Source organism: Rhineura floridana, chromosome 5, assembly GCF_030035675.1.
Source record: "Rhineura floridana isolate rRhiFlo1 chromosome 5, rRhiFlo1.hap2, whole genome shotgun sequence".
NCBI classification, from domain to species: Eukaryota; Metazoa; Chordata; class Lepidosauria; order Squamata; family Rhineuridae; genus Rhineura; species Rhineura floridana.
In genome coordinates, this window is record NC_084484.1 from 150,695,274 (window position 1) to 150,767,362 (window position 72,089).

General features: G+C 41.4%; 1 protein-coding gene across 1 annotated transcript; it reads right to left on the reverse strand.

Annotated features, from left to right (window-relative positions):
* Window positions 1–1,535: 1,535 nt before the first annotated feature.
* KL (klotho) lies at window positions 1,536–39,953 on the reverse strand. The gene is made up of 5 exons (XM_061628425.1): window positions 39,137–39,953; window positions 10,715–11,225; window positions 7,866–8,134; window positions 3,301–4,408; window positions 1,536–1,933 (listed from the first exon to the last, which is right to left on the reverse strand). Exons 1-5 carry the CDS (start codon window positions 39,893–39,895, stop codon window positions 1,536–1,538), a joined length of 3,045 nt encoding a protein of 1,014 aa, XP_061484409.1. The 5' UTR covers window positions 39,896–39,953.
* Between the last annotated feature and the right edge of the window lie 32,136 nt (window positions 39,954–72,089).

The window sequence follows — 72,089 nt, forward strand, 5'->3', positions numbered from 1 at the left end:
TGTCAGTGCAGACAATACTGAGCTAGATGGACCAATGCTCTGACTCAGTACATGGTAACTTCCTGCATTCCTGAGAGAGGCTACTAGGAGAAAGAAGCAATGGAAGATTTCCTTTGGAAAACCGGTATGCTAGCAGTTACTTGGATCTGCCTCTAGAAAAATAAGTTTCTGCATGCGGTGAGGCTTATGGTTGCTAGTTCATTTTTAATGTAGCTGCCCAATTCAAGGGCAAAAATGGCCAGTGTATGAGTCCCATTTGTTACCTGACAATACCCAAACAATTCTGAATTATTGTCCTTTTCTTATTGCCTAACGCTGATGACCTTTTAAATCCTTCCAACTGTCACTTACCTTTATTCAGGGAACCCAGCCCCAATTGCCAGAAACCACTTTTATTTCTTTCCTACAAGAACATAATCCCTTCAGGCCAAATAAAGTAAAACACATCCTGTTGGGTGACAGTAATATTAGCAAACAAGAGAAGGACAGGCAGTATTATGGTGTCAGCTGCTGCCTTTTATGCAAATAAATCAACATCAAATCACTAGAATACCACCATCACATTACACTTTAGCAAATCTGCTGTGGCAACAAAACCCCTCTCTTTCCATAGAAAAATGTGTTTACTTATTTTCACTCCAGCTTGTTTCATCTAAAATTAATTCAGGAATGGTATGACCATAACACAATGTGGAGCTATGAACAGATTCCAGACAGGAGTGCCATTTTCCTGCCTTCCGTATCTATCTTTGTAAACAGATCTTTAAAAACTAGATCCATGTCTAGAAGTGGGGCATCAATCTGTTTTCAGATGAGGAGTGAAAATGTCTAAAGCCAACAAATCTATTGTTGGTTTGAATGTAATGCTAAATCATAATTGTAACTCACCAGGACAAGATAAACAGGTGTTTGGTGACATGCTAAACTATGGTCAGGGCCGGTTCTAAAGGGCGGCCAGGTGGGGCACTGGCTCAAGGGCCCCTGGAGCTACAGGAGGCCCTCTGGTCTCCTTCTGCAATTCGCGGAAGCATCCACGGACCGCCATCCCCCCCGCTATCCCCCTGCTTTACCTACCTTTCCATTGTTTCTTGTGGCGCACAGATTTGCCATCAATTAAGATGGCAGCCAAGGTTTCCTTAAGGGGCTGAAGCCTCTGCCACCATCTTTGCTGATGGCACACATGCACGAAAAGGCAATTTTTCAAAATAACAGGTGTGACTGAACTCAAGTGAAACATCCCCATCATCATCAAAAGTTACATCCAGTGTCTTTCAGGAGACCTGCATTAACCTTGTGGAGCATGCAGAACTATTATTCTGTCTATGAATCTCCTCTTAGTGGATCAGGGCAATTTGTGTGTGTGTGTGGGGGGGTTACACTGCCAGCAAATCAAAGACACCTGCTGCCCTAAAGTGCTGTTACAGAGAGGAATCATAAGCTCCATGGACACAATCCATTTTCACTTTTAGTGCTCCATAGCATTGGCTAGTATAAATTATTTCACAGTGCAACAATAATCACAGTCTGATTTATAATTACTTCTGAGCTCCCCCAGGTAATGTGTGTAAAGGACAATGAGCAACAGGAAATCGGTATTCATGCCTTCTATCAATCTTCTTGGAGTAGTAAGTTATCAGAAATACAGTGACAATGAAAGAAAACAATATAAAAGAAATAAAAGCAAGCAAAGATCTTCTGGGTTGGAAGGAATCACATTCTGAGCAGTGAATAAGCTCTTTGGGGCAAAGCAGGTCAGTGTTTTCCAAGCCAGAAAAGGTGTAATTGTCAATTATCTGTCTATAATGCATCATGGAAGGCTTTGGCTCATATTGGTTTATTAAATATCGATAGAGTCCATACGATCTAGAATCACCCCTGTCACTGAAAGAATAGACAAAATAGCCACGGAGGTTAACCTTATCCAAGGTGTAGGCTGCAAAACAAAACATCCACATACACACACAAAAAAAGGAGAGGAAGAAAAACAAATTAGTGGTGTGTTTCATTTACAACCAAACTTCCAGAGCACTGTACCTGACACTTAGGTTTGTATTCCTTCCTTCCAGTTTATTTATTTATTTATTACATTGATATACTGCCCCATAGCTAAAGCTCTCTGGGTGGTTTACAGCAATTAAATAAATATTTACTTTCATTTATCAACATTTACTTTCAAAATACTGATATTTCTTTTCAAAATATCAATACTGATATTTTTACGGAGAAAAAAATTGAACTGGTAAAAGCAATGGATAGCAGACAAAATTAACTTGAACCAATATCACCTATTAGGTCGGTGGAAAGCTTTCGAAGCAGCACCAGCCAATGGATCCCATCCTTACAACCATAAAATGAATGCTTTCTTCATATATTTACATGTTGCAGGGTAGAAGATTTTGGGAGGGTGGGAAAAAGAAAAAGTATCTTTTTTCTTTTTCATCCTCCCAAAACCTTCCCACATAATGCAGGAACAAATATGTTAATAAGATCCATTCACAGTTCTCCAATATCTTATCTGGGCTGGGATATATCTATCTCCCTGCTGGGAGGAAGGGTGGGATATAAATCAAACAATAAATAAATAAATAAAATCTGGCTTGGCCCTAAGTCTCTATCTCAACACAAGAAAACAAGCCCTGCAAAGTGGCCAACACTTCTTATCCTTTTTTTTTTTTTTACTGAACCTTACTTTAATTGTGCTTGGGGAGGGGGGAAGCCATCAGTGGCTGCCTAAGGCATCCAATTGCAACAATCTGTTTCTCAGCAAGAGAAGATCAAAAGATACTGAGTTCCAAACACTGCCCTGGTGCAGGTAAATTTGCCACTGTGGAACAAGGAGGGGTGATAGCTGGGTGCTTGCACTGCACCAACCTCATCACTACTTCACCCTGCCCCTTCTACTTCATGGTAAGCAGCAGCGATGTAACCAACCACAGGCCAGGTGAGCATCCCCATCCCCACCACAGTGTCCGCTTTTGATAATAGAAGAACAGATGAGAAGATGCTGGTGGAAGGGATCTCAGTGGCAAGATGACACAAAAGCCATATAGGACGTGGGTAAACACACACACACACACACACACACACAGAGAGAGAGAGAGAGAGAGAGAGAGAATGCTTCAGGCATCAAAATGTATCTCTTACAAGAGACAACTGTCCCCTCCCCACCCAGTTTCTGAAACTTGGATTTTCAGTTCTCTGAAAACCATACTTGCTGTTATGTATCATGTATGCCACTCCAGAAAACACATCAAGAAATACTGGCCTTGAGGCACATAAGCTTTTCCACTGAACCCTTACCTTTTAAGGCTTCATTGATATAATTCTCCAAATAGTATATTCTCAGTTTGTCTTTATCCACATTCTGCCCATCATCGATTCCACTGGCTAGGATGTAAACTGGAATATCACCATATTTATTTTTCACCCATGTGAGAAGCTTGCGTAACCCCCAGGGCACCACTGGAGTCCTGTTAGGCGATTTCACCCAGGTGATGTCATTTTGCTTTTGGACCTCAAGGAAGTGATCGTAATTGGCAGAATCTTCATTTACAGAACTCACAAGCAATGTAGTGTAATGACTCAAGGCAAAAAAGTCAAACGATCCATGTATTAGATTTCTCTCTTCCTCTGAGAAATAAGGTAAATGTGAAGAATGAGAACTTAGGCTGTTCTTCTGGTGAAGCCACAGTCTCATCACATCTGGATAGTCACCAGTTCCAAAGATGGGCTCAGCAAGCCAGCCAATCTTAAACTCCAAAACACGCTGGGCTGCACTGTAATCATTTTTTGAAAAGGGCTCAACCCAGATGGTGTGGAAGGCAATAGAGATTTTACCTTTCTGAGTCTTCCGGAATGTTTTATCGTATAAGTGCCATGCTTTCGCATGGGCCTTCAGTAAATTATGTGCTCCTTCATATGTCAGAGTATTCTCACTGGGATCACTCATCGTGATCCAAAATTTGACATACTGGCCAAGTTTTTCAAAGCAGAACTTGGCATACTCAATAAAGGCCTCCACAGTCTGTCGGTTCTCCCATCCTCCATGCTCAGCGAGAGGAAGAGGAAGGCCTTGATTCTCAGCCGTGGGTTGCCATAAAGCAACAACAGGTGTTATATTAACTCTAAGTAGTTCACTGACAAAACATTGATAGTAAAATAGGAGTGAGTGGTTAACTAATGTTTCATTACCTAAAGGGAGAATTAAAGGCCATGTCAGTGAAAAATGGAAGTGTGTGACATGCATTTCCTGAAGTAAAGAAATCTGGAGCCTGAGAGCTGCAAGATCAACACAGTGAGGCTTGCGATTTAGGGCACTAGTTCCATCAACTTTAATGAGCTCCTTTGTTTGATAGATGTCCCAAACATAAACATTAGGGTCAAGATACTGGGACTGTGTTGTATCTGCCTGGAAAGGAAAGGAGAAGGGAGTAGATTATATTTGTCTCAAATGGGGAAACTCATAAAGCAGACAAGCTAAGTAACTGGATGTCATATGAAGCTTATATCATTTCAGGGCAATCACAAATGTTATGTTTTCTACTTTCATTTATGTATCTTAGAGGCCAGCTCTAACTCATATATAAAAGCGATAACTTCTGCCAACACAGAAGTTTTTATTGCACATTTATTCCACATTTGTGGTGGTGCTGCCACTGGGAGCTGCTTGGTTGGTGTTGATCCATAACAGAGCCTTCTCAGTGGTGGCTCCCCATCTGTGGAATGCTCTCCCAGGTGAAATGTGTCTGTCTCCATTATTATTGACTTTAAAGAGGAATTTGAAAACCTCTTTAAAGTCAATAATAATAATCTTGTTTACACAGGCATTTGATGGCTGAAGGAGGCTGGTCCTGGCAATTTAGAAGGCCTTTTCTGTTGTTGTTAAAATTGTTTTATTGATGTTTTTGCTGCCCTGGGCTCCTTCAGGAGGAAGGGCAGGATATAAATCCAATAAACAAACAAACAAACAAACAAACTAATTAATTAATTTGCACATGCATAGGAAGCAGAACTCTCCTCCCACTCCTTCGTAACATGGGAGTGGGGAACTTCTGGCTTGCGGGCCTAATTAGACCTGACATAGACCCTAATCTGCCCCAGGGCATTTTCGCCAAACCATGCCCACATGCCCCACCTGATGTCATATGCAACATCAAGTGTGGGACAGATAAGGATGCAGCTACAAAGGACCAATCAGAAGCTTAAAGTGAACTCCTGATTGCTTCTTCCCAAGCAGTGCCCACTGACTGGCACTGACAGTGAGCCCCACTGGGATCAGGTGCACTAGGGAATTCCCCATTGGGAATTCTCTAGTGCATCCAAGGGGGCTCGCTGTCAGAGTTGATGTCCATAAGCCCCTTTGAAAGTACACTTTCACTGAGAGCGCACTTTCAAAATTGCTTGCTGTGAGCCACTAATTGGTCCATTTACAGTTTATACTCAAACTGCTCCTGTAAACAGACATTTTTCCTCAGCTGATCAGTGGTTACAGCAAGCTTTACAGCATCTAAAGCTTACATCAACAAATGCTTTAGACATACAATAAATCTTTCAGGAATCAATCAGCATTTAACAACAGAGGGAGCTCAGAATACTTTTTAAGATGATATCCAAACGATTTCTAGGAAACGTGTCTGCCATGTACTGAAGTACCCTGAACAAATCACAGATCAGAGCAATGATGAGCCTAGAAATAAATAACATGCTAATTTTAGCCAACTTAATATTTAATGACAGTGTTCTAATTCACTGTGATGTCACAGAAGATCACTCAACAACACAAAACACAAATCTTTAGCTGTTAAAATTGACTGATATGTAATATGACAATCATGAATTATTTCACTTATATTTCTATTGTAATTAAAGTCACTGTACTGGAGGTAGGATGAGCACAAAGAAGTCCTGTGTGTATGGGCTACCTCTAATTCCAATGGAGGGAGCAGCCTCACATATGTGGAGCTTCTTCTTCCATTTGTGAATGAGGCAGCTCTTGCGGATGGGGAGATACTGTATGTGATCACACTACAGGCCTGACATCCAGTCCAAATCCAATTTTCACTCTGTAACCTGGTAAAGACTGTATGTAAGAAATGTTCTGTGGTGAATCTGAATTTACCCATGGGGTCCTTTTTGGAAGAAGGGCAGGATATAAATTTAATAAATAATAAATAGTAACTCATCCTGTCAGAAATCTGAAGCTAGGCCAAAACAGAGGGTAAATCTTGCAAAATGACAGAGAGATGAGCAAAAAGGGCTTCCTTCTGCCCTCCCTCCCTTACATGTCTTCTTCTCTCTCCCCCCCCCCCCCCGCCCCGCATAAATGTACCAAAGCAAGGCATAGTGGTCATTACAAGAAGAGAGACAGGCATGCCCAGTTAAGGCCTTGCCTTTGGTTTTTTTAGGACAGACATTTGTATTCATTCTATATCTGCACAATGAAAACTAATGATAAAAAAGAAAACAGGTGTCAAGATACTGACATAGGATGCAATTGCATGATCACAAAAACTAGGGTGACCCTTCTGATCTTTCTCCCATTGCTGTCCTTTGCATCAGTCTACAAAAGAACTTTCAGGCCCGCAAACACTGGGAGATGGCATGGAATATAATGCTGACAGTGCTGTGTGGCCCAAGATTGACAGGGAACATTTCCTTGCAACCCTGAATTACAGGATGCTGAAGACATGTTGACCCCCTTCCTTTGGCATTGTGAATGAGCCCAAAGGAGCCCTCAAAGTCACAGGCTGCTCCCTCCCACCACTGCACTCTCCTTGTCTCATAGGTTCTTCTTGTTTGCAGAAAACTAGTTTGCTGGTTCATCCAACTGGACAATCTATAGTTTGAGTTTACCTATAAACAATGATCACAAATACACCATGATGCATCTACCTATCATGCTACCTCAGCCATGCTGCATAAAATATTTGAGTGTCATTTTGCGTTGAATATTTGCAAGGCATGAAAGGGGTTGGAAAAGTGTTGTGTTGCTATCTGGAACAGAAACTTTGCAGCCGATATAGGTCCAAACTAAGCAGCAACTCTGTTTAATCTCAGTAATATACTGAGGGATTGCAGAATTTTCGTGCATATGCGAGCCAGTGTGGTGTAGTGGTTAAGGTGCTGGACTACGACCTGGGAGACCAGGGTTCGAATCCCCACACAGCCATGGAGCTCACTGGGTGACCTTGGGCCAGTCACTGCCTCTCAGTCTCAGAGGAAGGCAATGGTAAAACCACCTCTGAATACCGTTTACCATGAAACCCCTATTCATAGGGTCGCTGTAAGTCGGGATCGACTTGAAGGCAGTCCATTTCCATTTTTCATCAGATCATTAAGTTAGATTTTAAAATGCCTGATCATGACACAACTCTCAACCCAGTATGAATCTTGGCTTGAACTGGTACAAATCCCACACCCACCCTGTTACCATGCAGAAATACGTTTGCAGTTCACAGAGTAAGCAAAAAAAAAAGACAATGGATTAAATCTAAATTTCAACAGTATGGGAGAAAACAAAGGTAGGAGGGGTAGGAAGAGGTAGAGGTTAAGAAGGCTGTATCATGTTTTTATTTGATTGCCTTATCTTCCTATCTGCCCTTGAAAAGAACAGATTAGTGTGGTATGTGTTTTTTAATCGGGGCCGCAGCAATTAAGGGAGATGTGTACACACAGACACCCAAACACTAAGAATTCTCCCCAGAATGCAATACCCAAACATGCCCAAGTGACGTTTTGTCAGACAGAGTGCGCTATGGCCACAATTACAAAACATGCCGTGGGTGGGGGGGAACAGAGACAAAATTATTATTTGCTCACACAAAAGGAAAATTGAAGGATCTGATTTGCTCTGTCATTTGGCTTACCTGAAGAAAGCTTTGAGTAATCCCCCAAGCAAAACCACAGGGAAAAGTTCCTTCTATTGGCTGGTTTTCTGGTACTAGAGGAAAACCATTGTCCTCTATCAGCTTTTGGTAGAATATTCCTGAAGACTTCAGCATCAGGTTTTTATCCTGGCTTTGAAAGTCAACATAAAACAGACCCCGTCGAATGTTGTAGCCTCTGAGCCATTCATAGCCATCCATGAGAGACCAAACTGTGTACCCAATGACAGTAACTCCATCATATCTGATGGCTGAGGAGAAAAACAACAAAAATAAAATGAGCTCACTTCCCCATATATTATACACTGCACCCATTTGAACAATTACATTTGAATATATTTTTATGTTGCAGAAAAATACCATCACTTATATATCTTACTCAGTGGTTTTCAAGCTGCAATGCCAACATCCCTAGGCAGATATGCCTGTCACTAAATGGCCTAAGCACCTGTCCACTATGATGTGCTTTTTCCTGATGGAAAATGCACTATTTGAAAACTTTTAATATTTTTATAGGATAGCTGGTCCAATAAAAGTATATGATTTCACTTAATCATTATGACTTCTTCTACAGGGCCTGTGCAACTTCTACTATGTTATTGTCATATACAGTATTGTCGCCCATTTCTCAGAGGCCCAACTCAGAAGGCCTCAACCAGAAGTCAGGCATTTAGTGTTGCCAGTCCGGAGCTGCAGAATACTCTTCCAACAGAGATTCAGCAGGCATCATCGCTTTTGACTTTCAGGCGTTTCTTCTTCTAGGGCTGCCATTGGCCCTAGTTTGGAAGCTTTAGCTGGTGCAAAATGCAGTGGCTAGACTACTGATGGAGGCACATGGCCGACAACACACAACACCCCTCTTAAAACATCTGCACTGGCTGCCCATCCACTACTGAGCCCAGTTCAAGGCTCCATCAATTGTATTGATTTACAAAGCCCTGAACAACTGAGGTCCAGGGTATCTGCAGGAGCGGCTTTGATCATCCCCGAGGTGGTGAGGCTCATTTAACGTCGACACAAAATTGAGTGTTCAGTGTCATCAGCCCAGTTCTCTGGAACGTTCTGCCAACAGAGATTCAGCAGGTGCCTTCTGTTTTAACTTTTAAACGCCTGCTGAAAAACTTTCTGTTCCGCCAGGCTTATGTTGGCAATTAAGATGATGTCTTTTTGCAACAGCTAATGTTTGTTTTTACTGTATTTTTTACAACTACTTGCTGTAAACTGCTTTGATGTTTTTAAATGAAATAGCAGTATCCAAATATTTTTATAAATAAATAAAAACAAAACAATCCCAAAAAAGGCATAAAAAAAAGAGAAGCAGACTCAGCAGATAAAAATATTTTAAAAGGAAAGTCTACCCACTCTACCACATAAAAGTAAACTATCTAGCAATATATACACTTCCAGAACAGGAAAGTTTTAATCAGTCAGGAAACAGTTAAGAGAGAAGGGCAAATGGATCTCAGGAGGCAAGATACTCTACAATCTTGGTGCAGCCACCAAGAAGGCTCCTCTCTCATCCTGACCAATCATGCCTCAATCATAAACAGGACATGGGGAAAGTCCTCTCCAATATAGTAGGGCCCCGCTTTGCGGCGCTCTGCTTTACAGCATTCCACCGATACAGCAGTTGTCAATTGCAGAAAGGCCCTGCTCCTACTGCGCTTGTTCCAGTTTTACAGTGTTTTTCGGGCGTCGGGCGCCATTTTTGTCAATGTTAGTCAATATGTTCCGCTTTACAGCGGATTTTGCTTTACAGCGGCGGTCCAGAACAGAACCCGCCATATGAGCGGGGCCCTACTGTAGATCTTATGCAACAGGTAGCCTGGCAATGGAGGAGACAGTACCCCAGGTATTCTGGATCTTAGCCATTTAGGGCTTTAAAGGTAATTGTTTATAGAAAGGCGAGACAGAAATGGAAATTAATTCATTCATTAAAATGCTACTTTGATTCAGAATAATAAAGGTCCAAAGTAACTAGCAAGTGTTACAAGCAGTAGAGATAACAGCCTGTAGTCAATGTCAATTTACGCTAACAGAAGTTATGCGACATAATTTGCATCTTTCATAAAAATGGTTTTAGAATAAAAACTGACACTGGCATAAAGCAAACTGTTTTCCACTGGGGGGGGGGAATGTGTAGCTTGGCTGCTATTTTAAAAAGAGAAGTTGTATCTACAATCTGATGCAGTTACCAACACTCAAGTCCCTTTCATATTTGTGTAAATAGCGGCATATGGGACTGAGACACAGTTTTGTAAATCTGCTGTGAAAACAGAATAAGTACTCCAGCAGTTATTTCCATCTCCTCATTACTGGAAAAATGAGTTCTTGCAGCCTGTCAAAAGAATCCAAGGAAGGCATTGCCAGAAAGTAACAGTAACTATATATATGTACATACATACATACACACACACACACAACAGAGACAGACAGACAGACAGACTTGGTATATATTCTTATCTAGCAAATATTTACTCAGCTATCTGAGGTATTAAAACTAATCACTGGATATCGACTCCCTAAAGTGATTCACTGCACACCACATTGCCAAGTGCACAAACAGCATGAAGTTATATTAAGCAAGTGTCTTAACTTTTTGCTGTAACCAATGAAACATTATCCGAACCTGTTGAAAAGCACTTGGCAACCACAGAGGCAAGTAAATCCCATTCTTTTGGAACCTCATTCTGTAATGAACACCTGGTTAAATGTTTAAACTCTCTCTGGGTTTAGCCTCAGTAGAACTTATTTAATGAACGTAGGGATAATGTTTCCCTTAACTTGCATCAGGATAATAATAATGACAAGAATACCATCTACGAACCTACCTTTCAAAGTGTCCATAATGAAATCTTTAAGATAATTCTTGTACTTGGAGTCCTCAGTCTTGGTGTTACCAGAAACAAACCAGCTGTTCTCCACAATGAAGATCTCTGGTTTATTATATTCACAGCTTATCCAGTAAAGCAGTGGCCTTAGGCTTAGTGATTCCAGCTGCTGGAATAACAGGCCAGAATCCACAAGATGGAAACTCAACGTGGCCCCAAAAGAAAGAGCAAAGAAATCAGCTGTCCCTCTGACAAATCTCTTCTCTGCTTCAGTGAATTCTGGCAGCACAGAGGAAAGATTACTCTTCATGCTCTGGGGATAGTCTCCATCAATAAATATCGGTTTAGCAAACCAGCCCAGCACAAAGTCAAGAGATTTCTGACATTCCTGTATACTGTTTCCAATCATGGGTCGAGGTTTTATCCAGTGAGAACTTAAGGCAATTGACACTTTACCCCCTTGAGCAGCACGGAAATGATCGTTGTAAAGATGCCACGCTTTGGCATGGGCCTATGGGAAAGAAAGACCACAGTGAACCATTTTTATTTTAAGCGTAATTCAAACGCAAACTCTGCCAGGATAAGAGTTTGAATTTGGAGATCATGGGCTTCCCAGTATAGCCAGGCCTCAGCCAGTGTAAGTCCCCCCCAAGGGATGTTCCAGGAGTGTGGTGAGGCAAGAAAGCAAGAGAGAGACTTACACCTGTTTCAAACCCCATTCAACTCAGTCACATGACCTAGCTACTCGGTGGAACTTAGCCATCAAAAAGAGCAATCAAAGTCAAATTCCTCCTGAATGGACTTTAGAATTTGAGTAATTTAAGCTAGCTTTCTAGACTTGGGATTGCCCTGTTACTCTAAAATATAATTGTAGGTCTCATTGTGGCCATATGGCTTCCACTTAATCAACATTCAATGTTACTTTTGTTATGACAGTACTGGTAAAGTAAACTGGCTTCTTTCACTTGAAAATCAGAGGAAATTAGCTTCACAGCTCTGACTCTTATCCCATTCTGACCATTGACCCCAGCGGTTTAATCTCTTTTGTTGTCCTGTTACAACATCACTGATATTTCAATAGGCCTTCCCCTAGAAGTACTAATTTCAAGCCAGCATGGATGGTGTGATGTTTCTTAGAGCCTTTAAACACAAAGAGTCAAAGGAACACAGGAAGCTTCCTTTATATTGAGTCAGATTATTGGTCCATCTTGCTCAGTACTGTCTACACTGTCTGACGGCAGCTCTCCAGGGTTTCAGGCAGGGAACATTCCCAGCCCTATCTGGGATTGAACCTGGGACCTTCTGCATGCAAAGCAGATTATCTACCCCTAAGCTACGATGCTTCCCCAAAGACCACTGGATAGGCTGCCTACCCAAGAGGACTCAATGGCTCAGCAAGGAAGGAGCAGGGAGTGGAGGCTGCTCTTGTAAGAGTCATTCTTGCTTGCTCCCTCCTACTGCTTTTCCCGACGTTACTACCAAGTCACAAGACCACCCGGCAATTCTCTTGCTATGCAGCTACTTGTACCTGGACCAGTGTATCAGCTATTATTTTATGCAATAATAATTCACGCTATTGCTATTAACATGTGATAGCTAAATTGTTTGGAATATACTCCCACTATCTGACAATTAACATAGACTGATAATTTTTATCTATATAATTTGTATCTAAATCTTTGTTCACAAGCTGCAGGCAACAGATACATGCAGAGAAACAGTCATAAGACCATAGGAAGCTGCCTTGTACCGGGTCAGATAATTTATCCATCTCTAGCCCATCTGACAGGCAGCCACTCTACAGGATAGGAGACAGAAATCTTTCACATCGCCTGATTGAACTTAGGACTTTCTCCATACAATGTATGTGCCTACCACTGAACTATGTCCACCCCTGTGAGCTTCATGGCTGGAAGAGGGGTTGAACCACCTAATCCAAGTTCAACATGTCATTCACTACATCACACTGAATCTCTCTATCGTGTGTAATTAAAAAAAAAGTCAATCCATTATTAGAGAGAAGGTTCTTGCTAAACAGTCCTCATTTTTTAAAAGACAACTGAATAGCTGCCCATTGTTAACCTGAATGGAATTTGTTGTCTTTTACAACATTTGGGCATAAAGCTAATTTTGCAAACTAGCCATCCCGAAATGATCAGCCTGCCATCAGCAGTTTTTCCTCAGCCTTGACATTATGTAATTTATGTTGAGACAAAAGGAAATATTTGTTGGAAGTTGCTCTATCTTTGCCTCATGGGTTCTTTTCCAAAGAAATCATAGTTCAATGTTGTCTAAAAGACGAAGAAATTAATACTTTTAATGTAGCTTATACTGGGTACATTTGGATGAGCATATCTCAACCTAATAAACCTCAGCTTAATGCAATATATGCATGAGTGCTTTTGGCAATGCACACAGCCTCCCTTTGCTGTGACATCTACCATTCCTCCTCCCCACTATGACCATTTTCTGGACCAGAGGAAGAAGTGGGTGAACGAGCAGGTTGCAATGGTAAGGAGAAGCAGGTCCAAGGGACACTTCTCAGTGGACCTTCAACTGGGTCTCTAAGTAAATGCCCAATTATGCTGACCCTTGACACCAGCCCTAGAACATTCCAACAGCACCACCCATGTTGTCAAGAAATATATTCTATCTTTCCCTTCAGGTTTTAGAGAATTGATATGTGAACGTATGTTCCCACACACTGGAATGTGTGGCACACTTGCATTCATTTCACCAACTGCAGAGGAAAAAATAAGTCTACACAAAGTTCAGTTCATGTGAACTGAATAGGTAGATGACACAGGTATCACTTAATGAAAGACATTAAGAATGAAATAATTATGCCAAATTTTACATCATTATCCCACTGACAGTGACAACTAAATTTATGAGGGATCATTAAGAGCATACACAATTTCTGGCAAATAGAAATACTTCTATGCTACATTATGCCTACATCTGGAATGGAAAGGAAGGGAATCTCAAGTAAACCCTGGTGCTGCTCTATGGCAAGCATAGCACATAACACAGAAAGCATTTGTGAAGATTTGTCTATACCAGGCAAGGCCAATCAGGACTGGCTGTAAGTCTGAGGAAGCTGGCTGTAGGCATACGTGGTGGCAATGATGGACTGCCACAAGCCACCACCTGACATTTCCCACAGTGCCCTAGAGTGCCTAGAGTATGGGAAATTTAAAATGGCAGCTGTCGTGCTCAAGGTAGCTAACATGTTTGGTTTTTTAAAAAATTAATAATTTTAAAACACACACACAAGACACCATAATTTTAAAGCACAACAAATAGAATCAAATTACTAAACACAAAATAAGTTCTGGAGGGAGCGAAAAAAGAAATCACGTAAAGGCACTTTAAAGATCTGTCAAAATGAAACCAAAAAGTCTTCAGAATGTGATGGAAAGCAAGCAAAGAGAGGGCTGAGTTGGATTTCCTGGGCAGGAAATTCCACATCCTGGGTGCCATGACAGAAAAGGCACTTTCCCTTGATCCCACCAACCATACTACTCATGGAGGTGAGACAAAAGAACAGCCTCTCTCACTGAACATAGATTAATATAGGAGAAGGCAGTGTTTTAAGTATCCTGGTCTCAAGTGAGTAGTTGTGTGTGTGTGTGGTGCAGAGCATCAGAGGTGTGCTCCTGCCAACACTGGCACTGCAGCCATTTACCTGGACAGGGTGGGGCAGGTGCACCAGTGGGAGCAGAGGCAGTCTCACTGGTACACCTGCGCAGCCCTAACCTCACTGGTACCCTGCCTCCCCAGCCCTATCCAGGTAAGCAGCAGAGATGCCAGTGCTGGGAAGGTGGGGGCTTCACAGTTCTGCCCACACACAGGCTGCTACTTGCTTGCAAACCTTACCCTGGTGGGCCCAGAATCCTCTCCTGCCCTTGCCACTCTGACATGGGTATTCCAACAGCAGTACTGGGAAAAGGGGAAGTTCTAGGAGCCAATTGGAAGGAGAATCCAAGGGGGAGAAAACTACTCAGTTAACAGAAGTAGAAACACATCTCTACCCGACAGGTGTGAGCCCAGCAGAACTCTGGATCCTCTCCATTTGATTTTCTCTCCATCATCCCCCTTTGGATTGCTCTGCCCATCTCTTTTCCCCCCTTAAATAAAATAACTCTGTCTGCTGACAAACACTGCCATAATTTGTTGATATGTAAACCTTTGTCAGGACCAAAGGCAAAACATTGCATTGTTTAATTGTATTTAATTTACTGGTTTCATTAAGCATATTCATCAGTCCTGATGCTTGAACAGCCACAAGAATCAGAAGATGGGTAATTAACCTAATCGCTAATGAAACAAACAATCTGCAAGCCTATGTGTTAAAATACAAGAGCTGACAAGACTCCCATAACCTGAATTATTCAGACTGTTAAGGTCTTGCAATGAAATTGGTAACAGAAAAAAGGGGGGTTGGGGAGTCAAAACCCCATGCAACATGTTTATGTATGTTCTTCACCTTAAAAAAAGGTTCTGCAATAAATATGGCAAGCTTTAGGCCAGTCATTATCTCTCAGCCTAACTTACCTCACAGAATTGTTGTAAAGATAAAATGGGAGTGGTACATTAATGCTGCATTGTCTGGAGAGGGGGAATGGCAAGGTAGTTTGCTGGCTCCTTTCTTGTTTGATTTATACTTAGCATTACTACCACTTTACCAAGTGCTGCTTATGGTTCAGTATATTTGAGGGATAGGTCAGTTTCTCTCATATGCTGATAATACAGACCTTGTATTGTCCTGGCAAGAGGGTTTGAGGGTTTGAAATGAAATGAACCACCTTCAAGTCAATTCTGACTTATGGCGACCCTATGAATAGGGTTTTCATGGTAAGCGGTATTCAGAGGTGGTTTCCCATTACCTTCCTCTGAAGCTAAGAGTCAGTGTCTGGCCCAAGGTCACCCAGTGAACTTCATGGCTACATGGGGATTCAAACCCTTGTCTCCCAGGTCATAGTCCAACACTCTAACCCCCTACACCACACTAAGGGATTTTTCTAGAGACTGTAAATCTGAGTTGCCAATTACCAATTATAGCAAACAGATTATGGTTGCTGGGAAAGATCAGAGACAACACGAGTGGATTATGAATGGAAATCCCAGTTGCCCAAGTTAGGCAATTAAAATACCCAGGGATCACTTTCACTAGTTCAGGAGCCTTTAAAATGCTTGAGTGGTCAGCTAGAGAAAATGTTAGGCAAACAATTAAAGTAGTGGTCAAATTTTATTTTGGCAAAAGAGGTCAATTCATGCAGCCTGCACTAAGGTTTTCAGGCAAAAGTAGTGGGGCAGTGGCTCTGTTGAAAATCTATTCAAAATCAATACCCAAGGACAGTATTTCAGATACCATATGCTATGCTGTCTTCTCTGTTATGAGCTGAAACTGCCTGCTGAAGTTGGCGTCCTTAGTAAATAGCAGGATGATAATTTATTGAGTCAAATTGTCCTATGGAAATAGTCAGAAACTTTCAAAGTTAGCAGTGATTAGTATTTCAGATAGTGGCCAGGTTAAATCAGTCCATAAAAATTGGTAGCTACGATATTTTGGTGAATGGAGGAATAAAATTAAGATTTGGATTTGGTCAGGCAGCTGTTTTAGATTTGAATTTTCATGAGTTGTTGGCAGAGATTAATACCTAAATAATGTCACCCTTCTACCCAAGACTGGATTTGAGGGGTTCCCCTCTACCATATATAACAAAGCTTACACATCCAACGTATTGGAGAATAATCAGCTCTAGCAAGAATGAAACGCTTCCCCTCCAAAGTCAGATTAGGGCAGTTCAGAGGGATTTCCATCGAAGAGTGCTGGTGTCAGTTTGGACAACCAGTTGGGGAAACCCTGGAACATATAGTGTTGCAGTGCACTCTATATACAGTAGTTGCCCTAGATAGAAACTCATAAATGTTTGCAGGAGAAAAGGGATTGGGTAAGAGACAGCATATTGGTCTTTTTGTTGACAATCCAGACCCATAGGATTATATTTGATCTAGCTAGTTTCCTAGTTGCAGTTCTGTCTATTAAAAAGGATCCAGATGTATGATCCAGATGGAAGATATGTTATTTTTGCTGTTGCTAACCAATAATTCACTTTAGCAATTATCTATGCTCCAAATTTAGATCAAAGTTTTTCATCATTCTCTGATGGAAACTTTGGAGACAAAGGCTGTAGATCATACAATAACTAGAGGTGATTTTAGTGGTGTCCAAACAATTTAAATGAGTAATTCAGTGAGAAATAAACCTTGAAGATTCTAACACCCAAACAAAGAATTACACATTTTACTCTCATCCTCATTATTCAATATGCAATTTTTATATCTCCTTATTTGATTAAAAACATCAATAGCACAACTGAATCTATTATTTACACACGCCATGCTCCTGTTTCTTTTAAGAAACGTAAGGATAATATTAAGGATGAACAATGGAGGCTAAATCCAAATGTTTTGTTATTCATCATTTTCTGATACTATCAGACAAGCACTACAAGAATACTTTCAATTTAATATTATTCCAGATGTTGATTAAATACATATTTGGGATGCTTGTAAACCAACCTTGAAAGATAGTATTTTTTTAAAATTGAATTAAATCAATAAAATAAGCAACCAGACCAAATTAATGAATCAAAGAAAGCAGGCAGAACTAGAACACAAAATGACACTGGATCAAAATTTATTTTATACAGTAATTGGCTTAAAACAACAACTAGGAATAAATAAAACACATGAATTAATTAAAAATAATTTTGTAAGACAAAAACATTTCAAATTTGGAAATAAACCTGGGAAATTATTAACTAGGGCGATAGCCCAAGAACACAAGACAAAGCAGATTCTATCTATTAAATATGAGAATTGTATTTAAAACAATTTATAGGTATTTTCAGGATGTGTATTCTTCTGACAATCCAGATCAAAAACAAACTGGGAAATTTCATCCTAATTTAACATCCCCAAATTTACCAATGAATATATAGAGTTTACAGTCTCCAGTTACAACTCAGGAATTACAATGGATTATACAAAAGGCAACAACAACAAACAGGGCCACATGGATTCTTATATAAATATTATAAAGCATTTCAAAACCAACTATTCAAACAACTGTTAAGAACTATGAATGAGTATATTAATTTGGAGATAATACCTAGGTCTTGGGAAGAAGCATGTACTTTATTAAAAGCCAAACCAGGTGAAGATCCCATCCTATCTACATCATATAGAGTAGATCAATAGCCTTGTTAAATCAATACTTTAAATGTTGATCCAATATATCGGTGAATAGACTAGGTAAAATTATATAAAAATAGATTAATGTAGATCAGACAGGATTTATTCCAGAGTATAAAATGCATTCTATCACATCTGAAAAATAGTACAAAATATCTGAGAACAGGAGCAACTTGCTAGGTGAGGCAGAGCCATAGCAATAGCCTCCCAGCAGCAGTATCAGAGCTGTTTACCAGGAAGGAGAGGGATGAGGTGGCAGAAAGGTCAAGGCTGTGCAGGCACACTAGTAGGAGCATAAGAACATAAGAAGAGCCTGCTGGATCAGACCAGTGGCCCATCCAGTCCAGCATCCTGTTCTCACAGTGGCCAACCAGTGTTGGATGTTGTATCTGGCGCAAGCAGATGCCCAGGATGCAGAACAGTATAGTGACAGGCTAGATGCCAGTTGAAGCAATGAGCCGGACAAGCAATAAGTTTTAAGAGTCACTTTACTGACAATATATCACAAGCTCTCTCTGTACAAACTCCTCGACCCCCACACTCAAAAGTGTCTGCTGGCCCTCTATAGAGATAAGGCCAGCTGCCCGAGCCTAGGTTTCTTAGCAACGTGTCCTTGAAGATGGCTCGAGCTCTGCCAACTTTCGCTGCTAAGTCACGTAGCTCACTTGTGGAAATTTAACCTCTGCTTTCTCGGTTTAATAGCCAACAATCCCCCACCTTAAATTTCCACATTCAGCCAGTTACATTTCTCTTCCATTTATATGTGTTACATTTTACATGTCAGTACATTTACATCATTTGGTTTTATTCTTCTGATACATTTCCTTTTATTCCAGTTTACATCACTTTTATTTGTAATACAGTTACTCCATTGCAATCTCAGCATCATTTTCATTACATTTCATTGCTCTTCATGATTTCCATCATCCCACTTTTTCCAGTCACTGAAGTCGATATGTTTAATGGAATTTATTTTAAATCTAACAGGTGGAATCCCTTTTGTTGTTCTCTCTGATCTGCGTGGTTGTATTTCTGCCTTAGTGTCTGTGTCTGTGTCAGGCGATTCCTCTGTTTCTCTCTCAGAGCTAGAACTTGATTCACTACTGCTGCCTGTTTCTTCTTGTTTTATTGGTACTGTGTCTGACTGTTCTTGTTCATTACTACCTTCAGTGTTTCCCAACTCCACATATGTTTTCTCTTCCCAATCCTGCTCTATTGCTTGCACGCTTCTGCTTAACGCTACAGACCTTTGTTTTGGCAGCCATATTCTGTAATATGTGTTTTCAAATCCCAGCATATACCCTTCGTCTGCTCTCCTTTGCAGCTTCCCTGTCCTTTTATTTTTGGGAACATGTACCCAGCATTCTGCTCCAAACCTAATCAAATGGTTTAATCTGGGTTTTCTGTCATACAATTTCTGATAAGGAGACATTCCAGTGGCCTTATGGAATATTCTGTTTTGAATGTAAGCTGAATACAGAACACACTCTCCCCAGAAACCTTGCGTTAAAGAGGAGTCACATAGCATTGATCTTAATGAGTCCTGAAGCAACCTGTTCCAGCGTTCAGCTAACCCGTTCTGATGAGGACTATAAGGGGCTGTTAACTCCTGTTTTATTCCTCTTTTATCCAAGTATTCAGTAAAAGAGTGTCCTAAGAACTCTCCTCCTTGATCTGATCTTATTCTCTGTATTTTGACACCAAACTGCACTTCAATTTTTGTAATAAATCTTTTCAGTTTCTCTGCAGCTTCACTTTTAACTTTTAGTAAATAAACAGTGCAGAATTTTGAAAAATCATCTATTGTCAGGAAATATCTTGCACCCCCCTGCGTAGGTTGAAATGGCCCCACTAAGTCCACGTGTATTAATTGATAAGGTGCATTTGTACTGGGCATGGCTTCTTTGTTCTTTGCAGCCACAACTGCCCTAGTTTGTTTACACACGTGGCAGTCTACATATTTTTCACAGTTTCTCAATGTCACATCATTACCGTTCTCTGTTGTTTTCACCACATTTTCATATCCTATATGGCCTAGTTTTCTGTGCCATAAATGAACACAATTATTATGGGGTTTCTTATTAGCACACATGAGTACATGATTTGTTTGTTTCACGTGTAAGAAGAACAATGAGTCCCTCACTATTCCTTTCATGAATATTTTTTCTCCTCTCATTACATGCACTGAACCCCTTTTGAACATTACTGTGAACCCCATTTCATTGAGTTTTGACACAGCCATAATGTTACATTTGATATCAGGAACAAACAGCACATCTGTCATAATGGTATTGAAACCTGCTAATTTCACTGTACCCCTACTTTTGATCTGTTTCTTAGATCCATCAGCCATTATTACATGATCCTCTACGTCACAAAATGTATGAAACATAGATTTATCTTTGATTATACTATTTGTTGCCCCACTGTCAATTGCCCATAAATCTTTACAGTTATTTCCCTGCTCATTGTTCATACATTGCTTATTCTTACTAGCATAGATCACCTGTACACATGGTTTTCTTCCTCTTTCTCTTCTTCTTGCTTCACAATTCCTTTGAAGATGTTGTTTGGAACCACAAAAGTAACATGCCTTTTGTCCATACAGTCTCTCTTGTGCTGCTTTGTTGTTCAGCTTTCCTAAGTTGTGTTTAGACTCAGTCCTTTCTTGCTTTGCCATTTCTTGCCTTCTTTGAAATTCTTGTAAAAGTTTTCCTTCTATATAATCCATATTGAGATTTGCATCGTCCATTGCTTCCAAAGAGCTCACCAGACTATCATAACTTGAATCTAGTGAAGATAATGTGATATACACTTTTTGCGTTTGAGAATGTTCAATTTCACGTTCTGACAACTCAGTAAACAGTCTGTTTATTTCCAACAAATGCTCTGACATGGTTGTATCTCCAGATAAGCGCATCTGATACAATCTTCTGGCAAGATATATTTTAGAACTGGCAGTCTTTCTCACATGAATATTTCTTAAAGTTTCCCAGGTTTCTTTTGCCGTTGTTGCATCACGCACGTGCAGTAATTGAGAATCATCAATAGCAAGAACAATTAACGCCTTTGCCCTCTCATCCAGCCTTCTCCAATCTGCTGGAATTGGCACTACGGCGGGTGGGTCTTCTGCGATAGCTTTCCACAGGTCTTCTTTCACTAGAAAAGCCTGCATTCTCTGTTTCCAAGTGCCATAATTTTTCCCTGTCAGCCTTTCCAAGGGAATCCCGGCCGATAACGTAACAGACATATTTTCGCTTTTCACAGTTCACCGCCTTTGTAATTGGAGCTTCTCACCTCTGTCCTTCAGTCAGTTATTCCCACGGCTCTCTCACAGCTTTCAGCTCAGCTTTCGGTTTCTCCGTCTTTCTGCTGTTTTACTCGCTGGTCTGCAGTTCTGGCTTTTCTCTGCCGCTTTTCTGCAATCCTCAGCACCAGGTAACCATCAGCACCAGGTAACCATCCTCTGCTACCACTTGTTGGATGTTGTATCTGGCGCAAGCAGATGCCCAGGATGCAGAACAGTATAGTGACAGGCTAGATGCCAGTTGAAGCAATGAGCCGGACAAGCAATAAGTTTTAAAAGTCATTTTACTGACAATATATCACAAGCTCTCTCTGTACAAACTCCTCGACCCCCACACTCAAAAGTGTCTGCTGGCCCTCTATAGAGATAAGGCCAGCTGCCCGAGCCTAGGTTTCTTAGCAACGTGTCCTTGAAGATGGCTCGAGCTCTGCCAACTTTCACTGCTAAGTCACGTAGCTCACTTGTGGAAATTTAACCTCTGCTTTCTCGGTTTAATAGCCAACAACCAGGTGCCTGGGGGAAGCCCGCAAGCAGGACCCGAGTGCAAGAACACTCTCCCCTCCTGAGGCTTCCGGCAACTGGTTTTCAGAAGCATACTGCGTCTGACTAAGGTGGCAGAGCACAGCCATCATGGCTAGTAGCCACTGATAGCCCTGTCCTCCATGAATTTGTCTAATCTTCTTTTAAAGCCATCCAAGCTGGTGGCCATTACTGCGTCTTGTGGGAGTAAATTCCATAGTTTAACTATGCACTGAGTAAAGAAGTACTTCCTTTTGTCTGTCCTGAATCTTCCAACATTCAGCTTCTTTGTTTACTTCCTTTTGTCTGTCCTGAATCTTCCAGCATTCAGCTTCTTTGAATGTCCACGAGTTCCAGTATTATGAGGGAGAAAAACTTTTCTCTATCCACTTTCTCAATGCCATGCATAATGTTATACACTTCTATCATGTCTCCTCTGACCCACCTTTAGAGAAACTAAAAAGCCCCAAATGCTGCAACCTTTCCCCATAAGGGAGTCGCTCCATCCCCCTGATCACTCAAATGGCTCTGCCAGTTTGCCCACCTCAGCCTTCTCCCTCTCATTGTCTATTGTTCTTAGATGGTGAGAAAGAATTTGACCAAGTTGAGTGATCCCATTTATGGAAAACTTTGGAGATGGTTCAGAACAGGGGATCAGTGTTTGAGATGGATTCAAACTATTTACAGGGCCCTTTCAACAAGAGTTATAGTTAATGGGAAAGCAGGGTTGTTCCCTTCCTCCACTCCTATTCCCAGTTGCAACAGAACATTCAGCAACTGCAGTTAGGACATGTAATGAAATTAAAGCGGCTAGCTAAGACACACAGGAGTTGAAGATTTATCTATATGCAGAGGATGTTCTGCTTTCACTAATACTTCCTAAAGAATCAATGTCTATGCTATTTCAAATCTAACTAACTTCAGTTCAATTTCTGATTACATAATAAATTTTAAAACATCAGATTAGATGAGTTTCAAATTACAGTCATCTCTTGTGGAAGATATTGGTAACCAATGTGGAATTAAACATATAAACATTTCAGATATTTGGGAATATATCTTCAAACTACTCATCAACAGTTCAAGATAATCATGAAAGACTGCAAGTGGTAAAATATCTGGAATATATGTCTTTGCATTCATTGTTATGGTTGGGAAAAATGAATATTCAAAATGAATATTGTTAACATGAATATTCTTCCCAGAATCTTATGTATATATTTGAATTTACCTTTAAAGCATGATATTTCAGTATTTTTTGAATAGGCAACAGATTATTATGAAGTCTGTCTGGGATGCTAAATGCCCCAAGGTAGAGAAAAAGCATTAACATGGCCTAAATCTCAGGAAAGATTGGACTTGACAGATGTAACTTAATCTTACTGTGCTTCCCGACTAACTTCTGCACATGACTCGCTAATACCAGACAAAGTAACATAATAGGAATAGGAAATTGTTAAAATGAAATGCATTTATGGTAACAATATAAATGAAAAGCAAAAAAAGAACATTTAACATCAACACTAAAAAACTTTTTGGAAATCAGGTTTGTTGTTATGTGCCTTCAAGTCGATTATAGCTTGGAAAAGTTACTTTTTTGGACTACAACTCCTATCAGCCCAATCCAGTGGCCATGCTGGCTGGGGCTGATGGGAACTGTAGTTTAAAAAAGTAACTTTTCCAAGCTCTGCAGTTATGGCGACCCTATGAATCAGTGACCTCCAGGAGCATCTGTCATGAACTACCCTGTTCAGATCTTGTAAGTTCAGGTCTGTGGCTTCCTTTATGGAATCAATCCATCTCTTGTTTGGCCTTCCTCTTTTTCTACTCCCTTCTGTTTTTCCCAGCATTATGGTCTTTTCTAGTGAACCATGTCTTCTCATTATGTGTCCAAAGTATGATAACCTCAGTTTCATCATTTTAGCTTCTAGTAATAGTTCTGGTTTAATTTGTTCTAACACCCAATTATTTGTCTTTTTCATGGTCCATGGTATGCACAAAGCTCTCCTCAAACACCACATTTCAAATGAGTGGATTTTCCTCTTATCCGCTTTTTTCATTGTCCAACTTTCACATCCATACATGGAGATTGGGAATACCATGGTCTGAATGATCCTGACTTTAGTGTTCAGTGATACATCTTTGCATTTGAGGACCTTTTCTAGTTCTCTCATAGCTGTCCTACCTAGTCCTAGCCACCATCTGATTTCTTCACTATTGTCTCTATTTTGGTTAATGACTGTGACGAGGTATTGATAATCCTTGACAAGTTCAATGTCCTCATTGTCAGCTGTAAAGTTACATAAATCTTCTGTTGTCATTACTTTAGTCTTCTTGACGTTCAGCTGTAGTCCTGCTTTTGTGCTTTCCTCTTTAACTTTCATCAGCATTCGCTTCAGATCATTACTGGTTTCAGTAGTATGGTATCGTCCGCATATCTTAAATTATTGATATTTCTCCCTCCAATTTTCACACCTCCTTCATCTTGATCCAATCCCGCTTTCCGTATTATATGTTCTGCGTATAGATTAAACAAATAGGGTGATAAAATACACCCCTGTCTCACACCCTTTCCGATGGGGAACCAATCGGTTTCTCCTTATTCTGTCCTTACAGTAGCCTCTTGTCCAGAGTATAGGTTGCGCATCAGGACAATCAGATGCTGTGGCACCCCCATTTCTTTTAAAGCATTCCATAGTTTTCCATGATCTACACAGTCAAAGGCTTTGCTGCAATCTATAAAGCACAGGGTGAAATTCCTTGCTCCGTTCCATTATCCAACATATGTTTGTGATATGATCTCTGGTGCCTCTTCCCTTTCTAAATCCAGCTTGGACATCTGGCATTTCTCGCTCCATATATGAAATCAGGGAAAAGTGGGGAAATAGTTTTAGTGCAGGACTCTCACCTTGTAGTTCAAATCTTTATAATGCACTGTTTGGTTTTTTTAACAAACCTGGAGATTTTTCTGTATATCATAAATCTGATTGAGCTTAATTTAGACCTTTTAGACAGCAAAAAATATCAATGATCAAGCTATTAGCCTGGTTCACATGACACACTAATCCAAATGTTGGTTTAGTAAACACTGTGCAAAGAAAAGCTTGTGACCACTTTGCTTCTCCCTGGTCTTTTTTGCTGATGCTCCACACCAAGGTAACCCAAGGTTTGGCTTAGTATGTTGTCCGGAGTCTCATAATTCATTAATAGGCATAAAAAACCCTTGAGGTTTAAGAACGTACCTATAGTCAACAGATATTTCTATCAAACTTTAAAAAGCAGTGAAATTGGGCAGCTATAGTGAATGTACCAGGGGAGCAAGAGACCTGACCTCCTCTCTGAGTTATTGTACTGCCCTACACATTTGTAAAAATGCAAACACAATTTGGGTTGGTCTTCCACAGTACTTCAGGTCTCCCGCTCCCCTGGTGCATATTTGATAGAAATATCTGTTGGCTATAGGTACTTTCTTAAACTGCAAGGTTTTTTTGCCCATTAGTGAATTTCTCTATTTTTAATCAGGAAGGTAGGAAATATGATCCTGTTTGCTGAGAGTGGATTGTTCCTTTGCATGCTTATTGAGTTCAATGGGATTTACTGCCCTGCAAGCATGCTTAGGATAGGTAAAACTGACCACAGGGGAGGGGGAGGGCAGGAGGAAGAAGGGCAAGGGGAGGGGAGAAGGAGGGAGGAAAGGAGGACGGGCACAGGGAAGGAGGGGGATGGGAGCAGGAAGGAGGGGAGGAAGAGGGCAGGTCTGATCATTTGCATGCTTATTGAGTTCAATGGGATTTACTTCCCTGCAATCATGCTTAGGATAGGTAAAACTGACCATGGGGGAAAAGAAGGGGGAAGGGGAGAGGAGAGGGAAGGAGGAAGGGAGGGGAGGGGAATGGGGAGGGAGGGGGGAAAGAGAGAAGATTGGGTGGGTGGGCACTGGGAAGAGGGAAAGCCCCTTTCCAAAAGATAAACATTGCGAACAGTATCATTGCTTTTCAGGGTTTCCCCCACCTTTTTAATTCTACAGCAGGTACATGTAGCTTCCTACCCAAATTTAAACCAAAGCTGTCCCTGGCCACATTCACACCAGAGCTTTATTTACTTTAGCCAGTCATGGCTTCCCTCAAAGAATCCTGGGAAGTGTAGTTTGTGAAGGGTGCTGAGAGTTGCTAAGAGACACCCTATTCCCCTCACAGAGCTACAATCCCCAGAAGAGGACTGACTGTTAAACCACTCTGTCCACTGGAGAAAGCATTTCTGAGTTCAGGACTATAAATTTTGTAAGGTTTTGTTTTGAAATGAGCTTATGGGAAGTAACAGAATGGCATGGGGACTATTTTCAATTTAACACTGCGGAATGTGAAAAATCCATGCTGGCTATAGTATACAGCTATTTTCATGGCTGTATAATTAAGCTTTCTCCTCAGAGACCAGAAGCTGTAGCCAAGGTTTGTTCTTGGCCAAGGAAATGTACCATTCTGCACTGCTGGCACAAGCCCAGGAGGGCTGTGGATTTGGTGGTTCATCTACTTTTGAGTCTTCCTCCCTCAACGCACAACAAAACAGTCCAAATCTAGATGTAGGTAAATGAATGCAATACCACTAACTTGTTTTCATGAACCTTAATCTGTTAGATTAATTATTCTGATAATAAATAACTTATTTCCAGAAAGGAGGAGTCCAAAATCCAAGTGAGCATACTTGAGGTTTGAAAGCATGTATATAACGGAGGAAAAGGAAGTGTTAAGAAAGTATGGAAATAATATTTTCATATTATGCAAATATATCTGCAAAAAGAGTTTATGTAAGCATACCTTTTCAGCACAAATGGGGAAGATGCTAGAAAATGTATAGACATGTAAATATCTTCACAAATAAAGGTGTCCATGAATGACACAAGTTAAATTATTATTTTTTCAATACATGAAGTTTCCAAAGATCTATCTTGTGCTTAAAATTAAATCCATGGGGAACTCATATTATTTCAATGAAATGATGTTTTCCTTTCCCTCCAATCCTGCCATCCCTATTTCCTTCCACTTCATATACTTTTTCAAGTTAACAGATTGTATTGCTTACAGCAGATATGGGGAACCCTTTGGCCCTCCAGCTGTTTGATTCCAGCTCCCATCAGCCCCAGCCAGCATGGCTCATGGTCAGGAATGAGTAAGGACTCAGGAAGAATTTTTAAAGCTATACTTCCCAGAGTCAATAATTCAGACTCCAAGCTTGTCACTGCAGAGAAAAACTCTTAGAAACAACTCTACCTGGAGATCTAACGAATGATGAAGGCTTGTGCACAGTAACAGGACCAGAGAGATCGGCTCTTATAGGGCCCAGTAACAGTCCTCAGAAAAATGTAGTAAGGAAGCCAAGCCACAAATCACATGGTCTTCGATGTCTGTATACTAAGGCGCAGAGCATGGGAAACAGCAAGAACGAACTTGAACTCTTAATACAGGAGGGTAATTACAACTTGATAGGTATAACTGAAACTTGGTGGGATGACTCCCATGACTGGAATACAGAAATTGAAGGATATAACTTGTTCAAAGAGAACAGGAGGAATAAAGAGAGGTGGAGTCGCGCTATATGTTAAAAAATATATATCCCTGCACAGAAATACAGGACGTTGAGCTTGGTAGATCCATTGAGAGTATCTGGATTAAAATTAATGGGGCAAGTAACAAAAGGAATGTGGTGCCTGGAATGTACTACTGACCAGCCAGTCAAGAAGAAGAGGAGAATGCAATTTTTGAAAAGCGAATTGCCAGTGTTTCGAGGAGGCATGATGTAGTAGGAATGTGGGACTTCAATTATCCTGATATCTGTTGGGAGACAAATTCTGCCAGACGGCCCCTCCAAGAAATTTCTGACTTGTGTTGGAGATAACTTTCTTCTACAGAAAGTGGAGGAAGCAATAATAATAATAATAAATTTTATTTTTCAGTCGCCTATCTGTCCGGGTTAGGGACACTCTAAGCGACAAACAACAAAAGTAAAAACAATGCATATATATATAAACACAACCAAATTTAAGCTAAAAGACCATCCTTCAGTTCATATAACATACAATTAATCTGTCCCAATCTTGTAGGCCTACCTGAATAGCCAGGTCTTTAAGGCTCGGCGAAAGCTTGACAAGGAGGGAGCATGTCTGAGATCAAAAGGGAGGGAGTTCCAGAGGGTGGGGGCCACAACAGAAAATGCCCTCTCTCTGGTCCGCACCAGCCTAGCTGTTCTCACCGGTGGGACCGAGAGAAGGTCTTGTGAGGCTGATCTCGTCAGGCGGTGATTCTGGAGGCGTTCCTTCAGATATACTGGGCCGAAACCGTATAGGGTTTTATAGGTCAACACCAACACCTTGAATTGGGCCCGGTAGACAACTGGTAGCCAGTGAAGATCTAATAACACTGGGTGATATGATCCCAGCGATGGCTATGCTTAATCAAGCGTGCCGCCGAATTCTGTACCAGCTGTAATTTCCGGACCGTTTTCAAGGGTAACTCCACATAGAGCGCACTGCAGTAGTCTAAGCGAGAGGAGACCAGGGCATGTATCACTCGGGGGAGCAGATGAACAGGAAGGTAGGGTCGCAGTCTCTGTATCAGATGTAATTGATACCAAGCTGCCCGGCTCACTGCTGTAATCTGAGCCTCCATGGACAGCTGGGAGTCGAGAATGACCCCAAGACTGCGGACCTGGTCCTTCAGGGGTAGACTCACCCCATTAAGCACCAGGTCAGTAATTCCTAACCTTCTTTTATCTCCCACGAGTAACACCTCAGTTTTATCGGGGTTCAGCTTCAGCCTATTCTCTCCCATCCATCCACTTACGGATTCCAGGCACTTGGACATGGTGTTCACAGCCAACTCTGGTGAAGACTTAAATGAGAGATAGAGCTGAGTGTCATCTGCATACTGATGACACTGCAACCCAAAACTCCTGATGATGGCCCCAAGCGGTTTCACATAGATGTTGAATAGCATGGGAGAGAGGATAGAGCCCTGTGGCACTTCAAAATGAAGAGGCCAAGGGTCTGAAACCTCATCTCCCAATGCCACCCGTTGCTGCCTATCCGAGAGATAGGAACGGAACCACTGCAAAACAGTGTCTCCTATTCCCAATCCCTCTAGGCGATTTAAAAGGATACCGTGGTCAACGGTATCGAAAGCCACTGAGAGGTCCAGGAGGACAAGGAAGGTGTATTCACCCCTATCCAATGCCCTCCTCATATCATCTACCAGAGCGACCAAGGCTGATTCCATTCCATGGCCAGTCCTGAAACCCAATTGGAATGGATCTAAGCAACCAAAGGATCAGCTATCCTGGGCTTGATTCTAACCAATAGAGATGATTTGGTGGATGAAGTGGCAGTTACAGGTACTCTGGGTGAAAGTGACCACACCATACTTGAATTCTTGATTTTAACAGAAGCAAAAGCCGACAGTAGCCATACACGCACCCTGGACTTCAGGAAAGCTGATTTTAATAAACTCAGAACAATTGTAAGTACAGTTCCATGACAAGTGAGCCTAATGAGAAAAGGAGTACAAGATGGGTGGGAGTTCCTAAAAAAGGACATTCTAAAAGCGCAATGGCAAGCAATTCCAACAAGGAAAAAAGGGAGAAAACAGCAGAAGAAGCCAATGTGGCTTCACAAAAAGCTTAGAGATGACCTGAAAACAAAAAAGGACACATACAGGAAGTGGAAAGAAGGCCAGGCCACAAAGGAAGAGTACAGGCAGGGATCACAGAATTGCAGGGATGGCGTCAGGAAGGCTAAAGCTGAGAATGAGCTGAGGTTAGCGAGAGATGCTAAAAGCAACAAAAAAGCTTTCTTCAGGTACATCCATAGTAAAAGACAGAAAAGAAACAGTGGCACAGCTACTCAATGAGGATAGCAAATTGATAACAGATGACAAAGAAAACGCAGAAATCCTCAATTCCTACTTTGGCTCAGTCTTCTCCCAAAAAAGAATCTATGATCCTCCCGGGAAACATGAGGTAGAAGGGGCATGATTGGACCTTGAGATTGATGGACAAACAGTCAAGGAATACCTAATCAAATCGGCAGGGCTGGATAAACTGCATCCTAGAGCAGTGGTTCCCAACCTTTATGAGCACGGGACCCCCTTTATAAGCTGAAAAAAAATTGTGACCCCCTCCCCCCAGGGAGGCAGGCTGGCTGCCAGGAAGGGGGAAAGCAGCCTTTCTTTGCAGGCTTGCTTCTTTTTGCTTCACAAGAAGCCCTATCCTCTCATTCTAAGTAGCGGCAGTGCAAGGAGACGGGAATCAGTGATAGTAATCCCCTCTTCTTCCTGGTAGCTCCACCCTCAGCCTCCTTTGGCATCTGCCATGTATTTTATAGGCAGATGCCTGCCCTTAGTGCGCCTGAAAGACGCTCTGGAGCTTCAGAAAAGGCCTCCCCTCTTGTTTGGAGCAAGGGGGAGGTGTCATCTGCAGCAGCAGTGGAAAGCAGACAGTGTAGAGGGAGTGAAGACTTTTTTTAAAAAATAATAAATAATTCATTTCTTTACTGTTCACGGCCCCCTCTGGATTACTTCACGGGGCCCCTGGGGGTCCCAGGCCCCAGGTTGGGAACCACTGTCCTAGAGTATTGAAGGAACTGGCTGAAGAACTCTCAGAACCGCTGTCTATTATCTTTGCAAAATCATGGAGGACTGGTGAAGTGCCGGATGACTGGAGGACAGCTAATGTTGTCCCTATCTTCAAAAAGGGCAAAAAGGACGAACCGGGGAACTATGGACCAGTCAGCCTAACATCAATTCCTGGAAAAATTCTGGAGCAGATTATAAAGCAGTCAATCTGTAAGCACCTTGAAAGCAATGCAGTGATTACTAGGAGCCAACATGGATTTATGAGGAACAAATCCTGCCAAACTAATCTTATCTCATTTTTTGATCGGGTAACCTCCCTTCTAGACTGTGGGAATGCTGTGGACATAATATATCTCGACTTCAGCAAAGCTTTTGACAAAGTGCCCCATGATATTCTGATTAGCAAGCTAGCTAAATGTGGGCTGGATGGAACAACTATCAGGTGGATCAACAGTTGGTTCCAGAATCATACTCAAAGAGTGCTTATCAATCCTTCCTTCTCAAACTGGGTGGAAGTAACGAGTGGGGTACCACAGGGCTCGGTCCTGGGCCCAGTGCTCTTTAACATTTTTATTAACGACTTGGATGAGGAGGTACAGAGCACGCTTATCAAATCTGCAGATGATACAAAATTGGGGGGCACAGCTAAAACCGTGGAAGACAGAAACAAAATTCAAAGGGACCTTGATAGGCTGGAGCATTGGGCTGAAAACAACAGAATGAAATTCAACAGGGACAAATGCAAAGTTCTACACTCGGGAAAAAGAAACCAAATGCACCGTTATAAGATGGGGAATACAAGGCTAAGCAATACGACATGTGAGAAGGATCTTGGAATTGCCATTGATCACAAGCTGAATATGAGCCGTGTGATGTGGCTGCAAAAAAGCAAATGCTATATTAGGCTGCATTAACAGAAGTATAGTTTCCAAATCGCAAGAAGTATTAGTTCCCCTCTATTCGGTACTGGTTAGGTCTCATCTTGAATACTGCGTCCAGTTCTGGTCTCCACACTTCAAGAAGGATGCAGACAAACTGGAACAGGAGGGCCGCAATCTCTTCTCGATAGTCCCAGAGTGCAGGACATGGAATAATGGGTTCAAGTTGCAAGAAGCCAGATTTCAACTGAACATCAGGAAAAACTTCCTAATTGTTAGAGCCATACAACAATGGAACCAATTACCTAGAGAGGTAGGGGGCTCTCCAACACTGAAGGCATCCAAGAGGCAGCTGGATAGCCATCTGTCGGAAATGCTTTGATTTGGATTCCTGCATTGAGCGGGGGGTTGGAGTTGATGGCCTTGTAGACCCCTTCCAACTCTACTATTCTATTATTCTATATTGAGGATTGTACCTGGGACTTTTGCATGCAAGCTTTGTGCTCTACTACTATTGAGCTTGCTAACTTTGGGAATGCTAGGGAGGGGGAAAACTAACAGATGAAAGGGCTGACAGAGCCATTACAATCTGAGGTGAAGTTCAGACGAGGTGGATTTGGCTTATTATCTGTTTCAGATTTCCAAAGTTGGAGAGTTTTCTCTTTATAAAAAAAATCAAAATTCTTATCTATCCCTAATGTTAATAAGCCCAAGAGACAGACATCTCTCCATTTTGCTCAACAGAACAGCAAGAGCCACAGCATTATTCTATCACTTCCTGTCTGCCACAAAGCTTGCAATCTAGTGCTCAAAGCTGTCACACTGTGCCAATTTTGGTAGACATGCTGGTAGAAATTACTCATATCTGATTCGGATGCTGCAGTTAATACAGATGTTATACAGTAGGTGTCAGTCGCAATGGCTTCAATCACTGTCAGTTCAATCTCTAATGCCAATAGGGTTATGCCAGTTCGCTTGTGAAATACTATAATCCACATACAAGTTGATCGCATCAAATCATTTCAAGAAATACTGTAGGTCTTTAAAACTAAGACTGGAATCCTATACACACTTACCTGGGAGTGAGTCCCATTGAACTCACTGGAATTTACTTCGATATGCACAGGATTGTGCTATAAGGCTGCAATCTAATGCACACTTACCTAAGACTAAGCCCTACTGAACAAAATAGGTTCTGTTTCAGAGTAAAAATGTGTAACAGCGGGCTAAATGGCTGCACATTTAGTATACATCTAGTACAAATTTGTTTAGGAGAAAGTCCCACTAAATTCTGAAGTGCTTAGCTAGGTGATGGGTCTCCCTCTGAGTGTGAAATTTACCACATTTGGACTATTGAATTGCTTTTTGTGGATACTGTAATGACTACATATTCTCACTGTTCATATATCTGTTAAGCTGATGTATCTTCTGTTACTGCATCAGTGGCATTTTTACTGCACATGATTCACTATTTGTAATGCATTAATTTATCACTACTATCTCTTCTTTTTGTAAAAAAGATTTCATTGGTCATTGTTAATATAATAATCAACTCATGTAGGTTATCTTGCTTGTTTATTTTTAATAGAACAGATTCTACTAGTCACATATTGTACTGCTGCTTTGGAAGTGTGCATTTGTCTTGTTATCTCACCTTGAGATATTAGATGAAATATACTTTAATCTGTGTGCATATTAATTCACTAAGACTTTGATAAAGCACACTGTGACCTACAGAACCTCATGATACAATAAATTAGGCTTCAGTCTTAAACTTACTGCGGAGCAAGTCTCATTGAACCTAGTGGGAATACTTCTGAGTAAAAATGCCTAGGGCTGCACTGCACATTTTTAAGGTGCTGCAAAGATGTGTAATATAGACTAATATGGCTATTCTTTTGCAATACACTTTAATTCTGATCAGTGGGGAAAAACTAATTTGCTCTTCCTCACTGTTCACTTCTGCTAGCAACTGAAAACGTTTCACTTTGAAACAAAGGGATAATGCCAGGGTGGTGTAGTGCTTACAGTGTTGGATTGGGGAATGATTACAGACTAGGACTGGGAAGATAAAACCTCCATTCAGCCATGAAGCTCACTGCATGGCCTTTGGCCAGTCATCCTCTCTCAGCCTAACTTACCTCACAGGATTGTTGAGATGTTAAAATAGGAGGAACAGCCCAGATATCCCACCCCAAGCTCTTTGGAGGAAGGGTGGGATATAAATGTAATTAATAATAATGTAGAACTAAAATCAGTCTAATTCAGCCTCTTACACCAAACATATACCACCAACAAGGTGGCCATATAACAGGTCCTATCTGCACTATACATTTAAACCACTATTATGCCACTTTAAAGAGTCAAGGAATCCTAGGAGCTGTAGTTTGTTAAGGGTGCTGTGAGTTACCCCTATTCCCCTCACAGAGCTACAATTCCCAGAGCTACAATTCCCAGAGTTCCCCGGGAAGAGGGATTGATTGTTAAACTACTCTGGGAATTGTAGCACTGTAATGGCAATAGGGGTCTCCTATCAATATTATTATTAATAATATGTTGCTTACTGTCTCAAAACGACTTACAATTTTTAAAAGCATCTAATATAACATTTAAAACACATAAGAGAGTTTTAAAAATTCAGCTACCTTAATTTGCACCCAGAATTCTTTGGGGGAATCTATTTAAAATATTATACTTTTTAAAATGTATAGTATAGATGGGACCATAACCTAGGATTGTCCCAATTATAATTTGCCACAAATAGTGACCAAGATTCAGCAGTTAGCAAGATATGTTTGGCCAGAGGTGCCTGCAGAGCAACAGATACGTTTAGTTAAATAGGTCCTGATAAGACAAGCAAACAAGCTGTGATGCATATGTTAGAGGAGTTACAACAACAACAACATTTAAGAGGGGGTGGGCAGCACACCACTATGGTGTTTGTTCTATTGAACAATTTGAAATGTTAAAAATCCCATTGTTGCCTATAGAGCTTTTATGTGTGAAACGAGAATAGTCTCATAGAACAGCAGGATTGGAACAGGCTTGAAGATCGTCTTCAAGAGTTAGACCAAGTCCCCTATATCAAGGCAGGATGACTTGGGGCCAATACATTTTAAAAGGAAAGAATCCTTAACATACAAGGCATGGGCCACAATTAGCTAGATTACAAGGCATCAAGCCACCAGAGCTATTGCCAGTGGATCATTTCTAAAGAAACTTATGTTGGGACTGACAATTCTGTTGCCTGATGCCTTGTTATTCTGTTTTCTAAACTGAAAGCTTTGTCCCCTCGATCCAGGTGTGTGGGATGGACTCACCAATGAAAGTGAACTAGAACAGACAGGTATGGAAAAAAGCCAGTAAAACTTTCTGATGCTGTGACAAGCCATTTCTCCACATTGATCACTGAACACAGAATAATGACAAAACAACAGACTCCTGTGGCACCTTAAAAGACAAACAAATTTTATTATGGCATAAGTTTTCATAGATTAGAGCCCACTTCATCACATGCAGTGGGATATGAGGCCACAAAAGCTTATACCATAATAAAATTTGTTCATCTTTAAGGTACCATAAGACTCTTTGCTGTTTTTGCTGCAACAGATAAACATGGGGGGGGGCGACTACCAATAAAACACTGCCCTTCACCAAGTACTACCACAGGGGCTTCTGAAAAATCACCTTGCCCTGAGAAGCAGCAGAAACTGGCTTTCAAAAACGATTTATTTACCCTGTTTGTATTTTTTTAAAACCTGGGTAATTGCAATTGATGCTCATTGTTTTGGAGTAAACCACACTGTGAGTCCACCTGAAAAATGGCATATTAATAAATAAAGAATTATAGGACAATTTGCAGCTCATTTTCATTACCAGGTGGGCTGTAAATGAGAAGAAATAGCACAGCAGATGACAATTTCCCTCTTTTGTCCATTTCCAATATTCATTTAGGTGACAAGGGGGGTAGCTCTGCCTTTTATTATATTTTTTTTGTCATTTCATAGGTATGTGCCATACCCTGCTGACATCTCCAGCAAGTTGTGCCGTACTCCCTCTTGCCCCGCTTGTGGCAAATCTTAGGCTCTACTCCTTTATGCGCTTCACTAACCCACTGAACACATTGAGACTCGCTTCTGAGTAAACCAGCATAGGATCACATTGGCCTTGCTGAGAATCAGTTTTCCCTAACATAGTGCTCTCCAGATGTTTTGGGCTACTACAGCACCCATAGGGCTGATGGGAGATGTAATCCAAAACATCTGGAGGGCATCAGGCTTGAGATGGCTACTCTAAATTCTACACCAGGGGTGGGGAACCTGTGGTCCCACCAGTCATGTAGTGGTAAATTCAGAAGCGCGGATGCGAAAGGAGAGTCCGGAGTTGTACGACGCACACAATAGGAACATGGAATGTGAGAAGCATGAACCAGGGAAAGTTAGAAATTGTAAAGCAAGAAATGGAACGCATCAACATTACAATACTTGGCATGAGTGAATTAAAATGGACTGGAATGGGACATTTTCAATCAGGCAACTACAAAATATTTTATGCAGGAAATGAGAAATCAAGAAGAAACGGGGTTGTTTTAATAGTGAGAAGTGATGTAGCAAAAGCAATTAGGAGCTACAACGCAAGGTCTGAGCGAGTGATATCAATGAGATCAAACGGGAAACCTATTAACATAACCATCATCCACGTCTACGCTCCAACATCAAACGCAGAAGAAGAATTGGAGAGATTTTACGCAGAAGTACAAGAGGAAATTGATCACACACCAAAACAAGATATGATTATAATCACAGGGGACTGGAATGCAAAAGTAGGGAACAGAAAAGAACTAGGAATTGTGGGGAAATGGGGCTTAGGTGACAGAAATGAAGGAGGAGAAAGACTTATTGAATTCTGTGAAGCCAATGATTTGTTTCTTGCCAACACATTTTTTGAGCAACCAAAAAGACGACTGTACACGTGGACATCACCAGATGGTCAATATAGGAATCAAATTGATTATATAACTGGAAACAGAAGATGGAGAAGTTCCGTACTTTCTGCAAAAACAAGACCAGGAGCAGACTGCAGTACAGATCATGAACTGATCGTATCGAAAATCAGAGTAAAGCTAAAGAACAACAAAGCAATCATAATGCCAAAATACAATTTAAATAACATCTCAGAAGAATATAAAGATCAAATAAGGAACAGGTTTGAGGCTTTAAACTTAGTTGACAGAGAACCAGAAGAACTATGGACTGAAGTCAGGGACATTATCAGGGAGGAATGCAAAAAGTCAATACCTCTCATTAAAAAGAGAGAAAGACCTCAATGGATGACTGAAGAAACTCTTAAAATGGTTCAAGAGAGAAGGAAAGCAAAAGCAAAAGGAGATAGAAACACGGTCTGAACCCTAAATGCATCTATACAATGACTAGTACATAGGGACAAAGAAAATTATTACAATAGTTATTGTATAGAAATAGAAGAGGAGAACAAAAAGGGAAGAACAAGAGCCCTATTCCAAAGGATTATAGAAATGAAAGGGAAATTTAAACCAAGAGTAGGGAAGTTGAATAATCAAAAGGGGAACACACTGACTGACTGAGATGAAATAAAAGGAAGATGGAAGCAATACACTGAAGAACTCTATAAAAGAGATGACAGATTCATTCATGGAGGAACCATATGATGAAGAACCAGAAATTTTAGAATGTGAGGTGAAAGCTGCTCTTAAAATTCTTGGAAGAAATAAATCATCAGGAATAGACAGCATACCAATAGAGTTGCTACAAGCTACTGAGACTGAATCTGTCCAAATTTTGACAAAAATGTGTCAAGAAATATGGAAAACTAAACAATGGCCCACAGACTGGAAGCGTTCAATATAGATCCCCCTTCCAAAGAAAGGGGATCCCAGGGAATGCAGTAATTACCAAACTATTGCCTTAATATCCCATGCAAGTAAAGTAATTCTACAACAAAGGCTCTTACCATATATGGAGTAAGAAATGCCAGATGTCCAAGCTGGATTTAGAAAGGGAAGAGGTACCAGAGATCATATCGCAAACATATGTTGGATAGTGGAATGGAGCAAAGAATTTCAGAAGAAAATCACCCTGTGCTTTATAGTCTACAGCAAAGCCTTTGACTGTGTAGATCATGGAAAACTATGGAATGCTTTAAAAGAAATGGGGGTGCCACAGCATCTGATTGTCCTGATGCGCAACCTATACTCTGGACAAGAGGCTAGTGTCAGGACAGAATATGGAGAAACTGATTGGTTCCCCATCGGAAAGGGTGTGAGACAGGGGTGTATTTTATCACCCTATTTGTTTAATCTGTACGCAGAACATATCATACAGAAAGCGGGACTGGACCAAGATGAAGGAGGTGTGAAAATTGGAGGGAGAAATATCAATAATTTAAGATATGCAGACGATACCATACTCTTAGCAGAAACCAGTAATGATTTGAAACAAATGCTGATGAAAGTTAAAGAGGAAAGCACAAAAGCAGGACTACAGCTGAACGTCAAGAAGACTAAAGTAATGACAACAGAAGATTTATGTAACTTTACAGCTGACAATGAGGACATTGAACTTGTCAAGGATTATCAATACCTCGGCACAGTCATTAACTAAAATGGAGACAATAGTCAAGAAATCAGAAGAAGGCTAGGACTGGGGAGGGCAGCTGTGAGAGAACTAGAAAAGGTTCTCAAATGCAAAGATGTATCACTGAACACCAAAGTCAGGATCATTCAGACCATGGTATTCCCGATCTCCATGTATGGATGTGAAAGTTGGACAGTGAAAAAGGCGGATAAGAGAAAAATCATTTGAAATGTGGTGCTGGAGGAGAGCTTTGCGCATACCATGGACTGCGAAAAAGACAAATAATTGGGTGTTAGAACAAATTAAACCAGAACTGTCACTAGAAGCTAAAATGATGAAACTGAGGTTATCATACTTTGGACGCATCATGAGAAGACATGATTCACTTGAAAAGACAATCATGCTGGGAAAAACAGAAGGGAGTAGAAAAAGAGGAAGGCCAAACAAAAGATGGATTGATTCCATAAAGGAAGCCACACACCTGAACTTACAAGATCTGAGCAGGGTGGTTCATGACAGATGTTCTTGGAGGTCGCTGATTCATAGGGTCGCCATAAGTCATAACTGACTTGAAGGCACATAACAACAACAGGGTCCCTTCATGACAGTGACAACCACAGACCCTCCCGCTTTTTTTCTTTTGCTACTGGGCTGAGAATGAGACCCTTCCTCCACAACAGCAGGTGTCCCTAGGAGCCAGTCAGCATGAAAGGGGCAATTGGCTCCAATCAGCAGGAAAGAAGCAAGTTGGAAAAGTCTTCTACTCTTCTCAGTGGCTAGCATATTCCCCTTTCATGTTGATTGCCTCCTAGGACATTGGAGACATAGGGTCCCTCGACGACTACACCCCTGGGTCCTACAGATGTTGTCAGACTGCCAAGGGCTCCAGGCAGTATGGGCAATGGTCAGGGATGATGGGAACTGCAGTCCGACATCGTCGGCGCTGTAGTCCAGCAAAATCTGGCGGGCTACAACTTCCCCACCACTCCTGTTCTTCATGCTTGCTTACAGAAGTCGGCAGAAGTCACCCAGATGCCTCGGAGGAGCTCACGAGCAGAGCGTGAAGGAAAAGAGACTCCCACCCTTGGGATAGGTACGTTCCTGAGCTGAATGTGGCCTTGGGGGGAGGTCGCTGCCCGCCACGACGGCCTGCTCCGGTCGCCAAAACTCATCGAGAAGTTAGGCTGCGTCGCGTTCCCTTTGGGTGGCCAATGCTTCCTTACCTGAAGGAGATTGTGGGCCGCCCTGTAGCCCACCTCCCGCCCGCCCCGCACGCCAGGGGGCAGCCTGCCCGTGGCGTAGCCGTGCCACGCCACGAGGTAAGGGTTGTCTATCGTGAGCCAGTAGCGCACGTGCTCGCCGAAGTGCCTGAAGCAGAGCTCGGCGTAGTCCCGGAAAAAGTCGGCGAGGGCCGGGTTCTCCCAGCCGCCATAAACATCCTGGAGGCGCTGAGGCAGGTCCCAGTGGTAGAGGGTGACCACGGGCTCCACGCCGCGCTGCCTCAGGCCGAAGAAGAGGCGCGCGTAGTGCCGCAGGGCGGCGAGGTTGACGGGCGCCGTCCCGTTGGGGAGGAGGCGCGCCCAGGCCAGCGAGAAGCGGTAATGGGAGACGCCCAGCAGGCTCAACGCGTCCAAGTCGCGCTCCACGCGGTTGTAGCTGTCGCTGGCCACGTTCCCGGACGGCGGCGGCTCGGCGGCACCCCGGAGGAGCGCTGCGCGGGGGCGCTGCGCGAAGGCGTCCCACACCGAGGGCCCCTTGCCGTCGTTGTTCCAGGCGCCTTCCACCTGGTACGCGGCGCTGCCCGTCCCCCACAGGAAGCCCTCGGGGAAGGTGTCGTAAAGGAAAAGCTGGTCCTCGAAGGGCAACCGAGCGAAGTGGGACCAAGTGGCCTCTCCTTGGCCAGGGTCCCCGGCCAGCGGGCGGCAGAACAGCAACACCAGGGCGAGGAGGAAAGGCAGCCCCGGCGTCGAGGCGCGGGTCATGCCGCTGGCTGAGAGGGATGCTGAAAAGGAGGAGGACGAGCAGTGGGTGAGGGACGGAGTGCCTCCTGGTCTGCTTTCTCCCCCCGCACCTCCAAGCCCCCTTTATCCCTTCCTTTGCCCTCCCCGCGTTGCTATTAATAATTACCGCGGACAGAGGTGGGGGCTCCCTCCCTCCTTCGCCGCCAGTATGTGAAGGAAGAGGGAGGTCAACCAGTTTGTTCCAAATGACGGGGGGGGGAGGAGAGAGAGAAGGGGGATGAGGGTTAATCACGTCTCTGGGGGAGAAAGGGATGGACACTGTTTATCTCCCCACCCTGAGCTGAAACCCAGTCCCATAAGGAGATGTCATAAGTGAGAGATGGAAGTTCGCCATTACCTTTTGCATGTCTTCAACAAAGTTCGCTTTCTTCTTGGTGAAGCTTTCGGCTCCCTGCAACTGGCCTTGATTTTGACGGCTATTTCCCCCCCCCCCCATATCATTGAGTCGCTTTTTCTCCTGCAGTGCTCAGGGATAAAACTTGAGTGCCTGCCAGCGACAAGCAGCCCCATCCCTTCATTGTGCAGGATCTTCCTTCCCCTTTCCCTGGCATCAGGTCAAACTTGAGTGAATTTATCTTGCGCATCATACTCAGGATCGCTGAACTCAGCCCTTGAGTTTCTTTTCTCACCTTGTTAATATTCACACGTTCTTTTATGGAAGTTAAAAGTTTTTGGTGTGTATTATCTTCATTTCTTCTCTTTGGTGTATTTAGGAGTGATGAGGAGGTATCCTGGTCTTTGCTAGTAGAGAATTTGAAGCAGTTGTCATTATTCAGGAATAATGAGCATGGGGTGTTGGGATGTGATCCTGCATACCTGTGATTTTGTACACACAGGTTCTGAAGGACGCTTCAAGATAAGAGAATATTGTATGTTGAACAATCCAAAGTAGGTTCTCTCTATCTCTTAGAAGGTAGAGGAGAACTGTTTAACGTAACATAACAGTACAATTTGTTGACCAAGGATGATGTATATATTCACAGGCATCCATTTGCAAGCAATTTTCCATTTTGCCTTGACAGTATTTGCATCGAGGAAAAGAGGAATGTCATGATTCCATTAAAAACCCTTCACAAATCTTCATGGGAGAAAATTTTGTACTTCATGTTTAACATTTAATGATTTGTATGGGTGCAAAACATAGGCTTCTTCTAAAGGACAGGATACGGTGCATTGTTCAAAGTTATAAAGGTGCATATTTAAAATGTAAATGCTAGCACTGACATAGGTGAGATGTTTAAAATAATTTGCATGTAGCAGTGAGATAGCCATGCACAGCAAGTAGCCATGCACAGATGTTCTCAGGAGATAAAGTTATTATTTAACTAAAGATTGAAGGGACTATGATAATTTAATTTATTTTTAGACAACAAACATTTGCAGATGGAAAAATACAGTCTGCATTTGTGCTGAAATTGTTTTTAATTTGTTTTTTTGTTTTGTCACTAGTTGTTTGCTGCTCTGGACTCCTTTGGGAGGAGGGTTGGGATATGTATTGCCAATCACCAGAAGATTATCTAGAAGTAATTGAGGAAGCTTAGAAATTGCATGTGAATGGCCTCTGTCCCCTGATTATTGCCCCAAACCCTTTAGTTATGGGGCTGCTAACTGCTTCTGCACACTGTTATTTTTTTGCACACTATAATTGTGATGTATTGCAGTTTACAGAGCTCAAAGCACAGGCTTTGTGATATTATTTAGAAGAAGCTGGAAAAGAAGTTTCAACTCTCTCTGCATTCAGAGACAACCTTTGAGAAAAGTTATTCAGTTAACCAAAAGAATGCAGCTCGTCCCACACTTCTGCTCTGTCAGGTGGGATTGTTTATGGCTTTCTCAAGGTTTGAAGAGATGGTGAGCTAATTGCATGTTCTCACATGGCTAATGTAAACAAGTAGCCTGATAACAAAAACAAGCCACTGAGTTGGGGACGCAGCTGTATTCTCAGGCCAAAGCTGTACCACGTGCAGAATCAGGAGAGACCACCTGCCTGGATGATGGGAAGATAATGATCTAATAGGTGTAAGGTGCCCCTCCTTATCTTTGAGGGATAAATACAGGACCTCTAGATCAGGGAGATTAAGCCTCCAGGGGCTGAAGAAGCCCCAAGATAACATCAGGAAAGACCAAGCCTCCAGGGGGCTGACATAACCTTGAAGTATCATCAAGAAACAACATCAAGAAGAAGACTGAATCCCTCCCAGGCAAGAATCCCCAGTGAGCTGTTGGGAGGTTTCCAGCCAGTGAAGAGTAAGAAATGGGGGGGGGGAGGCAGAGCCTGCTAGCTGTTTAGTTTCATTTCAGCTGCTTGTAAACAGCTTGCTCCAATAAAACCTTTAATTTCTTCACCACCAGCAGTGTTCATTGCCTTTTGAAATTCCGAACTTGATTTGTCTTGTGCTTGGCAAGGGGCTGGGCATTTGACATTACAGGATATCAATTTAATAAATAAATTTTAATAAATAAAAAATGCAAGCAGTTGCCAATATTTAGAATATTTCAGGAAGGATCTGTTTATTTTTTTGCTTCTTGATCATGATAGAATGGTATTACTTATATAACTATTCTGCTGCCAAATTGCATCCTTATGCATGTAATTTTATTTTAAATACCCCCAAGTATAGGATAACGCCTATATTTTTGCAGTCACCAAATACTTTGGTGAATGTGATGTATAAGAAATGTATTATTGTTGACAGTTTGTCCTGACTGATTGTCAATGGATCTGACATTACAGTATAAGTTTGCCTGAAAGCAGTGCCTTATTAGAGCCCAGGATTTGACAACTAAATATTAATGTTTCTTAATGGCTGGTCCAGCCCCCTGAATGGGAAGTTTATTCTTGAGGCTGGCGTGTAATGAGATGAGGACTTGTCATTTTCACTATAATTTGCTAACAGTTTGAATCTGGAGAGAAGAGAAAAAGCAAACTATGAGTTGACTGAAGTGAAGAACTTTCTCTCTCACACACACAGAGTGTGAGAGAGATCCGGGACAATGAATCTATCTTCATTTGTGCTCTGCTTGCATACGTAAATAAAGGAAATATTATAAAGACACTGTGAGTCTCCAGTGCACTCTCATGCAAAGGAAGCTAAACCTAGTAATACCATTCCAGAATTCCTTACCACTCAAGGAAGTGGGAAGTGCATAACACTGGTGTAAGCAGTGGGATAGTTTATTTGAAGAGAACATGAATTACTATGATTGAATCTCTCTCAATAAGCCCCTCACTTCAAGTTTGTATTTTCCCAGAAGAAGGAAATAAAAGCAGTCCCAAAAGAAATTAGAGCATTCCAGCAAAGAATAGTGGAACTGCTGCAACAATTGGCAGATGAAATTAAAGCAACCATGAATGAGAGTTTGTCGGAAACGAGCTTTGTGTGATCAGCTGCTAACCAAGATCTGTGTAGAGCCCAACTGAATAGGTTGAGAAGGTGGATCAGCGGCTAAAAAGGCTTGCACCATAAGCAGGGGTTCCTTATCTGTGGTCTACGAGCTTCATTTAAGTGGTCTGTGGCATGTCTGTAAAAATATAATTAAAAACATACAGCATCTAGCACAGTGCATCACAATTGCTAAAACAGTCAGAAAAAATCATTAAGTGGTTCACCAAGACCCTCAGCAATTCTCAACTGGTCCATGGAGAAAAAAAGTTTGGGACCTATTGCACTATAGAATATTGCAGTCAGTCAATGGGGTTTGTCTATCCAGGTGTCTGCTAGCAATGTGTGTTATGTGCCTTCAAGTCGATTATGAGTTATGGCAACCCTATGAATCAGCAACCTCCAATAGCATCTGTTATGAACCACCCTGTTCAGATCTAAGTTCAGGTTTGTGGCTTCCTTTATGGAATCAATCCACCTCTTGTTTGGTCTTCCTCTTTTTCTACTCCCTTCTGTTTTTCCCAGCATGATTGTCTTTTCTAGTGAATCATGTCTTCTCATCATGTGTCCAAAGTATGATAATCTCAGTTTCACCATTTTAGCTTCTAGTGATAGTTCTGGTTTAATTTGTTCTAACACCCAATTATTTGTCTTTTTCGCAGTCCATGGTATGCACAAAGCTCTCCTCCAACACCACATTGATTTCAAATGAGTTGATTTTTCTCTTGTCCACTTTTTTCACTGCTCAACTTTCGCATCCATACATAGAAATTGGGAATACCATGGCCTGAATGATCCTGAATGTAGCATTCAGTGATACATCTTTGCATTTGAGAACCTTTTCTAGTTCTCTCATAGTTGCCCTCCCCAGTCCTAGCCTTCTTTTGATTTCCTGACTGTTATCTCCATTTTGGTTAATGACTGTGCCAAGGTATTGATAATCCTTGACAGGTTCAATGTCCTCATTATCAACTTTAAAGTTACATACATCTTCTGTTGTCATTATTTTAGTCTTTTTGACGTTCAGCTGTAGTCCTGCTTTTGCGCTTTCCTCTTTAACTTTCTTCGGCATTCGTTTTAGATCATTACTGGTTTCTGATAGTAGTATGGTATCATCTGCATCCCCCTTTAGGGTACACACCTTAACGTGGTGAGGGGGTTTGAGAGTGTTGAAGAAGCTGAGAGCAATGCCATCAGGAGTCTAAACCAAGAGGCTAGACTCCTAGCAGGGGCACCCAAGGCGGAATGGTCAAAGCTGAGACACCAGACTAAGATGCTTCCAAACTCAGAGGAAGGCAATGGTAAACCACCTCTGAATACCTCTTACCACAAAAACCCTATGAACAGAGTATTCAAAATGCAACCCGAGATAGTGCTGGAAGATGAGGCCCCCAGGTCAGAAGGCACTCAACGAGCTACTGGGGAAGAACAAAGGCTGAACTGGATGGTTCATGACAGATGCTCTTGGAGGTCACTGATTCATAGGGTCGCCATAAGTTGTAATTGACTTGAAGGCACATAACAACAACAAACAAATCATCTGCGTATCTTAAATTATTGATATTTCTCCCTCCAATGTTGACACCTTCATCTTGGTCCAAGCCAGCTTTCCTTATGTGTTCTGCATATAGATTAAACAAATAGGGTAATAAAATACACCCGTCTCACACCCTTTCCGATGGGAAACCAATCCGTTTCTCCATATTCTGTCCTTACAGTAGCCTCTTGTCCAGAGTATAGGTTGTGCATCAGGACAATCAGATGCTGTGGCACCCCCATTTCTTTTAAAGCATTCCATAGTTTTTCATGATCTACAGAGTCAAAGGCTTTGCTATAATCTATAAAGCACAGTGATTTTCTTCTGAAATTCCTTGGTCTGTTCCATTATCCAACGTATGTTTGCAATATGATCTCTGGTACCTCTTCCCTTTCTACATCCAGCTTGGACATCTGGCATTTCTCACTCCATATATGGTAAGAGCCTTTGTTGTAGAATCTTGAGCATTACTTTACTTGCATGGGATATTAAGGCAATAGTTTGATAATTACTGCATTCCCTGGGATCCCTTTTCTTTGGAATTGGGATCTATATTGAACGCTTCCAGTCTGTGGGCCATTGTTGTGGGTGTGTAAATAGGGAGTTGGAAGTAAAGACTTAGGAAAGGGGAAATTGCTGGGATAGGAATTTGCAGGAGTTGAAGCATTTGGCAAAATCCACTCTTGAAGTGAGGGCCTTGGAGAGAGACCAGCTAATGCCTGCTGCCATAGGTAAGCAATCAAGTCTTCCTGACCTTTATCTGGACCATGGAAGAAAAAGTGAAGGAGGAAAGCTGGAAAGAGATCTGCTGCAACCTGGAACTGTCAGTAAGCGAAATATCCTTTCTAGAGTTCTTTTATCCAGTGTGTGCCACATGAAAGCCTTAGTGGCTAGAGTCAGGTTCATACAGCTTCCCCATAAACAGACTCTGAACAGTGGGAGTAATCTAGAAGGCTGCTAGTTAAAGGACACTGACTGGAAGGTGGGTCTGTCTGAGATCATGTGTGGTACAAGTAACGGAGGTGATGGACAAAGAAACACCTTATGGATAGTTGGCTTGAGCTCTGCTGGTCCCGAAGAATATACTACCTGCAACTGTACTTGGATGGAGATCACTAGCCACAGTTATCCATGCTCTGTTAACCTCCCCTTTAGACTATTGCAATGAACTGTACATGGGACTACCTTTAAAAACAGCCTGGAAGCTGCAAGTGGTCCAGAACAGGGCCACAAGATAATTAACTGGGACTAGGCAGTTTGACCATATCATGCCTGTGCTTTGCCAGCTGCCAGTCAGTTTCTCAGCCCAATTTAAAGTTTTAACCTTTAAAGTTCTAAACAGCTTGGGATCAGATTACCTGAAGTCTGCTTTCTTTTGTATGTACCTGTCAGATCTTCTTTGGATGTCCTGCTTCAGGTGCCCCTACCAAATGAAGTGAGACAGCCAGACATCAGGGAAGATCGCCTTTTCTGTAGTGGCACCTTGGTTATGGAATAGCCATTCCAGAGAAACTTGCCTAGCACCATCTGTGTGGTTTTTTTGGCACCAGGTTCACCCACACCTTTTGAATAATAGAGATAATTGGGCTTGGTTTATTAATCTGTTCTTAATCTGGGTGTATGGTGTTTTTTGTTTTGTTATATACTTTTATGGTGGGGTTATATGTTACTTTGTATTTTAATTGGGGGGGGTTGTAAGCAATCCAGAGAAGTGTCTTACGCAGTAGCATACAAATATCATGAAGACTTCAGTCTACAGTACGGAGCAAAGCCTGAGTTAAACTAGCCAAACCAATTAGGAGAAAGAAAGAAAGAAAAACCAGTTCCACAACTTGTAACGAATTCTAAGAGTGGTATTCAATGGTAGCCCTACTCAGAGTAGACCCATTGAAGTTGATAGACACGACTAACTATTTATTTATTTATATCCCACCCTTCCTCCCAGCAGGAGCCCAGGGTGGCAACTTTAGTTTAATTTCAGTGAGCCTACTCTGAGTAGGACTTGGTTGAATACAATCCTTGGGGACCTAGCATTTCCAAATCCATGCAAGTCAAAGCAGAGGACCCCAGTGAAGGACTACATCACTAAGAGACAATTTGCTTTAAACTTTTATTTGCTCTTCCTGAAAATGTGCCTTTCCCAAGGAGTGGGATTCATTAGAGACATGGAATCCCATTCAGCCCCAGGACAAAGACTAGCAGAGGTCATCCAAGGAAAAGTGTTATTTTGGGAATTGAGTGTTTTGATAACCTTCATAGAGAGCAGGAGCCCTCCTCAAGTGTTTTGCCTGTCACACGATGAGCGGGAAAGCAGAGACAAGCCTTTTGGCCCTGTCCACTCTGTTGTGTCTTTATTATCCATCCCTACTTGGGGGCTGTGGGGCTCTAAATTGTTCAGGGAGCCTACACACATACAATTGGCTCCTTACTGCAGACATTTGGCCCTGAATGAATTGAGAGTGGCAGAGACAGGCAATGGAGGCATGACTAATGGACTTTGCCTGTGCTCTCTCCCTCCATCATGTTTGGGGAGGAGCAATAGCGTAGTGGCAAATTCAGAAGTGCATGGTCCCTCCATGATTGTCGCACCATGCCCCCTTTCCTGTTTTTCTTCATTTCCCTCTCTGTGTTGTCTCTGATTTCACACTCCACTACAACAGACATCCCTAGGAGCCAATCAGCATGAAAAAGGATGCTGTGAGTTAGCTACTGAGAAGAGTCTTCTCAGTGGCTGACTCATCTCCTTTTACTTTGATTGGATTCAAGCAGCTTGAAAGGACAAAGACTTTTCTCAGTGGCTAACACGCTCCCCTTTCATGCTAATTGGTTCATACATAGAGACCTGGCTGGGACATGATTGCCAAAAAATAAGGGGTCTGTGACCCTCTGTAACCCCAGATGACTACAGCTCTGGGGAGAAGGGGGCAAATGCCTGAAGGGGATTAGGGCTGGGGATAACTATAAATAAGGCTACAATCCAATACACACTTATGTGGGAGTAAGTTCCATTGAATCCAGTGGAGTTTACTTCTGAGTAGACATGCATTGGATTGGATTGTAAGATAACCTTAGCTGGTATCATTCTGTGTATTTGAGGTCTGGAGAAGGAGAGAACCAACTTGTCTGAGTTAAGAAAATTCTAATTTGTGTTTGTGAGAGCCTAAGAAAGAAGCTGGGGGTATGAAATGTGCAAGCGGGTAACTATTAACTGCCTTGTATACATTTAATTTTTAATATTTCTTGTTAACATGTTTCCAAGAAGAGCTGTAGGGCATTTCAGACTGGTCTGCCTGGGAAACAGACTTCCCTTGACAGGAAGTGTTCCCTTGAAGTGTTATGAGTTTGCCCCAAAAAGATGGCGGCGTTGCAGGAAACATAGAAGATAACTCCCGATCACCGCTGAGCTATTCAGTTTATTTTGGTAAGCTCTGCCTCAGCTACAGTAGCGAAATTAGTCCTTTACAGAAATTATAGCTTGCAGCCCTTGCTAAAGTAGAAACAGGAACAAAGTAATGCCAGCTGAGGTTGAAATTAATTAAAGACGCTGAAGCAGTGTGGCTCCCTCCTCCTCTTCACTCCACTCTCTGTGATAAGAGCTCGATAAGAACTCGGTTCAACTATAAACAGCAAGCTCTGAGAGGATTATAACATCCAGCCAACACTCTGTTTACAGCTGCTATTTCTAGCTGCAACGTTATTTACTGCTAGTAGCTGGCTGACTCCCATACATAGTTTTTTCCTTTAGTACTTATGGTTCTTACTCGCCAAACAGCCAAGGCGCTAGGGGTGGATATTCTATCATAGACCTCCCAAAAAAGAAAACAAAAAAACAAACGAATATCCTCTCATAGTTGTGTAAGAATGAGGAAAACAAGGCTGGAACCTCTCCTGCTCCTAAACAGGGATGTTCTAATATGGAGGTATCAAATCAATATCCTCCTTGCCTGGACTGGTCCGTGGACTATTCTAAACACAATCTGTACCTACCAGACAGGCCCTTCCTGGGAGTGGATTTAGCCACGGAACTTGAGCAGGCGGATACCCCTCAAGTGATTTTGGCTAGGGATACGGAATTAGGATCTTCCACTATTCCTACTTCGCAGGCTCCTCCACTCGGATGTAAGACTGAGGAAGCCTTGCCCTTAGCTGAAGGAAGAGATACTGCTCCTGACTCATCACAGACTATTGGAGATTCCTTGACATCCTTTGCTCTACATAGGCTTAGCACCCCCACTAGTCCTCAGACTATACCTACCTCTCAAAAGCAAATGGATCTGAAGGGGGAGGATAAAACACATTCCCTCAAAACGGAGTCACCTCTCTTGACGCTGGCTAATGATCTTGACCTAATTAAAACCTTTTTGTCAAAATGCTACACATTGTTAGTTGTCATAGCTGAAATCCATAAAGCTCACACCTGGGGAGGCCATTCGGGACGCCCAGGAAATCATATTGGCACCCAGACTTCTCCCAACTTTAAGACGCGGATCTCCTCCCCCACAAATACAAACGTGGGCTCCAAACGTAACTCTGCAAATTCGAATTCAAAGGGAGCGGCGGGGCCCCAGAAGAAGTCCACAAAACTCAAGCTTAAAGGGAAAAAGAAAAGCACCTCAAATCGCTCCCAGGGAATGAACTTCAAAAAACTATTCAGGATAATGGAAGCAAACCAGCAGCTCCCCTCTCAGCCACCCAAATTATCCAAACCAGAACCCGCTGAGGCTCGTCTTACTGACGTACATTCAGTCCCTAGTCTCAATCCAGCTCAATCGCTTACAGGGCTTACCCACACTTCCATACCCCCTCTGGCACCTTTAAATGACTTAGCCGCGAGAACACTTTCTGGAGAGGGAATTCAAGATCCGTGGCAACATGCCCTCGACTCTGTCCAGCCACAACAAGATGTAGTGTGCTACTTACCTCTCCCTATATTTCAACAAAAGTGGGATTTGACTTTAAGCCGTTCTAACTTGGCATTTTCCAACTTTCCAGAGCCAAAAGGCTTGTTAACTTTCCCCCAGCGCAAAGCGCATCTACAGGACATAGTGAGTAACATCACCCCCGAATGTGGAGTGATAGATGATATTACGGGAATTGAATACCTATTTTATGACTATCAAAAAGCCTGAGCAGTGGTGACGTTTGGGTCCTGGTCTTCTATGATGCGGCTATACACGGCGAAGGACAATTTCCATTCTGCAGGGATACCTCTAAGTAGATTTTTTATGAACCGGAAGCCTATTCACCTCTTCAGGAAAACTTTGAGTAGTTATACAACAAACAATTTAAAGAACCTCGATGTCTGGATGAGCCTTTAATTGACATTCTCTCAATGCCTCCAGAACCAAAACTCCAACTGCCACACCTACCTTCCTTAACTTTTGCTCCAACATTGGAAGAGCAGGACCTTATAAAGTCGTTCCACTACCTGCCTACAAGCTCCCAGAAGGAGATCATCAATAGACTGATGATGCTGAGGGATACTCTTGCTTATGCCATCTCCTCGGAAGATACCATGCCCCCCATAACTATGGACCAGGGGAACATCCTTGTTCCTGTTCCTAAGGATAAGCCTCCCCCACCGGACTTTCTGGAACAGACTTCCCTTCCATTGAAGAACCAGATGTGTGTCCCTGCATGGAGATATAATTACCAACCAGTAAACACTTCTGGAGGGGTGCAGGTTGCTCCAAAGATATCCTCCTCTAACGCCCCCCATATCCCACTGAAAGGGGGCCTAGACTGGGATAGATCAAGATATCTAGGCCCTGAGGAATTGGGTCATGTCATGAAGAGGACTCCTGAACCAGCGATCCTAGAAGAGCTAACATGCGCGCCCTTGGTAAGATCTGGTGCCATATTTTTGGACAAAGAAGGAGCCCTAAACTAGATCTCAGAGATTGACTGACAATCCCCTTCTAGAGATGACCAAGAGCTGACAAACCTGCAGAATTCACCTACATATCTAGCCACGGAAGCAGTGTGGTGGATTATGTTCTTATCTCTCGGTCTCTCCTTGATCTAATCCCTGACTTCTCAGTTGGTGATAGACTTGAAAGCGATCATCTGCCCTTAACTTTTACCGTCAATATTTGAGGTAGGCCATCTGGAGAGAAATCCTCAATATGAGACCCAGTCTGTAGACTTTGGCTATAAAAGACCTTTTTGGACAGAGGCGATTGCTGCGAAGATGATGGGCTTTCTAGACTCTTCCCCGACTCTTGAGCTCAGGTCCCGGTTAACAGCTGCCACTGAAACTTCTGTTGGCTTACATGTTTATTCTACTCTGTCCTCTGCTCTGAAGAGGGCCTTAAGACCAACTGGCCTTTGAGGTCCTTGGGATGGGTAAATCTCCATGATTTTGTCATCTATCGTATGCTGCTAAAATAATTGTTTTATATATGTATTGATGACTGTCCAGTATTATCTACTGTTATTAATGTGACTGCATTTGATATTATTGTATTTTATTTCATTTTAATGTACGTCACCTAGAGTGGCTAATTGCCAGATAGGCGACACACAAATTAAATATTATTATTATTATTATTATCCCACCTTAGACGCTCACTCAGGTAAAAAACCTCCACTTGGTTTGATAAAGACTGTCTAGAGGCCAAGAACCAATTAAGAAGGACGTATAACTGCTATAGGGAAAGCAATGTAAACACACTCCCACCTGATTATTACCACATTAAAAGAAAATATAAACAACTCATTGCCATTAAGAAGAGACGAGCTATCCAAGATAGATGGAAGGCCCTAATAAATGCCTCGCTAAATAATAATTCTAAGCTGTTTTGGACCCTGTTCACAGATGCCCTGGGCTCCTCTTCCCCCTCTCAATGTAACATTACGCAGGCTGTATGGGAACGCCATTTCTCTGCTCTGTTTATAAATCATACAGACAACCTCCCATATCTGCCAATCATTGCAGACACTAGTGCGCTGCCTGCCTGGGCCCCCATTGAGCAGTCTGAGATAGTTACATTAATCAAGTCCCTTAAAACTGGCAAGGCCCCGGGAATAGACTTAATCCCCCCTGAACTGATAATGGCTCGCATAGACTGGTGGGCCCCAATACTGGCTAATCTTTTCACCCTGATCAACTTAATGGGCAAGTTCCCCCAAGCTTGGCTTGAGGCGGTGATTATCCCAGTGTATAAGAAAGGAGATAAAGAGGATCCCACTAATTACAGACCCATCAGCCTTCTGTCAATGATCTGAACAGCTATTGTCTTGCGGAAAATTTCCATCCTCCCAAACTGGCTGATATCAAGTGCCCTCTACTTTATGCAGACGATGCGGTACTAATGTCCTTCTCAAAAATCGGCCTTAAACGCCTCTTGCGAGCCTTCATGTTTTATTGTAACAAAAACTCTCTTACCATCAACTTTGATAAGTCAAAAATCATGGTCTTCTCCCAGCGATCTGTATCACCCCCTTGGATAATAAATGACCATAGGATTAGTCAGGTCAAACAGTACAGGTATTTGGGGATTCTGTTCTGCTTGACACTCTCATAGTCTGCACATATACGGGCCACAATTCAAAATGCCTTTCACACCTCCAAGGCCACTCTTCGGTTTTTCTTTACGCAAGGTGGCCAGTACATCCCGGCAGCCCCTCAAATCTTTAAAGTTAAAATCCTCCCACAGCTTTTATATGGTGTTCCATTATGGGCTCCTAGCTTCAACGCAAAAGTGGAATCGAAACTATCAATCTTCTTGCGTTCCATACTTGGAATGCCTCATTGTGCCTCGGCAGCTGGCCTCCGACTCGAAACCGGACTAAATTCTATCGAATGCTCTGCTTGGCTGCAAGCTTTTAGATTCTGGACTAAAGTAGCCTACGCTAGTCCGTCTTTAGGCTACTTAAATCTAATTTGGAAAGACCCCTATTCCAGCTTATGGGCCAAAAAATTTAATGAGAAAGTAAAGCTACTTGGCTTATCAATGGACCTACTTTCCTCCATGAATCTTGAATCAGCTAACTTTATCATTGGTCAGCGCATCAAAGATATGGCCCTCCAATATACAATTGCCAGTGCTTGCAAAACCTGCTCCCCTCTCCACTTTGGTCTTAGCTCTCCCTTTCCCTACCGTGCGGCCTACCTTGTTAACCTGACCATTCCGAGTTTCCGTCATCTTTTTACCAGGGCCAGATTTAACTGCCTCCCCTCAGCTTTATTAGAGGGCCGCTTCCAAGGAATTACATATGAAAAGTGACTTTGTATTTGCAAAAAAGGGGAGGTCGAAACAATTGCACATGTTCTCCTCTCCTGTGATTTATATAAAGATGCTCATGCTAGATTTATCTCTCCACGTATTGAAGCTTTTCCTGGTAGATATACAAAGTCGCTCCTGATTCATCTTATGTCTGACACTGATAAACATATCACTGAATCAGTTGCTCCGTTTTTAAATGTAGCTCAGAGTTTATGTAAAAAGGCAATTTTATCTTAGACTGACTATACTAGAACAACTAGATCCTGTACTGTCTTGTCTTATTTGTTTTAATTCCTTTTGAATAATCAATTGTATATCGGGTCAATGACTGCATAATAAAATTTGATTTGATTTGATTTGAGTTTGCCCCATCCAATTACTGTAAATGGGTCTGAGACTATGGTTTTGCCTGAAAGTGATGCCCGCTTAGAACCCAGGATTGTGTAAAGAATGTTAATGTTTCTTAACAGCTGTGGGTGGCCCCTGACTGGGCAGTTCACTTGCAGGAGTAGGATCTGAAAGGACTGCTTTGCAAGTTTTATGTGAGAAATGGGTTGCTGACAGTTTTTTAATTTGGGAACAGAGAGATATGAATTGACTAAAGCAAAGGATCTCTGTGTGTGTGTGTGCATGTGTGTGTGTGTGTCTTTTGGGGGGAATCTGATGTAGCAGATCTAGCATCTTGCAGGGGAGCATGTTTGGTTCTGCTTGTATATTTGTAATACAGCAAGTATTACAAAGAGGCCTTAAGCCTCCAGGATTCTCTCCTCCAAAGGAAACTAGACCCAGTAGCTTTGCCTGGGACACGTTACTGTTGGAAAGGAGGAGGAGCCTGGCAATATGATGTGAAAGCGTAAGCCAGAGCAAGGGTTGGTGTATTAAGGGTTGGTGTAAGAAAAGTGGGGAAACTGCCCAGGTTACCTACTTTTAGATTCCATTGATTCCCATGGGGTAGCAATTACTGAAATAAAAAATGCTTCTCTTTGGCTGGCTTGTGTTCTTTGTTTGCAGACATAACACCATCAACAAACTCTTATTGGCTAATTAAAATTAAGTTCCAGCCAATTTAAATAATTTTGTTTTGCAATTGACAAAGCAGAGGGAGGCTGATTTTTTTGCTAAAGAATAAGCATTTACTGGATTGAACTCCTTGAAATGGTTTAATAGAGGAATGTGTAACTTTTTGGTATTAAACAATTAAAACGGGGGAGGCAACATCGCCAAACCAACATGGCACCATAACCTGCAGTTCTTCTCCCAACACAGCAGAATTAATCTAGAATAGCCATAAAATGATGACAAAACCTGTCACATCTAGCACCTAGCACAACTTGCTATGATCCAGAGCACTCAAAGTGCAAGAAGTGCAACTCCCCAATCTTTATCTGATGCATGGAGGCCTGGCAGCCAAAAGCGACTGCAGACCAATGATTGCACCAATACCACTGTGGCTGAGAAAGGTACTTTCCAATCGTATTTTCGAACATAAAAAAAAAAAAGTTGGTTGAGTCATTTGCAGCACTCAACCCATTAAAGGAAGACAGAAAAAACATGAACAAATATATCTGGTATAGTGAAAACCATGTATGGGGCAATACCTCTAAAAATATAAGGGGAAAGTGGCAAAAAAATAAGGCCCCAAACAATTTAAAATTGTGCCTCATGGACCTTGAGGGTAGAAGTAGCAGAAATAATTTTCAATTAGAGGCTTAACACAGGATTTAGAAGAATGTGATTCAAAAGAATTTTTTAATAAATTGACTAAATGAATTAATTCCTGAACTCAGTACGATGTCACAGAGCACTTTATCCAAAACCTAAATTAGGCAAAAGACCCAGAGATGTAATTATTAAATTCCTAAGCTATACTGCCAAAGAATCAATTATGCAACAAGTAAGAAGAAAAGGCAATGTGAAATAGTAGCAGCAGAAGGTATTTTCCCCCCAAGACCCAAGTCCAGAGACCCTAAAAAAAGGTGCAGCTTTAAAATATACACAGAGCAGCTTTGGTCAGTAGGCATAGCCTACAAATTAATCAGTTTTTTAAATGACAGCATGCAACATATAATTACTAATGTGAAAGATGTCCCAAACCTGATGATCTTAACTGAACTGGGCCCAGAAGAAATAAGCACAACTGACCCAGACATTGAAGGAAGGAAGACTGACAAAGAAATAAACAGAAAAACAAGAAACAAAGATTTCCACCATTTCCAAGATCCAAAACCAAAGACTGAGGACTCCAATTATACCTCACTACAAATTGCATATTTTATTAACTTATGTATACATTTTTTCTTATGGATCCTTTGAAGTAAACCTGACGGAAATACGACAGATTGAAGCCAACAGCTTTTGAATTTTAAATGTTTCTTATGATTGCATTGGGTTGCAAGGGAGCGATGAAATTGTTATATTTACACCCTTCTTAATTTCCTCATCTCATTGATGCCAATTTGGCTACTCACAAGAAAACCCTTGAATGGTGGAGGGGAAATCTGTTTATGATTATTATGATTATTGTAGTTATAGTTATGAATTTGTTTTGTAGGGGAAGAATGGGAAGGAGAGGGGGGACATGAAAGAGCATTGGATATAATGAATTAAGGATTAATTGGAATTAGGAGTGGATGAGTCTGTCAATTTTGGTTTCTCTCAGTTTCTTATTTTCCCAGTATTAAATTCAGTTCTCCACATTTCCACAAAAATTTGCAGATTTCTTTATACTTTTAAAATCCTCAGGAAAATTTATCAGCATTTTAGCGTGAATTACTACCAATAAACATGTTTTTGTTTGCAAATTGGACTAACATACACATTTTGCAAGCATTTTCCAATACATTTAAAAATATTATTTTCAATAATATATGCATTTTTGCATGCTTTCCCCTAATATTTCTGTGCACATTGGTTGGAAAAAAGCATTGTAAAATTCACAGAAGTGTGAGTATTGATAAACAGTTGTGTGTCAACTCAAATATTACTATTAGGTAGTTTTTCATTAAAATGCAAACAAAATTGATTTTCTCCCCATCTCTAATTGGACTATAGTGAGAAAACAGTGATGGATAGAAACAGTGGCCAGGATCAACTAACATGTTCTGTCAGTGCAAGGATTTCTGTTTGTGCAACAGAACTTCCCCTTCTCTCCGCACCCTGCACGGCTTCTAAATCTGGTCTGGAGGCTCCCCTAGCCCTCCGGAGCAGATTTGTGGAAGGTGTGGAGTATGCATGCAGAGAGGAGAGGGGGGAACATAAGAACATAAGAAGAGCCTGCTGGATCAGGCCAGTGGCTCTTCTAGTCCAGCATCCTGTTCTCACAGTGGCCAACCAGGTGCCTGGGGGAAGCCGGCAAGCAGGACCTGAGTGCAAGAACACTCTCCCCTCCTGAGGCTTCCAGCAACTGGTTTTCAGAAGCATGCTGCCTCTGACTAGGGTGGCAGAGCACAGCCATCACGGCTAGTAGCCATTGATAGCCCTGTCCTCCATGAATTGGTCTAATCTTCTTTTAAAGCCATCCAAGCTGGTGGCCATTACTGCATCTTGTGGGAGCAAAATCCATAGTTTAACTATGCGCTGAGTAAAGAAGTACTTCCTTTTGTCTGTCCTGAATCTTCCAACATTCAGCTTCTTTGAATGTCCACAAGTTCTTGTATTATGAGAGCGGGAGAAGAACTTTTCTCTATCCACTTTCTCAATGCCATGCATAATTTTATACACTTCTATCATGTCTCCTCTGACCCGCCTTTTCTCTAAACTAAAAAGCCCCAAATGCTGCAACCTTTCCTCGTAAGGGAGTCGCTCCATCCCCTTGATCATTCTGGTTGCCCTCCTCTGAACCTTTTCCAACTCTATGATATCATTTTTGAGATGAGGCGACCAGAACTGTACACAGTATTCCAAATGTGGCTGCACCATAGATTTATACAATGGCATTATGATATCGGCTGTTTTATTTTCAATACGTTTCCTAATTATCGCTAGCATGGAATTTGCCTTTTTCACAGCTGCCGCACACTGGGTCGACATTTTCATCGTGCTGTCCACTACAACCCCGAGGTCTCTCTCCAGGTCGGTCACCACCAGTTCAGACCCCATGAGCGTATATGTGAAATTCAGATTTTTTGCTCCAATATGCATAATTTTACACTTGTTTATATTGAATTGCATTTGCCATTTTTCCACCCATTCACTCAGTTTGGAGAGGTCTTTTTGAAGCTCTTCGTCAGCAAACTTGGCCACTTCACTGCTCACTCCTAATTCTAGGTCATTAATGAACAAGTTGAAAAGTACAGGTCCCAGTACCGATCCTTGAGGGACTCCACTTTCTACAGCCCTCCATTGGGAGAACTGTCCGTTTATTCCTACTCTCTGCTTTCTGCTTCTTAACCAATCCCTTATCCACAAGAGGACCTCTCCTCTTATTCCATGACTGCTAAGCTTCCTCAGAAGTCTTTGGTGAGGTACCTTGTCAAACGCTTTTTGAAAGTCTAAGTACACTATGTCCACTGGATCACCTCTATCTATATGCTTGTTGACACTATGCTTGTTGACTTCCCAGGAGGATCCCTCCGCCTGTGCAGCCTCTGAGACGGCTCCCGTCTTGGATGAAACTTTTTCAGTTTTAAATCCAGTCAGAAGGGTCTTTTTTGACGGGATAATTTCTTCCGGATAAGGAAGAAACGTGAGATTTCCCACACAGCTTTGTTGTGATTGTTGGAGACTGGAATTAGTCAGAATTGTCTGTGAAAGAAGGTCTTCCAGCAGCTCGGACGGAGCGAGGATTTATAGCTAGCTCAGCTGAAAAAGTGACCCTTTTTTTTTCTTTAAAGAAAACGGTTTAACAGGCAAGCATTCTCCTGTCTACACTTATTACTTTCTTATCTACACAGCTAAAGAGATTTGTCAAAGAATTAGCAATTAAGAAAACCTGGGTGAGCCAAAACTTTCCTTCTCTTTTACTCACGGAACTAGGGGGGAAGAAAATAAAAATAGCCTATCTTTTTTTTATTGCAAAAAGCTGACATGGAAAATAGCATTATAAAGATTACAACGGATGAGGGTTTTCTTTTTGAATTATAAGACTTTGGTGTAATATATGTCTGGGACTATTTTTTCTGATCTACTTTTTTTTTGACGAATCTGCTCATTTTTTCTGCTACTAGTTTTTGGGACGCTGTGAACTAAAGCTGTTTTTGCACTTCTGGGCATATAAGAGATAAGGGCTGTCTAGAGTATGATGCCAGTTGGTTTGAAAGATTAACTCCTTTGTAACTGGATAAAGAAATAAACTGCTCTTTGCTTGGGACATTGAAAATTGAAGGAGTTTTGTTTCTTTGGCTTTAAGAATGACAATTAAGAAGATCATGGATGTACAAGAAGGGACTTTATCTTTAGACATGTTTCAGAAAATAATGAATGGGATTAACTCAATAAAACAAGAACTGAGAAATAATAGTCAAGCGTGGAGAATTGAATTTGACGAAATGAGACAGGAGCTGAAAGAAATTCAGGATTCTATGAGAAAGGAGAATAAAGATGGATCTGGAAAACCAAAAAAGGATGAAAGAGAAATTAAAGGCAAGGTTCAAACTATGGAGATTGGATTAAATATGGATATGGAAAAAGATTTGGATTTCCTGGCTGTGATGGATTCTGGAGACAAATATTACGGTTTGGAACTCAGCGCTGTCCCTGAAGGAATTGAAGAGATTGGAGATAAAGATAATATCGGTTCAAAAAAATTCCTGGACTGGAAGGATTTGATGGAACTTGAAATGGAGAAAGCTAACAGAATTAATCCCTGTTTTGTGTCAATGGAAAAATCTTCAAGAGATGTGCTAGTGTATCATATAAAAAAGAGGAACACAGATGTGGCTTTGCAACAATACTTCAATGATATGTTCGGAACTGATGGCAAGAAAATATCTGTGAAAAAGGAAATTCCTATCAGACTCTTATTATATGACTATGACAGCAAGATTATTGGGCGCGTAAAGATGGAAGATGGAACCAATACGGATAATGGAAGAAGAGCGATTTGAAATTACTGGACTTAGTAGACTTGATGAGTTGGATTAATTGACATGTTTATCTAGAAAAAAAATTGATGGACATATATCTCAAGGATTGGAAACTTCTCTTTGACTTCTTGTTCCGGTTCTCCTCAAGGCCACAGAACTGCTGGTTGTTCTATCAGCCAGCCCTTAGATCTCCAGGTGCTGCTTTTGAATGCGAGGTCGGTATATAATAAAACCTCCCTTGTCCACGACTTAATTGTGGATAAGGGTGCCGACCTGACATGTCTAACCGAGACCTGGGTGGGTGAGCAAGGAGGAGTTGCTCTCTCTCAGCTTTGTCCACCTGGGTATACGGTGCAGCACTATGGTAGACCTGAGGGTCGGGGAGGCGGGGTCGCTGTGGTCTATAGGAGTACTTTCTCTCTCACCAGGCATCCTGTCCAGATGGCGACTGGTCTAGAGTGCCTCCACCTTGTGCTGGGCCAAGGAGACAGACTGGGAATCCTGTTGGTGTACCGCCCACCTTGCTGCCCAACAGCTTCCCTAGCTGAGCTCACAGAGATAGTCTCGGAGGTATTGTTGAGATCCCCCAAACTTGTGGTGTTGGGGGACATCAACATTCATGCCGAGGCTGTTTTATCTGGGGCTGCTCAGGACTTCATGGCCTCCATGACAACCATGGGGCTGTCTCAATTTGTTACTGGCCCAACGCATGTGTCGGGTCACACTCTTGATTTGATCTTCGCCACTGGTCATGGAAATGGTGATCTGGAGGTGGGGTGTTTTTCATCTACTTCATTGTCATGGACAGATCACCGCCTGCTGAGTTTTAGACTTACAATGACTCTTTCCCTCTGCAAGGGTGGGGGACCTATTAAGTTGGTCCGCTCTCGGAGGCTTATGGATCCTATTGGTTTTCAGACGGCTCTGGGAGTTTTTCCAGCTGATAGTACTGGCGCTCCTGTCGAGGCCTTGGTCGAACTGTGGAATACGGAGATGGCCCGGGCTATTGACACGATTGCTCCCGCGCGCCCTCTTCGATGCAGAGCTCATACAGCTCTGTGGTATACCCCGGAGCTGAGAGTGATGAAGCAAGAGAGAAGGAGGCTGGAGTGCAGATGGAGACGAACTCCAGACGGATGCAGTTATGCTTTGGTAAGTGCCTCTACTAAGTCGTATATAAAAGCGGTAAGGGCGGCGAAGAAGTTTCACTTCGCTGCCTCTATCAGGACATCTCTCTGCCGCCCTGCAGAGCTTTATAGGGTTGTACGAGGACTCTTACATTCTGGTCCTCGAGATACTATTGAAACATCTGAAGCTCGCTGTAACGACATCGCAGGGCACTTCCAAAATAAAATCACATGCATCCGTAGGGACCTAGACTCCGATGTTATGACAGATGAATCCATTGAAGTGTCCAGAACACGGTCTTGTCCTTCATTATTGGATGAGTTTCAGTTGGTGCAGCTTGAGGAAGTGGACAAGGTACTTGGATTGGTGCAGGCGACCACATCTGCTCTAGATCCTTGTCCATCTTGGCTAGTGAAGGCTAGCAGGACTACTACCACCGGCTGGGCCAAGGAAGTGATAAATGCCTCCTTGAGTGAGGGAGTAGTCCCTAGTAGCCTCAAGGAGGCAGTAGTAAGACCTCTCTTAAAGAAACCTTCCTTAGACCCAGATGACCTGAACAACTATAGACCGGTGGCGAATGTCCCCTTTTGGGGCAAGGTTCTGGAGCAGGTGGTTGCCGGTCAGCTCCAGATGCTCTTGGATGAGACCGATTATCTGGATCCATTTCAATCCGGTTTTAGGCCTGGTTTTGGCACTGAAACAGCCTTGGTCGCCCTGTATGATGACCTTTGTCGGGAGAGGGACAGAGGGAGTGTGACTCTGTTGATTCTCCTTGATCTCTCAGCGGCGTTTGATACCATCGAACATGGTATCCTTCTGGGGAGACTCACGGAGTTGGGAGTTGGAGGCACTGCTTGGCAGTGGTTCCGCTCCTACTTGGCGGATCATCACCAGAAGGTAGTACTTGGGGAACATTGCTCGACACCTTGGACTCTCCATTGTGGAGTCCCCCAGGGGTCGGTTTTGTCCCCCATGCTTTTTAACATCTACATGCAGCCTCTGGGTGCCGTCATCAGGAGCTTTGGAGTGCGTTGTCACCAGTACGCTGATGACACGCAGCTCTATTTCTCCTTTTCATCTTCTACAGGCGAGTCTGTGGATGTGCTGAATCACTGCCTGACCGCGACAATGGACTGGATGAGAGCTAATAAACTGAGACTCAATCCAGACAAGACTGAGACACTGTTGGTGAATGCCTTCCCTGCCCAGATGGTGGATGTTTACCCTGTTCTAGATGGGGTTACACTCCCCTTGAAGGAACAGGTTCGTAGTCTTGGGGTTCTTTTTGATCCTTCCTTGTCTCTGGAGGCGCAAGTGGCCACGGTGGCAAGGAATGCATTCTACCACCTTCGGTTGGTAGCCCAGCTACGCCCCTATCTGGACAGGGATGGCCTCGCCTCAGTTGTTCATGCTCTGGTAACTTCTAGGTTGGATTACTGTAATGCGCTCTATGTAGGGCTGCCCTTCAGCTAGTGCAAAACGCAGCAGCCAGACTGCTGACGAGGACCAGCCGGTCAGCGCATATAACACCTGTTCTGGCCCGTTTGCACTGGCTACCTATTTGCTTCCGAGCCAGATTCAAGGTGCTGGTTTTGACCTATAAAGCCTTACACGGCGTGGGACCACAGTATCTTGTGGAATCCCTCTCCCACTATGAACCGACCCGGTCACTTCGCTCAGCGTCTAAGGCCCTCCTCCGGGTAACAACCCATCGGGAAGCCCGGAGGACAGTTACTCGATCTAGGGCCTTTTCTGTAGTGGCCCCCGAATTGTGGAACAGCCTCCCCGAAGAAGTACACCTGGCGCTGACGCTTCTATCTTTTCGGCGCCAGGTTAAGACCTGGCTATGCTCCCAGGCATTTTAATGTGTTTCATGTTACAATTTTAAATCTCTTTGTTTCAGTTTATTTATTGTGATATTTTGTATTTCTGTATTTTTAATCTTTTGTACACTGCTATGGGCGGTTTAAAAATGAAATAAAATAAATAAATAAATAAAGAATAAAATGATATGATGTTAATGAGATTTGTAACCAATTAAGATAACCGCTGGAGGAAGGTGATTTTATAATCTATAAGTTACAGGCTTGTTATATATTATAGACTTATAGCTGAACTACGACAAATCGGAAGTCAATTTTTTAATATATTTTTTTCTTTTTATTGTATTAGTTATGGATTTGTGTTTTTTCTTTTTGTATTGTTTTGGTTTTGAAAATTTGAATAAAAATTAATTGGGAAAAAAAATCTATATGCTTGTTGACACTCTCAAAGAATTCTAGTAGGTTACTGAGACAGGACTTTCCCTTGCAGAAGCCATGCTGGCTCTTCTTCAGCAAGGCTTGTTCTTCTATGTGCTTAGTTAATCTGGCTTTAATAATACTTTCTACCAGTTTCCCAGGGACAGAGGTTAAGCTAACTGGCCTGTAATTTCCGGGATCCCCTCTGGATCCCTTTTTGAATATTGGCGTTACATTTGCCACTTTCCAGTCCTCAGGCACGGAGGAGGACCCAAGGGACAAGTTACATATTTTAGTTAGCAGATCAGCAATTTCACATTTGAGTTCTTTGAGAACTCTTGGGTGGATGCCATCCGGGCCCGGTGATTTGTCAGTTTTTATATTGTCCATTAAGCCTAGAACTTACTCTCTCGTTACCACTATTTGTCTCAGTTCCTCAGAATCCCTTCCTGCAAATGTTAGTTCAGGTTCAGGGATCTGCCCTATATCTTCCACTGTGAAGACAGATGCAAAGAATTCATTTAGCTTCTCTGCAATCTTCCTATCGTTCTTTAATACGCCTTTGACTCCCTTATCATCCAAGGGTCCAATCGCCTCCCTAGATGGTCTCCTGCTTTGAATGTATTTATAGAATTTTTTTTGTTGGTTTTTATGTTCTTAGTAATGTGCTCCTCAAGTTCTTTTTTAGCATCCCTTATTGTCTTCTTGCATTTGCCAGAGTTTGTGTTCTTTTTTATTTTCTTCATTCGGACAAGACTTCCATTTTCTGAAGGAAGACTTTTTGCCTCTAAGAGCTTCCTTGACTTTGCTCATTAACCATGCTGGCATCTTCTTGGCCCTGGCGGTACCTTTTCTGATCTGCGGTATGCACTCCAGTTGAGCTTCTAATATAGTGTTTTTAAACCACTTCCAAGCATTTTCGAGTGATGTGACCCTCTGGACTTTGTTTTTCAGCTTTCTTTTTACCACTTCCCTCATTTTTGTGAAGTTTCCTCTCTTGAAGTCAAAAGTGACCGTGTTGGATTTTCTTGGCAATTGGCCAGTTATATGTATGTTTAATTTAATAGCACTATGGTCACTGCTCCCAATCGGTTCAACAACACTTACATCTCGCACCAGGTCCCGGTCCCCACTGAGGATTAAGTCCAGGGTTGCCGTCCCTCTGGTGGGTTCCATGACCAACTGGTCTAGGGAATAGTCATTTAGAATATCTAGAAATTTTGCTTCTTTGTCATGACTGGAACACATATGTGGCCAGTCTATGTCTGGGTAGTTGAAGTCACCCATTACTACCACATTTCCTAGTTTGGATGCTTCCTCAACTTCATATCTCATCTCAAGGTCTCCCTGAGCATTTTGATCAGGGGGACGATAGATCGTTCCCAGAATTAAATCCCTCCTGGGGCATGGTATCACTACCCACAACGATTCTGTGGAGGAGTCCGCCTCTTTTGGGGTTTCCAGCTTGCTGGATTCAATGCCTTCTTTCACGTATAGAGCGACTCCGCCACCAATACGTCCTTCCCTGTCCTTCCGATATAGTTTATATCCAGGGATAACCGTATCCCACTGGTTTTCTCCATTCCACCAGGTCTCCGTTATGCTCACTATATCAATGCTCTCCTCTAAGACCAAGCACTCCAATTCTCTCATCTTGGTTCGGAGGCTCCTAGCATTGGCGTACAGGCACTTGTAAGCGGTGTCTCTCTTCAAGTGTCTTTGGCACTTGTGGTTTGGCCTGTGGTAATTTTGCCCTTCTGAATTTATATCCTGTGCCCCTGCTCTCACAATGCCTACTTCTAGGCCTACCCCTTTTAAAATTTCATCATTTCTTTGGTCTTTATCCCAGGGGGGAGGTTTATTCCAAACCGGACCTTCCTCAGCTCCTGTTGGGTTTCCCCCCTCAAGTCAGTTTAAAAGCTGCTCTGCCACCTTTTTAATTTTAAGTGCCAGCAGTCTGGTTCCATTCTGGTTCAAGTGGAGCCTGTCCCTTTTTACCACATGGAAGGTATCTCAGATTATAAGTTTTTTGAAAACCTTTTTTAAATAACAAGTGGACAAGTAGGATCGGCCAATCTCACTCACAAACATAGATGCAAAACTGTTTACAAACTTATTGTCAGATATAGGGCTCCTAAAGTGTGGTCTGCAGACCACCAGTAGTCAGTGAGCTTCATTCAGATGGTCCATGATGGCAACTCTAGAGTGGTGTAGCTTTGCATGTGTGAAAAACAGTGTATGTGGAAGAAGAATGGCAGGTGCAGCAGCATCTCACTGGAAATATCTATCTGCAAGCAAAAAAAGAAGAGACTGGAGATTGAATGACAGTATACTTATGAATCCAGAACTAGTCAGAAAATGCAAGGAGGAATTAACTTTCTTTTTTCAGTCAAATCAGTCTCAGAAATAAAACATAAACATAAACATTTTTAATGGGGAAATAAGGCAGGTAAACTATTGGCCTACTAACTTAAGAAACAAATGCAAAAAACAAAAACAGTTTTCACCAATAAGGAAAAAGGCTGGGTGGTATGAGAAAATCGTAGAGGAATTTGAGAAGTACTATTTAGAGGTTTACAAAACCAAAAGGCTAGCGAAAGATAAAATAAATAAATTTCTAGCCAAAACTAAATTAATGAGGTTGGATATGGAAGATAGAATCGATCTCGATACATTTTTATTTATTTATTATTTGATTTATACCCCACCCTTCCTCCGAGCAGGAGCACAGGGCAGCAAAGCAGAAGTACATAACAGAAAGAGAAATATTGGATGCCATAAAAAATTTGAAAGATAATAAGGCCTCTGGACCAGATGGTCTGACAACGGCATATTATAAGAAATTTGCCGATGTGCTTATAAATCCATTAAAGAAAACGATGAATGAAATAATCCCTGAGACCTGAAAAGATGCAAATATTGTACTAATACATAAAGAGGACAAGGATTCAAGTTTAGTAACATACCGCCCTATATCTCTTTTGAATACAGATTAGAAATTATTTACTGGTATATTGGCAAAAAGATTGAATGGAGTAATAGGTGAAATTATTAATCTGGACCAGGCAGGTTTCATCTGGAATAGAAAAATGAGAAATAATAGAAGAAAGATACTTCACATTATGAATCACACATTAATAAAAGAATCATTATTTATGTTTCTGGGTGCAGAGAAGGTTTTTGACAGTGTAGAGTGGCCCTTCCTGTTTAGTGTACTGTATAACAGCAATTTTAGAAATTATAAGTTGGATTCAAGATATTTACTCTAATCCTAAAGCTAAGGTTCTTGTTAATGGTATAAAAACAAAAACATTCAGTTTAACCAAAGGAACAAAACAAGGATGCCCCTCTATTATATGTTATGGATATAGAGCCTTTAGCTGCTAGGATAAGAGAAAGTCAAGAGATTAAGGGAATTTCAATGAAAAAAGGTTGAAAAAATAAAACTAGGAGCAAATGATATATTTTAACTGTAAGGAACCCATGCAGTCACTGAGGGCTTTGGAAAAACAAATTATAGAATATGGACAATTGGCAGGTTATAAGCTGAATAAAACCAAAACATAAATCATAGTACTAAAAGTGAGAGAACTGAGAAAACAAAAGAGAAATCTGATTACCATTAGTCAACAAAACCAGTTCAATATTTTGGAGTAAAAGTGGATTTTAATTTCCAGAATTTATACAAATGTAATTATGAAGTACTCTTTAAAGAATGTCTAGCTTTAATAGAGGAATGGAAAAAGTGAAGTCTATCCTTTTCAGGAAGGATAGCAGCCATTAAAAGGATGATCATTCCTAAAATCAATTTTCTGTTCCAACATTTATCAATAGAACCAACTAAAAAATCAGCTGAATGAATGGCAGAAAATTCTAATGAAATTTTTCTAGCTGGATAAAAAGTCTAGGCTTAAAGCATCAGTTTTTACATGAAAACTTTTACATGATGAAAAAAACAGAGAGGAGCTTAAAGTTCCCAATATAGCTCTTTTGTATACAGCAAATTGTTTAAATTGGCTAACAGACTGGATTAAAGAACATTATTCAGGCATATCCAGATTTGAACAGGATGTTAGGAATGTCTACACATGAAATATTATATATAGAGAAAAAAGAAAAAAGGAGCTCAAAAACAATTTCATTTTATGCAATATTGTGATGGTATTGGAAAAACAGAAAAGGTGGTTGAATCCCAGCCCCTCATTTTTGGAGTCTGTTCTTGATAAGTTGCATAGTAGTTCAGCGGGACGCCTTCAAAACTGGATAAAATACAAACTTTTTAGATTAACCTACAGTATTCTTATAAAAGATGGAAATATGCTTTCCTATTTGGAGATAAAAGCTAAGATGCAGGGCAGAAAACCAAATTGGTTTGCATATTTGCATGTAAGCTGCAGCCGAAGAACATATGAGGAAACTTGACAGAGATTTAACAGAGTGGGAAAACCTAATTCTGAATAACAATAGGCACCATTTAGCAAACATTTATCAGCTTTTGCTTAAATATGAAACTGAGCCTGAACAAATTAAATAATATATTATTAAATGGGGACAAGACCTAGGAGAAAACATTCCTTTAGATATATGGAAAAACCTTTGGAAAGTATCACATAGATTCTCAATGCATCTATAAGTGAAAATTGCTGCATATGTTAATGTATAGATGGTACATAACTCTTGTGAACATTCGTAAGATAAACCAAAATTATTCTCCAATATGCTGGAAATGGCCAGAAGGATAGAGTTGGTTTCCCCCCCCACACACACATTTATGGTGGAAATGTGAGGTTGCAAAGAAATACTGGAAAATAATACAGAAACAACTGAACAAGATACCGGATACCTTTTCATCCTGTAATATTCTTGTTAAACTATTTAAAATATGCTGTAAATGTAAAGCACATGGAACTAGTTTCATATTTCTTAATGGCTGCAAGAACATTATATGCTAAATACTGGAGAATGAGTATGGTACCAACAATTAAAGAATGGAGAGAGAAAGTCTGGGATTGCACAGTAACAGCTAAAGTGACAAAACTTTAAGAAGGAAGGAATGATCTTTTTTGGATAAATGGCAAAGGTTTCTTGAATATGTCAAAAATTAGTCCAGGATCTGAGCTGTATTCAGGATTTATGTTGTTCTGAGTATGTTATTATATTAAGTAAGGTGAACAGAGCTTACCTCCAACAATGTTAGTTATAGGTTGAATAAGGTGAACAATTTGTATTACTGTTAATATGTGATTTTTATATTCCTGTATATTTTTGTTCCTTCTTATGTAAGATGATTACTTTCCTTCGATGTATCTGTCAGCGGGATTTTTAAGTATAAAGAATTTTTTTAAATGTAAAAAAACAAGAAAACTGGTGGTAATATTATGAAACAAGTGTCTTAACAAGGAAAACCAACAACTGGATTCTCTTGAAGCAGAGTAGCAGAGACTTCCGGGAAGGGTGACTTAGCCTGTGCCTGCTTTTGAGACGGGCTCCTGCCTCAAAAGAAGCTTATTCAGATATATCAGTCAGATTTTTTTTTTTTTTGACTGATTAAACTTCTCCCGGGTAGGGAGAAACGAAGAGATTAACCTCAAAGCCTATTTTTGTTGGGACGACCAGATCTCATTAATTTATGGGACGAGGTCCAGCCGACGAAGGTGGGACGGATTTTCAACAACAAGCTCTATCTGATAAAGCGAACGTTCATCTTATCTTCTAAGAGAGAACGCACTAACAGGCAAGCACCCTTCTTTCTATATTTTTCTTTTACTTGACTTAAATTGTTGCTGTTTAAAAGAGATTTGCCAGATTGATCGGTTTTTGACATCTCACTGGGGAGCCATAACTTCTCTCTGCTACTCACTAATTAATAGCTTATCTCTGTTTTTGTTGCAAAAAGCTGTCCTGGATTTGCATTCTAAAGATATACACAGAAGAGGGATTTCTATTCCAGATTTTTATTTTGAAGAATATTATATTGTCTGAGACTACTCTCTTTTTGGTCTATTTTATTTTGACGAATCTGTTTCCTGACGACCGCCATTAATTGTTTCGATCCTGGGAACTGCATTTTGTTTACTTAAGTATGGAGAGATAAGGCTGTCTGCTCTGTTTATACTGTGATGTCACCAAGTTTGGAGTATTAACCCAATTGTTGCTGAAATAAGAAGTGGTTTTCCTATATTTTTCTTTTAAAATGGCAATTAAGAAAGTGGCTGAGAATCTGGAAATAACTATGTTTCAGAAAATAATGGATGAGATTGAGATAACGAAACAAAACCTGCGACAGGGTTGTAAGGAGCTGAAAATTGAATTGAGTAAAATGAAGCAGGAGATTAAAGATATAGGGGTCCCTGTGAGAGAGGTGACCCTGGAGATTGGAACAAACGTGGAACAGGAAAAAGATTTGGAGTCTATGGACTTTAGAAACAAAATCTATTGTTTGGAGACACAGGAGATTAAAGACATAGGGGTCCTTGTGAGAGAGGAGACCCTGGAGACTGGAACAGGGGTCCCTGTGAGAGAGGAGACCCTGGAGACTGGAACAGGGGTCCCTGTGAGAGAGGAGATCCCGGAGATTGGAACAAACGTGGAACAGGAACAAGATTTGGAGTCTATGGACTTTAGAAATAAAATCTATTGTTTGGAACTCAATGTTATCTCTGAAGAAATTAATGAAGATTCTAGAGATAAAGTTATCAATGGCATGGATAATCTTCTGGACTGGAATGATGTGATGGAGCCCAATATAGAGAAAATCTATGGAATTAACTGCAGCCATGTGACAATGGAAAAACTTTCAAGAGATGACCCAGTGTATTTTGAAAAAAAGAACAGAGATATGATTTTACAGCAGTATTTCAGCAACCTATTCAGAATGGATGGCAAGAAAATATTTGGGATAGAGGTAATTCCCATCAGACTCTTACTATATGACTATGGCTTTGACAGCAAGATTATTATGGAATACTGATAATGGAAGATTGGATACTGAAATTACTGGACTTAACAAGACTACTGAAGATGGAAGATGGAAAATGGAACTAATAGGGATAATAGAACAATGGCTACTGAAATTACTGAACCTAACAGATTCTGATGTGATGGATTAATTGAAATGTTTATTTTGACTATGGTTATGACAATAAGATTATCATAATTAGTAATGAGATGGATTAATCGATATGCTTATCTGGAAAAAAAAATTGATAGATATATTTCTTAAAGAATTGAAACCTCTCTTTGACTTTTTGTGGAAAGAATAAAGTAATGTTTATGAGATTTGATGATTAAGTAAGATAACTACTGGAGGAAAGTGATTTTATAATATGACTTAAGAGACAGGATTGTTATATATTATAGACTTATAACTGATTTGATCTTTGACAAATGGGAAGTCAATATTTTACTCTTTATTTTTTATTTTTGTTTTTTTTTTCTTTTTTTCTTTTTGTTTAACTATTTTTGATTTTGTTTTTTGTCTTTGAATGTTTTATGATTTCGTCTTGTATGTTTTATGAAAATCTGAATAAAAATTATTGAAAAAAAAAAAAAGAAGCAGAGTAGCAGAAACATTACAGTTTTTGAATCAAAAGTATTATGAACATGACAACAAGAATTCTAGATTATTAACAAATCAGCTAAAGAAAGCATATAGAAGCAATATTACTTGATTGAAATTATCAATCAGGATTAAAACCTATAAAGACAATAAAATCCTAAATCAATTTAAGGAATATTTGTTCACTTTATATTCTACAGCAACACAACTCCTGACAGATACCTGAAAGAGAAAGTAGGGGTAAAAAGATTAGAAGAATATAAAGCCAATTTAAATAGCCCTGTTTCTGTAGAAGAGATAAATGAAGCAATTAAGAAATAAAGTTAGGATTTAAATTAAACATCCAGGAAAGGATAGCTACACTGTTGTTGTTATGTGCCTTCAAGTCGATTACGAGTTATGGTGACCCTATGAATCAGTGACCTCCAATAGCATCTGTCATGAACCACCCTGTTCAGATCTTGTAAGTTCAGGTCTGTGGCTTCCTTTATGGAATCAATCCATCTCTTGTTTGGCCTTCCTCTTTTTCTACTCCCTTCTGTTTTTCCCAGCATTGTTGTCTTTTCTAGTGAATGATGTCTTCTCATTATGTGTCCAAAGTATGATAGCCTCAGTTTCATCATTTTAGCTTCTAATGATAGTTCTGGTTTAATATGTTCTCACACCCAATTATTTGTCTTTTTCACAGACTATGGTATGCACAAAGCTCCCCTCCAACATCACATTTCAAGCAAGTTGATTTTTCTCTTATCAGCTTTTTTCACTGTCCAATTTTCACATGCATACATAGAGATCAGGAATACCATGGTCTGAATGATCCTGACTTTAGTGTCCAGTGATACATCTTTGCATTTGAGGACCTTTTCTAGTTCTCTCATAGCTGCCCTCCCCAGTCCTAGCCGCCTTCTGATTTCTTGTCTATTGTCTCCATTTTGGTTAATGGTATTAATAATTCTTGACAAGTTCAATGTCCTCATTGTCAACTGCAAAGTTACATAAATCTGTTGTCATTACTTTAGTCTTTTTGACGTTCAGCTGTAGTCCTGCTTTTGTACTTTCCTCTTTAACTTTCATCAGCATTTGTTTCAAATCATGACTGGTTTCTGCTAGTAGTATGGTATCATCTGCATATCTTAAATTATTGATATTTCTCCCTCCAGTTTTCACACCTCCTTCATTTTGGTCCAATCCCGCTTTCTGTATGATATGTTCTGAATATAAATTCAACAAATAGGGTGATAAAACACACCCCTGTCTCACAACCTTTCTGATTGGGAAACAATTGGTTTCTCCATATTCTGTCCTTACAGTAGCCTCTCGTCCAGAGTACAGGTTGTGCATCAGGACAATCAGATGTTGTGGCACCCCCATTTCTTTTAAAGCATTCCATAGTTTTTCATGATCTACACAGTCAAAGGCTTTGCTGTAGTCTATAAAGCACAGGGTGATTTTCTTCTGAAATCCCTTGGTCCGTTCCATTATCCAAGGAAGCAATAAAACTCTATAAAAGAAATGCAAGGATGACATTTATTCATGGAGAAAGGTATGATAAAGAACCAGACATTTTAGAATGTGAGGTTAAAGCTGCTCTTAAAATACTTGGAAGAAACAAATCACCAGGAACAGATGGCATACCAATAGAGTTGCTAGAAGCTACTGAGACTGTCCACATTTTCACAAAAAATTATTAAAGACTAAAGTAATGACAACAGAAGATTTATGTAACTTTACAGTTGACAATGAGGACATTGAACTTGTCAAAGATTATCAATACCTCGGCACAGTCATTAACCAAAATGGAGACAATAGTCAAGAAATCAGAAGAAGGCTAGGGCTGGGGAGGGCAACTGTGAAAGAATTAGGAAAGGTCCTCAAATGCAATGATGTATCACTGAACACCAAAGTCAGAATCAGAGCACAGTGATCGACTGGGTATATAAGGGATAAGACGGTCTTTCAGATATCCTGATCCCAAGCTGTATTGGGCTTTGTACACCAAGACTAGAACCTTGAACTTGGCCCAGTAGCAAGTGGGCAGCCAGTGCAATTCTTTCAGTA

Bases quoted from the DNA above. Each gene is read 5' to 3' on its own strand.
- KL (XM_061628425.1), bottom strand. From the start codon at position 39,895: ATGACCCGCGCCTCGACGCCGGGGCTGCCTTTCCTCCTCGCCCTGGTG. The intron at 11,226-39,136 runs GTAAGGAAGCAT...TCTTTCCCATAG, and splicing joins CGGCCCACAATCTCCTTCAG to GCCCATGCCAAAGCGTGGCA. The intron at 1,934-3,300 runs GTAAGGGTTCAG...TTTGTTTTGCAG, and splicing joins TATCAATGAAGCCTTAAAAG to CCTACACCTTGGATAAGGTT.